Below are 68,005 nucleotides of genomic sequence, written 5' to 3'. Positions count from 1 at the left end.
ACCCAATATCATCGCACATTTTTTTCTTTTGCGTCCTTGATGGTGACAAAATACCAAGAATAACTAATGTAACAGACTGCAAACATATCAACCATTATAATGAAACAAGCATGCAGACGGATGGAAAATATAGCAATCCCACAGAAAATAGGGATTATTAGCATCTCTACACTGTCTTACTTGAAAGGATTGTAGAACATCCTGGAATTCTTGTGAATATAATCTATTGGAACACAATATGGCGCAGAATGAACATATTCTTGACAGGGTGTATTTTCCTTTTCACGTTGAACCATCCAGTTTGCTGCACGAAGTTGATATGGTCTGAGGTGAGGAAGTAAATCAGGAAGCTCCCCTTCCAACTTTCCCGCGTTACTATCAATAAGGAGTAAAACAGAAGTATCATACAACAGCCAGAAAAAGTATGGTACATCATAATACTCGTAAATTTGCTTTGTATAACCCAAAATTGTAGATTCTGATCAAGCGGGCATATATATTATACCATAACAGCAGCAGAGGGAACCTATATTGGTTTAAATGCTTTCACATACTTCGTGAAGCGCATGATTATGAGCTTAGAATAATCATGAGATGTTAGATACTTACGTAGAAGGCTTAATGGCCTCATAGAAAGCAGCAAGATCAAACTGTGAATCACTCTTGGGTGCGCAATCAGCAGCACCACCAGCATCCACCGGCAGAATAAGACCATCCATTCCATATATCGCAGCCGACATCGTGACCTCAGGACGCAGCCAAGCCATCATATTCATCAAGCTCTTCCTCCAAGGATGCCTTGCCACCTCCAGCAGCGACTTGCACGCGCCGAACGCCCGCTCCATCACCTCCACTCTAACCCTAAATGACTCACCCATATACCGCAGTGCCCCAAACGATTGAACCCGGAGAGTCACGAATCTCAGGCTCACCAAATGGGCGAGGCCGGACACACCTTCATCAGGGCCATCGAAACACCCTGAGAGGACCACAACACCACCTCCATGCTCCCCTTCACGATCCCTATGGACGACACACTCCAGGACCACGCAATCCGAGGGCATCACAGGCCAGTGGCCCATTCTGAATCCCTCCCCTGGCGCGTCGCGCACCCACAGGCGCAACGAGAACCCTGACGCCCCGAATGCCTCCTCCAACGACTCCTGTCCCTCGCCGGAGACACTCACGTCGCGTAGGACCACCTCGGCGATGTCGCGGTGGTCGCTGTCGGCGAGACCCCACGTGGCCTTGTCCACCTCCACGCGCACGTCCCTCCTCGCCTCGCCCTTCGATACAGTGGTGCTCGGCGCGTCGGGGTCGGCTTCGGCCGCAGCACCGGCGCCCAGCGCTCGAACCGGCCGCGATTTCTTCCTCCCCATGCGCGCTTCAAGCGATTTGCTCAACCATTCGATGGGGTTTTGCAAGCTGGTGAAATTCTAAGAAACCTCGCGGAGTTGCGGTGCTTCGGAGTCAAATTTGAGGATATGGGAGATGAGGTGGTGGAGACTGGGGATTTGGGGGCCTTCCTTTTACCTCAGTAATTTTCTTTCTCGTTGAGGTTTAGGACGAACTGAGGACAGTGAGGGAGGGATTTCAATTTTGTTTTACAAATATTTTTGAAATATGTAAAAAAAATTAAATTTGGTTATTTTTTATTCTCTGTTTTGTGGTCTTACGTGTAGAGTAAAGAGAATCGTAGAACTTAGACATTTTATTCTGGTGAAATTTTGGTGAAATTTTAATAAAGGGAAGAGAGAGTGGGGAATGAGCGTTAATGATAAAACTTTTACAACTTTTATAATAGCCCACGAAAAAAAAAATTATCATGTCATCTATCTTCAGCAACCGATGGACACATATCACCACCACACACCTCTTATCTCTGAGGTAAATTTGTAAAGTAGGTAAAAAAATGATGTTCCACAAAAAATTATTATCAGTATCCTCATAAAATTAGAGAAAAATTACCTACTATTGTCACTGGGGTAATACCCCTCGCTTGCTCACCTCTCCACCACTCAGAGTCATCTCCCTCCCGCCTCCCTCTCTCGAGTCCTTGCTCTGGCGACCTCGCGCGCCACCGTCTCTAGGAGGCTGAAAACGGAGCCCGCTACCACTTATCATCGCCCTTCGCCCACCTTTAGCCGCCACCCGCAAGATACGTTGCAAGCCACCGCCTGCAAGATCGTCGGATGATAAAGGCAACCGGCGACGACGGCTACCGACGTAGGAGGCGAAGGACGGTGGCGGTGTAACACTAGGATTACGGTTTGGGCTTCGACTCGACTCAGTGCAGAGCGTTTTAAGGTGGGGATTGAGCAGTGGCTGTAATCGAATGGGGATTGAGCGGCGGCTGTAACCGAATCGAGTACGACCCTAAGGTCGGTTTCTTTGTTTTTCCTTTCAAAAATTCAGGTGTTACCGTAACAAGGCCTACATGCCTGCCCTTCCTGAGATTCAGGATGCTGGATATTTACATTTCTCTATACAACATCACATTAAAGAAAACAATCAATCCAATATCACACCTAAATGAATGGTAAATCGCTATACCTATAAGAATTTTAAAACCATCTCCAGCAACTACCTCAAATTTTCATCCTCAAAAATACTATTACAGCATCCCCTATCACTATTATAGCATCCCTTTTTTTTTATCTCCAGCAGCTACCCTATTTTCTACATTCTACTCCTCTTTTTTCTCTCCGGGCCCGCTGTCAGCCTCTGTGAATAGTGTTGCTACAGTCAGCCTCTACAAACAGTATTGCTACAGTCAGATCATCTCCAACAGTTACCTTAAATTTTCATCCTCTGTCACACCCGATTTTAAAGGAAACAACCAGATGTATTCCACATGTATGCCAGGATCAAGTTTTACATACATGCAGCGACGTCATTAGTGATAACATAAACTGTGTCTTAAATAACGTAAACATTCCTTACAAAAGGACCCGAAGGTCTGAAAGAAAATACTAATAAATCTTCAAATGGCAGCGGAACACCCATCCATCCACAGGCGTTGTCCGGGGGAAACACCAGCCTAGGACATGGTCTTCAATCAACGCCTTCTTCCTTCTAGAAATCAGCGTCCCCGCCCGGGACTTCCTCGAAGACTTCACCTTCTGAGCAGCATCCGAGGGTAGGGAAAAGGCAAGTGTGAGTACATAAAGTACTCAGCAAGTGGAGAAAAAATATGACATGCAGGCTATTGACAAGGAAAAGTCAACTTGGGGATTACTGCGACTATGCTCAGCTAAACCAGACTCAAACAACCTAGCAATCCTATTTACTAGATTTTTATTCCAACAATTTAAGAACATAACTTATCGGATTCCATCCGACTACCAGACTCACCAGATACCCCATATCCGGCTACCGACTCATCGGGAGTACCACCACCCGACTACCCAAAACCAGCCCTTAAAGTTCCCATCTAATCCTGAAGAAGTCCAAGCCGCTCTTGACCGTGAGCACAGCTGATCGATCAGTTTATTTACTCTGCAGAGTTTGCACACTTTACCCACGAGTCGTAATTCCCTTTTTGCCTTACACTTCCGGGGTGTATGGCCGGGGTCTCACTACAAGGCTGTTACAAAGTATCTCCACATCTATAAGCACCCACTGAGGTTTCACCGCTAACAGGGATCCCATCCAATGCAGAGGCCCCCTCTTGTGCCACTGAACCAACCATTGGCGCGTACAGAATGTGAAAAACACTAATTACTTAGCCAGGCCGTACCCATATAGGCCTCATGGTTGTGCTGTTTTGCCAGGTTTCAGGCTCCAAGAACCGGTCCTTAGGATCCCACACAGTAACGTACACAAACCCTACTGTGTAGCTCCACCACATACTAGCTATCCAGTTGGGATCCATAAATTCAAGTTACTACAAGATTATCAATTCTCCCAAGTACTTGTTTCATAGTTATTAATCAAAGTTTATAATAATTCTAATCCATGACTGCACTAGCATGACTACCCTTTTACAGGACCCAAAAACCCCAAAAGAGGCTACAAGGAATGGCCACACAAATTCTAGTAAACCCTATTTATGGGATTTCAAAATTAGACAAGCATGCAACTAAGGAAGAGTAAACTATAATGATCTATGGTTAAATCAAGGTGATCAAGGACACTTGTCTTCGTAAGTTGGCTGCTCAGAATCTTCGAAAACTTGATCCTGAATGCTGGCACCCTGCTCTCCTCCTAAAGCCGAAGCACACACCGGAAAGAAATAACAAAACAGCTAAATACAACACACTAAACAGGAGAAACTAACTCTAAAAAGGCTATGAACGGAAAGTACACGCTGCTACGATCTCGGGAGCGCGAAAATCACCTAAATCGGAGATCGTATGGAAAAGTTGCACTAATTCTACTCTACATGGGCTTTTCTGAAAGATTGCAAGGACTAAATTGTAAAAAAAACAGAAAGTTCTAGGGGCTTAAGTGCAAAGTTCAGGGACTTAAACATAATTACTAAAATCCAGGGGCCTAATTGCAATTATCCTATAGTCCAGTGGCCTAATTGCAATTATCCAGAGCTATCTAAGGGCCTATATGCAAAAATAGTGAAGCCTAGGGGTTTCCTTGCAAATCTCCCTAATTTCAGAGAATAGGTGGAATTCTTTTTATACTGAAAATCCTAATTAATGCGAAATGCTGATGTCACAGGTTGACTGGTCTGCTGACTGGGCATCCAATGCTGACTTGGCTCTGCCACGTAGGACATGGACATCCACGTGGCGCGCTGACGTGTCTCGGCTGCTGACTGGGTTAAAGAGGGACACGTGGCGGCTTTCTACTGGGTTGCGAAAGGGTATTTTGCGATCTAATCAGGAGCGTTCAAAGGGGATCCGACGACTAACCTTGAATCTTCCTCCTCGGGTCGGCGGCGCGAGCTCAAGGCGGCGGTGCTTGACCGGAGAGTCGCCGGAGTGGAGCTCCGGTGGCCGGACTTCGACGGCGAGCGACGGAATACGGAGAGGAGACGACGGCGAACCCGATTGAGCAACACGTCCACGTCGGGGTGGCTTCCAACGGCGAGAGGCGGCGGCGGGATCGGAGCTTGGTGAAGGTGCCGCTACGATGATGGAGCGGCTCGATTGGCAGTCGGGAAAGCTTCTAGGGAGGCATGTGAAGACGGAGGAGGCATCAATCAACCGTAATATGGCTCGGGGAGCGCTGACGACGGAGAGAGGCGGCGGCGCTTACCGGTGCGCGATGACGGCTTGGTCTGGCGACGGAGAAGCGTCGCCGAGCAGCGAAACGGGCTCCTCCCGCTACTGCGAAGCTTTCGGCACGCTTGGTCACGGCGGGGAGGTTCGGGCGCTGAGGATTGGCTCGGTGAGCACAGCGGCGGCGGCTATGGCGCTCGGCGAGCTCGGGTTTTCTCGGCAATTGGGGCAGATGAGGCGGCGGCGCGCTGGGGGGGTTAAATAGGCGGAGGGGAGGGCGCGAGGCGTTGCGCAGGCGCAGCGCGTAGGGCGGACGTGCCGGCGAAATCGGACTTGGCGCGGCAGCTGCGGGATCGGTTTGGATACGGGGCGGGGTGGATTCGGGGACGATGGAGCTGATGGGCGGGTCCCACTGGACAGCGGCGCGCGGGCGGCTGGGCCGAAAGCAGGCGAAGGCTGGGCTGGGCCGCGGCAATAAAACGGACATCACATCCTCAAAATACTATTACAGCATCCCCTATCTCTAACACTGTAGCAGTACTGTATCACTGGATACAGGATTTATTGAAGATGAATTTCCAGTGCTACAGTAGACTGCAAAGTACTTAGCACTAGAATTTGCAGATTTGAAGATTCCGTTGGAGATAGCCTCAGTCTCTGCAAAAATACTACCTCTGCTCTGCTGGAGATGACCTAACAACTGAAAATACTGTTAGAAATCCAACACCTGCATCTATCTCTGCACAATATATACGAGTCTTCCCTGCTACGACTTGATCCTGACGGCTCCCAGTCCAGGAACCCCCTTGCCGGGCATCCTAGGGAGTGGCCAACCAGACCCTCTCGCCGCTGATCTCTTCAGTGCATCGCTGTCTTCCTCATCCGAGTCATCGTCACCGGCGACGTCGTCAGTGTCAAGGCAAACACCTTTCCCTTTCCTGTCATCCTGTCCCGCCTCAGGCGTCGTCCGCTCGTCGAAGCTCTCGTACAGGTCAGGGGAGTGTCGCAGCAGCTCGGTCGCCGATCCGTGCCCTATCAGCCGGTGCATCTTGTTGCACCGCGCTCCGGTCACGCCGTCGACGGTGTCGAACGACGTATTTCTTGAGACGTGCAGGGGCTGCTCGTCCTCCGTTGAGTAGCTAACCCCGTGCCCGAAGTCATCGAGGAACGCGAAAGGGTCCCGCGGTGCGTAGCCTTTGCCGCCGTGCACCTCGGAACCGTCTGTGCTGAAGTGATCGATGGATTCTTGAGGCTTCTTCCTGCCTGGGTCCCTGTAGGAGTAGGAGAGAACGGCCGAGCAGGAGCCGCATCGCAGCTTGCGCACGCTCTTGCTCGACACGGCAAAGTCGGCGGGCACCTGAACCAGCTTGAAGCAGCTGGAGCAGAGAAGGAACGGCGCACCCTTCAGGACCGGCCGGCAGTGATTTCGCGGTGGCGAGCGTCTCTTGGTCACCTCGGCCGCCGCCGGCTTCCGCAGGGCTGGCGGCTCTTGTGCTCTGGGCCTGCAGCAATGTCCTCGGCAGCTGCCACACTCCGGCTTGTCGTGGTGGCGGCAGCAACCGTGATGGCACGATCGTGGCTGCACATTGTCGCAGCATGGATCGGATCTGCACCGGCGGTAGCGTCGCGACGGCAAGCCACGGGGAGGAGCAACAGCGACTTGACCGGGCTTGACTGCACGAGCTGCGCTGCCACGGTGGTCGACGGCAGCAGCAGCATGACGAGCTCTTGCGGGGAGGCTTGATGCCATGGCCGCGCGGGACGCGTAGCCTTCTTGCTTGGAAAGACGAGGGCGCGCGTGTGACGTTGGATTGGCTTCTGGAGACTTACTGAGAAGTTCAGTGAGGTCACCTTTCAGCTCATCCACTATCTTCAGAATCTTCTTCCGCAGGGGCGCCAAGTTTTCTGCTTGGAGCTCATGGAGGGAAGGGCTTGGCGCCTTTCCCCCGGCAGCAGCAGCGCCATCTTCCCGTCCCAACACATCTCGTGCAGATTGCGCAGATGCGGCTTGAGCTGATTTGGGTGCAAGTTCTTCGCGATCGCTGGACCGTGGTTGCGCTGCTGATTCACCTGAATCTTTCTTTCTTGCAGGATCTGGTAATTCAGCCTGGCCTTTTCCCCTCTTCTCTGTATCATCCTGCAATTCAGACGTAGCATCTTTGCTTCCTCTGGGGAAGTGGACACTGACGCCGGGAGAACTAGTTCTACACTCTGCATCACCAGAATCTCTTCGTCTTCTAGCTTCGGAGTGGTTACAGACTCCCCGATTGGCACTCTGATCATGTTCCTTCTTCTCGATCGCTGGCACATGCTCAGACACACGCTTCGCGGCCGACACGTGATCACCGGACTCGCGTCGGCTTGTCGTGCCAGTGCCTTGGAGTCTGCTACTTGAGGCATCAGGAGTGCTGCTGGTACTTGCAACATCACCGGAACCATGCTTCCTCGCCGACACGAGATCACCGGTCTCACTCCGGCTTGTCGTGTCAGCGCCTTGACGCCTGCTGCTTGTGGCATCAGCACTGCTGCCGGTGCTTGCAACATCACCGGAACCATGACTCATCGCCGACACGAGACCACCGGTCTCACGTCGGCTTGCCGTGTCGATGGCTTGGTGCCTGCTGCTTCTGGCATCGGGAGTGGGGGTGCTGGACCTGCTGGTGCTTGCGACATCACTGGAACCCAGGTGTCTGCTCCGAGGAGTCAGGCCGCCACTTGAAGAGGGATCATTGACCCCGTCATGTGTGTCGTCGGCGCAGATTTTCGCTGTACAAGCACGAAAGAATTCATCAGAAAACTATTAACGGTGAGCAACGCAAACTTGGAAACTAGACTGAATTCCTGTTCAAAGAGTAGAAAATCGTAGTGAAACCTGAATTTACCTCGAAGACTAGCGCCGCATCCACCGCATTGGTAGACCGGGGCACTGGGCTCCTGAAGAACACTGTAGCACCTTGGACATCTCACATGGCGAACCCCTCTGGCGTCTGAATTTGCCATGAGCCGACAGGCCCCAGGACATCACTCGGAGCACAGGTATTTTGGGCGTTATCAGCTATCAGAAACGCTGCCTGTGTTGGCAAAAGTTACAGATAAACTCATTAGCATTCTGTTAATCCAATTTGCAACATCTGGTTAGAGCTATGAACTGGAACGAAAATTTGTACTGATATGGAGTGTATAGCAGACTAAGTCTGACTTCAGTGCGAACGATGGCATAAAATGCACGGTAAGCATGTAAAAGCGACCCCTGTATTTGAACTGTTTTTTTTTTTTAGGAAACGTCTGAACTGGTCCTTGAGGTAAACAAATAAGTGCACTCAAAACTCTCATTAATCCTACTTGAATAAACAGAACTGCCACTAGGCCACTACTCATTTCAGCTTAACTTAACTTGTACAAGTACAGAATTCAAGGAGAAAAATAAAACTCACTCCAAAAATAAATAAGTGTCGTTTTGGTCAACATTTTTAAACTTTTGCTACAAATTACTCTTTATGTATTGAGGTTAGATATTTGAAAATGATACATGTAGATTTGTCTTGAAAATAGTTTTATAATAATATAACTTTGCTATATTCTATAACCATGTTACACAAAAAAAATAGTAATAAAAGATATGATTTGGAGACAATACCGACATCTAAAAGAACATTTATTTGTGACTGGATGGAGCACGTAATCTATTACATATATTAAAGGGCCAAGAGGTGGAGCAGTTCTAGACGCCAAGTTAATGTAATGTAAGTATTGTTCATGTGGGTCCCACATATGTGCACATATATATATAAATACATATGCGTATATATATACATACATGTATGTGCATGCATACATATGTGTATATACACATAATTTTTTTGCAAAATTCCAGAAAAATAGCGAAAGTAATAATAGTTATATTGATAAATCGGCTGAAATAATCTAAAATGCATAAGAAAATATCTAAAACTCAAAAAATATGAAACAAATTTAGTTAGTTTCGTATTACTGTCATCTAAATGTTAAAATTATGTGCATGCATGAAAGTGTCACTGTTTTCCTTATAATTAAATGAATATATTAAATCTTGATAAATTCATAAATAAATATTGAGATACTCAAAATTGATGAATCTATTTTTTAGCCTTCTTCTGTTATCCTCTGTGCAACAAGGAAACAGGCGCGGGATAGACACGCCTATCCAAACTTTTGTTTGGACAAAACATTCAAGCCAAAGAATAAACCAACAAGCTCAATACTCTCTTGCATTTCCACCAAATTTCCTAAACTTAATACGCTACCTTATGCACTGCATCTACTGGTAAATTCCAAAACATTCTAGAAGGAAATTGCATCCTGAATTCGGAAACGAGCAGAAAAGATGGAGAGGAGGAAGAAACAAGGCAAGTATGGGAACAGAAGCACCCACTAACCTCTCCTTTCCCCTTCCCGTCCACTCCAGACGCTTCTTCTCCTTGCTCTCGCCTTCTCCCTTGTCCCCAATCGCCGGACTCCAAATCCAACTCCCGGACGCTAGATACGCCTCCCCGGGCTCCGATTCTCGGCAGCTGGGCGAATAATTTATGAACGGGATAGGCAGGCGGGGCAAGGCACTGGGTAGTTAGCTGAGCGGCAGCTCTGCGGGTACGTGCGAAGAGAGCGAGAGGGCCCCTGCCTGCCGGTAAGCGAGCAATTGAAAAAGAAGAGGGAAGGGAGACGCTGAGCTCATGTAAGACGATGGGAAGTATTTATAGGCGAAGGAAAAAGAGAAGGGGAGCAGTCAGCAGGGAAGGGTGCGGGCGACTACTTCAACGAAAACGAGTGGTGCAGTGCTTTGGTGAGGGCCGGGTCGTCCATGCCGAGTGGTCTTGAGTTGAATTTCTATTTGTTGGATATAATCTAAAACCGTGTAAATAAATGCAAGTATTATGTGTAAATAAATATAAGAGTTAAGAGTATAATTAGTTAATTGTATAAAAGTGATTTTTAATACTGACATGTAAATCCAACTATATTTTTCGAGCTAGTCTGTGTATATATATTTGTATGCGTCAATCTAAACTGAAACAATACGTACGAACATCGAAACATATTTTTTTAAAAAATTATACACATTCATCGAACTGGATTACTCTAATACAGACAACCTAACTGATTGTCCGGTGTGGCGTGGTATGGTGCGGTGCGGTGCCGTCTTTGTTTAAGCAGGTAGGGTCGGCGCAGTTGAGTTGGACAATTCGAATATGGTCCTCCCAATCTGGTTGTGTGCCAGCCCAGAAAGCATGCATGATTAGTCTGCTCCCGAGAGCACAGCAGCGTGGCGTAAACAGAAGAGAGGATGGCGGCCCATTTTGCGTTCACAACGTTGCTCACCCAAGGAAAACCAAAGTAGCAGCACCTGATAATTGCCAGGTAAATAAAATGTTAGTTTTGACACGCGGCACCTGAAACCGTTCTAGAATGTGCATCCGTGTTGATCTTTGGCCGCGCACCTGCTTGTTGCGCGGATGACCGACGAGAAAGTCATATGGCTGTTGAGAAAGTCATCTGCCTTTCTTTGGTCCCTTGGATTTCTTTTGGACGCCGTGGATCACGCGACTGCCAAAGTTGATGTCGACTGCACTGGATCCTGATCCAAAAGTTTTTGTTAGGGTTAAAATCGTCACGTTCGACGTGTCCGAATCTACCGATCGAATCGATCGCCGTCATGTTACACCTTGTGCTGTCCTTTTTCAGACCTATGCAAACCTTATGTGGTGTGGAACATATTCTTGTGTTTTTTCTTATCTTTTTTCATAGTTCTGGTACCACTTGTTAGGATTTTAATGTAAGTATTATCAAGCTAAGCACAAGATCAACACACAAGACACGATATTTTTTAACAAGATTCGAACAAGTTGTCTTCGTTCTCAGGGTATGATTACGCGCGCTCCTTTCCAACTGTTTCAGCCTTTAGTTACAACAGTGATGCATTCTATTTAAAATCCCAGAATTAAGACTAGAATTAAGAGTTTGACTACAACTCTAATACTAATATCACCTCATTACAATTCAAATCTATCTGTAATCTACGGTTTTTATGAGACACAAAACCTTTTTTATGGAAGACACCCGGTCCTGTCTAGGGATGAAAACGGACGGAAACGGTCGGGAAAACTCTCTAACCATTTTCACTTTCATATTTTCTCTGCCGGACGGAAAAGAAAACAGGATAGACGGGAACGGGAAAAAACAAAAACGATCGGACATAATCGGAGGGTTGAAAACGAACCAATCCGATCGGGAAAATGTGAGTATCGATCAGGATTAAAAAACACAAAATGGAAACACCGACCTACAGAACCATCAAGACATATCAACATGTATAAGTTTAATATTATCTTCAGATAATACTGAATTAATAAGTTTAATAAACTAATCCAATCAGCAAGTCGCATTAAAAGTAAAAAAAATGTGATATGATTTTTCGATTCACATGATATATACTTTTTTATCAATATTTGACTCAAACAATACAAGATACGGAGATACAACAACATAAGCCTTAGGATCGAGCAGTAGCTCGGTTGGTTCACTCCCAGTGGCAGACTGACAGGGACGGCCAGTCGTGGATTCGATCTCTAGAATCGACGCACGAGCCTCATCGGGGGTTTTTCCTTAGTAGTTAGGGGTATGCACACACGTGCCCGTTTAGCGAGAATATATCTGTAACATGTATGCTTAGGATATACACGCGTGTGCGTGTGTTAGGCGTGAGTGTGATATAAGTGAGTTATATACGTCATATTTTGTACTCTTTAAAAAAGAATCACATAAACCTTAACTCGATACTTGAGTATATAATAAACATAAATGATAAATCTCAACTAAAAATATAAGTGAGTGTAAGAGTGAAAACGGATGAAAACGGTTAGAAAAATCTTTTACTGTTTTCACTTTCATATTTTCTCAGTCGGACGAAAATAAAAATAGGATAGACGGAAACAGGGAAAAAAAAAACGAAAACGAACTGGAAAAAAAACGCAACCGGGACGGAACGGGATTTTCCGTTTTCATCCCTAGTCCCGTCCCCTTTCCGCTTTCCCCTTCCTCCTCGCCACCCGCCCCCGCCAACGGAGGAGGGCGGAGCGGAACTGATCTCGCCGGTACCCCTTTCCTCTGCCGTCGGCCAAAGGTCTCCCGGAATTTCCCACGCTGTTCCTGGTTTACTTCGTATCTGAGATTGCAATTCACCGGCGCAGCAAGTTGCGGGAAACGAACAGGTCGATCCTGCGATTTGATCTGGGTTCGTTCGCTCGATTGGTTCCCTCTATCGTTCCCCGGTGAAGCTCTTGTTGTTTCCTGGGTGGTTGATTGCTTGCGCTGTGACGATTTCGATGTGGTGGAGCTGGGGAGAAGAACGTGTGCTTGTTACCCGTGCGGGTTAGCTGGATGCAACTGGACCCTGCTCAGGATGCAGTTGCTAATCCAATTGATTTGTCAATCGTTTGCTCAAGCCGTTACGTGATTTTGGGCTTAATTAGGAGTTGTTGGCAGCCGGGATCTCAAACTCTGAATTGGTGTGGACGAGTACTAGCTGTTACACGGCTGATTCGAGGTGCTGACCAGCAGAATATGGCCAGGATAAAGGATTGGAGGATTTGGAGTAAAAGTTTAGACTACAACCATATGTCCTGCTCTTTTAGAAAGCAATAACTCTTATGATTTGTTGCTTTCTATAAAAGCAGGGTCTGTGCCTCTATTCTAAATTTTTAGAGCTCAATTTTGGGAATTGGTGGTTCACTGCTGTGTTCCAAAGCTTCAGGTTTGTGTTGTAGCATTCTTGATTTTGTGCCTTAATTAAGCCGCAAAACTGTATAGTTACCCCGTTTGCTTGTTGATTGAGCACTGGAGTTTTTAATGTGTTGTGTGACCAGTGCCGACTCATGCGTTGTCAACTGTGACGAGTTGCAATGGCTAACCGACCAGCATTCATCCTTGAGATTTCAGAGAATTTTCCTTTAGCATTTTTTGCTGGACAGTATGCCTATTTCTGCTTTAACTTTTTAGCATCATTCAGATGTGTCCATAATGTATAGTTTGAGAGAATGTTAAAATGCTAGTAAGAAAAGTAAATCCAAGAACTAGCTAGGATTTTTTTTTGGTGAGACCGAACTGGCTAGGATTTTTAACTTGTGCTTGTAGCGTCTGCAAAAGAATTATTTTGGTCAGAGCTACAGCCAATTTCACTCAGGGTATCCGTGTCTAATTTTTTTTCTTACGGATTCGCTCTCCTTTTTGGTCCTCTTCACATAAGAGGTAAGGGCTAACAAAATATCCATTTTGTCTGCAGCTTAGGCAACTTCAGCTTCATGAGTTCCGAAAAAACACTGGCATCATCTTATTCAATAGGGAACAGCAGCATCTTCTTGCTCTGCCTCTTCGCTGCCTCTTCGCAGGATACTTGGGAATTCCTGGTGGAAACTTCCATTTGATCAGGGACTTTATTCGCAGGGAGCCTACTTTAGATTTTACTGTAGCATAAAGTCTTTAGCTTCAGTCAGTGCAGAACCTTGTCCTGGGAGCCACCACCATTGCCTGCCTAGGTCTTTGAAAGATGGTTTCTTCTCAAACATCCTCTCTGACTGCAACCCTTGAACAGGGTCCCAACCTCTGTCCGGCAAAAATACTTCTCCCAATGGGTCCCCTGGATGTCGTCTCCACTGAAAATGTCGAGTATGATTTCTCAGATGTTTTCGGTTCCACCCCAGTCCAGACGCCAACAGGCCTTTGTGTTCTTTGTCCAGAAAGCCCTGAAGCTTTTGTCGAGTCCAATGAAGAGGTTTACAATGATCCTGTTGTCATCATCAAGCGATCCCATTCTCTTGTTGGTCCAACATCGCTTGTTATCCGGCCCTTGCAGCTGAGCAAGCTTACTCTAGAAAAAACAGAGGGATCATCAGAACTTGTAACCTACCCCTTGGAAGAAAAGGAAAGGAATCTAGGGCAGCTCAGTGATGAAGAGTTTGATAATGCTACAACGGAGAATGAGGGTGTTGGGCTTGATGACTTCGAAATCTTGAAGCTTGTTGGCCAAGGGGCATTTGGCAAAGTATTTCAGGTGAGAAAGAAAAGGACTTCAGAGATATATGCAATGAAAGTTATGAGGAAGGATAAAATCCTGGAAAATAACCATGCCGAGTACATGAAAGCTGAGAGAGAGATATTGACAAAAGTGGACCACCCTTTCATAGTGCAGCTGAGGTACTCATTTCAGGTAAACTGTTTGTGTGCACACTCTCGTCTTCTTATTCACTGTTCTGAAGAATGGATTTAGGTATGTTATTAAGTTTGGTGAAATACTAGTACAAATTTTCAATTTCAATGTTCTTCCTGTGCAGACAAGATATCGACTTTACCTTGTCCTGGACTTCATAAATGGAGGGCATCTCTTCTTCCAGCTCTACAAGCAAGGATTATTTAGGTTGTTTCCATTCCTTACTAGCAGTTTTGTTTGTCTAAAGACAGTAGCCCTGGCACTGAAACTAAACAGTTTTTACTTAACAGGGAGGAACTTGCACGAATCTATACTGCAGAAATTGTATCTGCTGTCGCCCATCTTCATGCCAACGGAATTATGCATAGAGATCTCAAGCCCGAAAACATCCTTCTTGGTGCTGATGGCCATGTAAGAATCCTTTTCGGCAAACCAATGATCTCTGTTTGTCACTTCAAAATATTGGTTGATATATCTTTGTCTTGCTTCTCTAGGCCATGCTCACTGACTTTGGCCTTGCAAAAGAGTTCCGTGAGGATACCAGATCCAACTCGATGTGTGGTACTCTTGAGTATATGGCCCCGGAAATTATTCTCGGCCGGGGGCATGATAAGGCTGCGGACTGGTGGAGCGTGGGAATTCTCCTCTTTGAAATGCTTACGGGCAAGGTGAGTTGCTTGAGACGGCAATCTTCTCATCAGAGAGCTCTTGCATGGCAGATGTTGCCATCTCGTTTGCTTTCGTGGCTGATCATTCTGCTTTTTGCAACACACTGCAGGCCCCATATGTTGGGAACAGGGACAAAGTTCAGCAGAAGATTGTGAAAGAGAAACTGAAGCTTCCTCCGTTTTTGTCTAGCGAAGCTCATTCCCTGTTGAAAGGCGTAAGCTTTTTTACATTTGTTTGTCTTGGTCTCATTGTTGGTAGAAGCATTGCGCTGTTTCCAGCTGACGTGCTTAAGCCGCTTCATTTTTGCAGCTGCTGCACAAAGAAGCCAACAAGCGGCTGGGCAGCGGCCCCGGCGGCAGCGACGAGATAAAGAACCATAAGTGGTTCAAGCCGATCAACTGGAGGAAGCTGGAGGCCCGGCAGATGCAGCCGAGCTTCCGGCCGAACGTCGCAGGCCTGACCTGCATTGCCAACTTCGACGAGTGCTGGACGAGGACGCCCGTGCTGGACTCCCCGGTGACCACCCCCGCCTCCGGCGGGCACAGCAACTTCGCGGGGTTCACCTACGTCAGGCCTGCGCCGATCCTTGAGGTCGTAGATCCATCCAGCTCTAGGCTGGAGGGCTTGGATGGTTAGCGCATTGGAAATGTGCGTGCAATTTTGATCGACTACATGCACTTAATTACGTGCGTCGTATCTGCAGAGTCGTGTTCCATTTTTCTTTTGTTTTCGAGCTATGCAGAGTGTATTGTTTTAGCCGAGCTGTGCAGAGTGTTGTTCTACAAGAGTGTATCGTTTGTATAGCAAATGTGTACCATTTGCATGGTAACACAGTCCAGGAATAAATCATGTAGTGCTCGGAAATCCGCGTAAGGCGAAACACGGTAACGGCCGAATTTGGGTGATTTGGCATTGGGAGTCAGCACTCGCATAACCTAATGGCTAATGCGCCCGTGCAACCCCGGCGGCGCCTTCGCCTGCCGACGCCGGTTTCAGCATGGTGCACATCGCGATCCGTTGCCTGCTTCAGCGTCGGTATCCAGCGTCCCCCGTGACGAGGAGCGGTTGTGCTTAATGCTTTCGAGTCCTTACAGATAAATAGGTGGGACCTGGGAGCTCAGACGCTATCGATCCCTGTGGACCGCTGGTCTCTGGTTGGTAGATTGGTTATTCAGAATAGTTTGATCTACTTACTTGCTGTCGCAAGGGTTTAGTCCATTTGGTATGCAGCCAGTCGCAGCAGCTAATCTACCCAGCAGCTATAACCAACTGTGCCCATGACAGCCCCAACAACTACCGTTGTTCACAGTCAGCAATACGGTCACAAAACCGAAACCTCAGCTGTATTCACATGAACCAAAAAGTCAACACAAGGCCACAGGACACTGTGCAAAACTTGGTAACCAAATGGAGCGCAAATTCAATTCTTACACCAATGGCCTCACACAGGATAAACATCCAAAACTTTGGCGTGTGTTTAGGCCTTCCGACGACCAACCTGAGCAACAAATCCAGCCTTGATTGGAGCAACAGACCTTGAAGATCCACACTACACAGCAAAAGATAAGACTATATCAGAGATGCACACGAAATTTTGGATGATGAGAGGAGATAAAACTATCAAGAGAGCATTCAATCTTTCCAGTATGATCAAAAAGAAAGCTAGCCTCAGAATTTTGCAGATTCTATCACACTTCCACTCAAACAATGTAGGCAAATAATTCTGCAACTCCTCATAGACTAAAAGCATGGGCAGCAAGGCACATGTTTCATTTGTAAAGGAAAATTCAAGAAACAATACAAGATTCACATGCAAAAATATCTAGAAATGTAAAATAATTGATGCGAAACTGATGCAGATAATGCATGTCACAAGTTTGACATTGTCTAAGCCTCAGTAATTGCACTTCTTATCACAGAAGATTTTTCAAACAATGTAGGCAATAAAGTTGCAACTCATCATCGGCAGGAGCAGAGAAACTCTAGGGAGGTGATGGTGTGTGAATTATAGTGTCCATTAAAAATGTGAACAAGTGAGAGTGAAGCTGAACAGTCATGTGGAACTTGGAATGAAACTGGTTGTAACTGACCATGTGTGCAACTATAGCCAGAGAAAAATATGTCAGAAAACTATGCAGGGCCCAAGTCCTGACACAGTCTTGGATGACATTTTACCTGTTCGCAACGAAGGAAGAACAGACGATTTTCCTTGGATAGAATTGTATCAGGACTCTTGCATCCGTTGCAGATGACATATTCATCTGAAAGGTGTAAAAATGTAGAAGTTACAAATAGCATATAGAGTTCAGGAACTCAAGGAAACTCACATGAACAGAGTAAACAACCACTATTTTCCTTATAATCAGTTCAGCAGGTATGCTTATAAGAGGAAACAATGCAAGATCATCTGTTTAAACAAGAGTATACTTCAAACATCAACATAATTGAATTGGATAACTTACTGATGTATCTCCTCAGGATTGCTTCAAAGTTTTTTGGAGCAAATCTTCCTTTGATCACCAACCTTTGCTGCCCATCAAGTGATCCACTTGTTCCCATTTCAGCAAGCAAAAACATCATCACATGCTCAGGTTGCCTATGCATCCTATAATTTAAAGTTCATTGTAACTTTAGCCACTGGAAAGAACCCTTGAGAAAGTATCAGCCTATAAGGTAAGATGTGCAGTCTAAATGATGTTAAAACTCACGTTTTACACAAGTCCATAAAATTCACGAAAACTGTCTTCTTTGTGCCCTCCCTAAGAACCTGAGGTGGCCTCATAACTGTTCTACGCCTGTCCCCTGCAAGATCGGGGTTGTTTTCACGCAGAATGTTGAACACTCTGTCCAGCAGCTGCAACACAAATACCCTAGGTCATATTTTACAAACAAAAATGGTACCCTGGCGCTCTATGATTTGGTTCTCCCAAGCTAGTTCTGTATGGGAGACCCATAGGGGAAAGAAGTAAACAAAATAAATAAATATAGTGTAATGCAGATTTTGATGCTCCAAAAGCAACAAATGGCCACAACAAGCAAGCCATAAAGTGGAATAGCAAAATGTGGTTGTAATATCATGAAACCACAAATCTAACATGGATGTAAAGCTCTGGAAAAATTCCAGAAACATTTGACCCAAAAGAATACTGAATAATAAGGTGCCAACTGTAGCTGATGCACAAAGATCCATGCTTAAAAGGAAACAACTTAGGGAGAAAAAATATTTAACCACCTCATCATATTTATAATCCCTGTCAGTCCCCTCCCAAGGGTGTCTAGGGGCACCTCCAAGCACAATGCCTTCCCCTTCTTCATTCTCTACAGTCCGATCATCTAAATAGCAGCGTTTCAGATATTGCAACAGTAGTTCAAGAGTGTGGTTTAAGTTAATGATACATATAGAATGCACCTAGAGTGTCCTCCCCATCTCCAAGATCAGCAATAGATGAATCAAGATCCACCTGGAATTTTTGCAGGATGAATAAATGTGAAGCCTCAATTCAATTTCTGGTTCTCAAACATGCAGTCTAGTCTCAAGTGTCCGAAAACTAACCTCTTTCTTATTCTTCTTCTTCATCCCAGTGAAGTTGAGTTCACCAGGTTCTGTGACTGAGGAACAGCAAGAAGCACATTAACGAAGATATTACAGTGGGTTATAAAGTTTTTTGCAGGAACACATACCTGCCAAGCTCTCTGTCTTCTCTGCCAGATTGTCCACCTCCTCAGAAATATCTTGGATAATAACCTTCTTCTTTTTCTTCTTCTTCGTGGGATCAAAAGGAGCAAGCTGTAGAACATGAAAAAAAACATGAGGTAAAAAACAAGGCAAATCATCAAGCCATCAATCAATTAACTTACGGGGCACTGGAAAGAGGGTAGAGAAATCTAGTGCATAATTTTTTTAACTTGAATACAACCATGAGTAAGCCACATGAAATTCGATTCTCAACCAAGTAACTCCCATGGCCATTCCGTTTGTAATTAATATCTCAAGCCTTTTTGCCTACTTCATCTTCGAATGAAAGATTTCAGGTAAAACTGCTGTTGTTCAAAGTGGGCGCGTGCTAATCTCAAGGCAAGACATAGAATCAAAACCTAGGGACTTGAACGATCACAATGTCCCCTGATATGGCGTCACACTGTTCTAACTCTACACGATTTCAAACAAAATGCTGCATCTACGAATCCCTCATCGATGGCATACTAAGGAAACTCCAACGACACCCAGCCCAGATCCTGGCATCCAGCACAACGGCAAGTTCAACAAACCCTTAACCCCAATACACTTCAATCCGCACGCTGAACCCTAGTTCTAACCGCTCCGAACGAACCCTCAAGGAACATCGCATCAGGGCAAGCGGAACCACAACAAAAACTGACAGGGACGGCGCTAAATCGATCAGGGCAGAGAGGGGGAACTAGTGAGCCGCTCACCTCCGATGCCTCCTCCCTCTTCTCCATGTGCTCCTCGTCCGCCATGGCTGCGGTCGCCTTCACCTCCTCCCCTCCCGATCCAAAACAGCGCGGTCCGATCCCTGCAACGGCACAAACCGAGCGAAGAGAGGCCAGTCAGATCGAACGCGCGGGATGATTCGATCGACGCGAGATGCTTCTGGGAGTTCTCACGGGTGGATAGCGCTCGAGAGAGAGAGAGAGACGGCGGCGCGGGCTGGAGCTAGGGTTTTCTCCAGGGGATGCTTTCCACTTATAGTATCTTTTTACAGGTCTCGTCTTGCAAAATTACGCTAAGAGAGGGGCTCTTCGCCAAAATCCGTCCAACGCCTCAATCTCGGCCGCTTGATTTGGATCGGACGGATCCCCGGTCAACGTCATGTTTGGTCGATTACGCAATATAATTTATTGTAAGGGTGCTTACGAAAAAGTCTCTCGACGCCTCGATCTCAGCCCTGTGCTTCCGATCGGACGCATTACGTATACCTAGGGTTCCATACACATTTTCGGAAAGCCCCCTGTAGGTGTTCCAATTATCTCATACAACCCTACCCTTCCGTCCGCCGTTCTCCCTTCCAAGCACCCAACCCTCCGATTATCCCCGCCTACATATTTTCGTTGCTGCTCGGAAGAAAACTACTTTTGATCTTTTTCCTATGCAGATTTTGGTGATAGAAGTGCCAAATATAATACCGATATACTTCACAGAAGCTAAGGTATTTTACTATACCTGCGATTGTAATTTGGTAGTATATGCTTTAGCAAAGTATGATCCTTATCTACGACTAAATCATTTGTTGAATTTTGTAACTAGTTATGTAACCAACGATTTAGCTGAATCTGGGTCTGACGAAATCAGTTTTCCATACTGCGAAGCGGCCTCGATCTCCTCCCCTCCACTGCGGACTGAGATGCTCAAGGCTTCGAGCTTGTTCACGCGGCGGCTACGCAACTACAAGTGCGCCGGCGCCCAGTCTGTGTTTGTTCGTGTGTTCTCTTCGCGTTTCGGTATGTGTTTAACTGGTCCTCGTGCCAATTCAGGTGTGGTTCTGATCAGGTGCTTGTTCAATGATCTGAATGAAGCAATCGTAAGAGAATTTCTACTCCACAAGGCACATCACGATCACAACATGGAACAAGTAGCAGTTCAATCTTCCAGTGAAAAATTCTACAATCGCCAAGATACAAACTTTCGATGAGAAAGCTTCAGGTCTTTCTGGGGCTGGATTCACCTGATGTCAACCATGTCTTACATGAACTCGATCACAATGTAGCTAAGAAATCAAATGAGCTGCAACTGGCAGCTGATGGAGGCAAATGAAGGGAGCTGCACTGCGCAGAATTACACTGATAGAGGGTTGGAGTCCTTGAATTTCTCATCAGAGGACGTGCGGCTCTCCGAGGCGGACTGCCGGAGCCCCTCGATCATCCTGATCACTTCCTCCATTGCCGGACGCCGCTCGGGCGACCTTGTCGTGCACGCCATCGCTATCTGGAGCATCTGGACCAGCTCCTCCTCGATGTTCTGATGCTTCATCAGCTCAACATCGAACACCTCTGCCGTCCACTCCTCTCGGACCACAGAGTGCACCCATCTTGGGAGGTCCACGACATCGTCGTTCCCTTGCGACTGAAGCAGGGCTTTTCCTGTAAGCATCTCCATAAGGAGGACACCAAAGCTGTAGACATCAGACTTCTGGGTGATCTTGCGGTTCTCGATGGCCTCTGGAGCACGATAGCCAACCACGACGCGAGATGCATTGGCTGGCACGCTCATCAGAGCACTGAAACCATAGTCTGAAACATAAGAATTGTGATCTTGGTCTAGGAGGACGTTAGTCGACTTGACATTGCCATGGATGAGCTTGGCGCCACCTTCTGCATGGATGTGTGCAATACCATATGCTGTTCCAAGGATGATCTTTACCCTGGAATTCCAGTCTAATGGTGTTTTCTCGGTAACACCCCTGATACCTGTTGATCAAGCAATTCAGTAAGAATACTATCAACCGAACAATGAAATATCTTGAGTTGTCTGGCACAAGTTGCACTCTGTAGAATGAGAATTTCGAGCAATGTAAAATGAAGATAAATACAGCTTCAGGCAAGTGGGCAGATGTACATATGTAGGCAAGTCTTCTTTCCAAATTCCATCTATATTGATTAAATGACCTATAACTAATATCTGGTCTTTTTTTATGTGAGGAGGTTTTAAATCGAGTGAACCAACTATATTAGCATGGCATGGATATAGCAAGTTTTGTAAGCCAAGCTAAGCTGTCTGTTAGGTCAGGGTTGAAACTTTCAGGAATGCTGGCCTCTTGTTATGTTCCTATATTGGCCATCAATCAATCACACAGTAATACATCTGCAGGAGATATGTAGCAGTGAAAAGCATACCATGCAACATAGCTGAAACGCTGCCAGTGTCAATATAATCATAGACGATAAGCTTCTCATCCTTGGAATAGTAGTAAGCACGGAGTGGGATAAGGTTTGCATGTTTGCCCAACCTCCCGATGAGCTCCATCTGCTGCTCAAACTCTTTTTTCCCTGCCACAACATCTTTTAATCTCTTGACAACCACGACAGTGCCATCCTCGAGTATAGCTTTGTAAGCAGTTCCATAACTCCCCTTGCCAAGGACTTCTGCAGAAGCTCTCAGTAGATCCTCCAAGTCAAAGCTATAGGTGCAACCCTCCAAGAAAACCAGCTTGTTCTTCTCAGCAATTTGGACACCACTACTGAATTCCTGTTTCGGCTTCTCACTCCTGGCGGTAGTTCCCTTACCATTGTCACTATCTTCCTTTCCTTTCCTCTTTGAAAAGCACACAACCACAACTAGCATCAATATTGCGAATCCACCGACAGCAAGTGCAATTATGAACCCTGTGCCTAGTTTCTTCTCATGATGTGGCAAAGTTGGAGATCCTGGCAATGAAGATGATTGAGGTGAGGGTGTTGGTGAAGGAAATGAGCATTCGGTTAGAGGTAGCCCACACAGTCCAGGATTCCTCAAGAATGAACCATTTGGAAATATTTGGAGCGAACGAGGAATTGGGCCTTCCAGTTTATTGTTGCTCAGATTTAATAGTTTCAGACTTGAGAGTTTGAGATCAGGGATGGATCCATTGAGAGAATTATCTTGTAAATTTAACACAGATAACTGAGTAAGGTTTTGTAGACTTGCAGGAATTTCTCCTGTGAAGGAATTGTAGGAGAGGTCCATTACATTGAGACTGGGGTTGAAGAAAGAAGGCAACTCTCCTGAAAGTTCATTGTGCTGTAGGTATATGGAACGCAAAGAAGGAAGTGAGGCCACATCAGATGGAAGACTGCCAGATAAACGATTAGACCGCAGGCTCAATACTTCGAGAGAATCAAGCTTGCCAAGAGTGTTTGGAGGAATTGTTCCAATAAGACCAGCAGCTGGTACCCTCAATTCAACAATGTGTGACTGATCCCCTGAGCATTTTACACCATGCCATGAACATAATGATGTATTTTGATCCCAATTGATCTTGTTGCTATGATAGACTGTAGAGGCAAAGGCAAGAAGGGCTTGCTTCTCAGAGGCTAGATCCGCTACAACCAAGGGGCTGAAAACAGATAGCAGCAATTGTATTGAGAGCAGAAGATGGAAAGGGCTTCTAAGATTGAGATAATCCATCTGATGAATCTCCAAATGGGGATATTAAATTAGCAGCATCTTCATGTGTATATATCAGACAAGCAACCAGACCTGTTCAAACAAAAACAGTGCATACTCAGTAACAAAAGCTAGCATACTGAGTTAATGACACTGAAATTAAAAATGTGGTTGAGTATTTCATCAGAAGACAACCAACACATACTGGCGATCATTGCATATATATCTGTGTAGTGAATGCCCCAGAGCGAACAAAAATGTATGCACTTATGCTAAATCGTGCATGCCTGTGAGTAAAGTAACTCATGACAGAAACCAGGACACTCTGAAAAAAAAGATTCCCATCAATGTCTAATGATTACAAAGTTCTCATTCCAAACTAATGCAACTTTCTTTTTTATTAGTTGAATGCACGCAAGTGGCCATCCGGTGAAATCACTATGCAGTATGGGGCATTTACACTGAACCTGATTTTACTACCAACCCGGGGGGGGGGGGGGGAGCAATACCCGGGCACTTAATAATGGACTTTGTGACAATGTGTAAAACAATAGCACCAATCAACAGTTAATTAACACAAGGGGCAGAAATTCCACCTTCAAAGAATGACACCCAGTAAAGTCAAAAGACAAGAAAACATGACCTAAAAAATTGTGGGCAGAAAGCAATTAAAGGGAGAGAAGTGGGGATAAGTGAAATGATCTGGTCAGCATATAAAAGCCAAAAGCGTCAACAAAGTAGGGAGAAAAGAGGGGAGCAAGAACAAAGCTGAGCTCATCATAGCTTCCACAAAGATGAGCATATCCCAGCATGCATTTACTGTTTATTACTTGCTTATATGAAAGACTGAAGTAAGCTCAGCACAGACAATCATAGCCTCAGGCAGAGCATGCTTACACTGATTGTGCAATAGTACCGACAAAATTGAACTAATTATCATGTGGTGACTTTCTGCACTCTTAGAACTAAAACGAAGCAGCCTTACCATTTCACAAAAGGTTTTGCAGTGCTGCACCTAAGGTGGTGATTAACCAAAAAAGCTAACTAGGTCAGAGAAGCCAGTAAACAAAGGTGAAACCAAAAGAGAGAGAAGTGAAAGCAAATGTACTAACCTAATGGAAATGGGAACCTGAGAAGATGCCATCCATGGAAGACGTGTATGTGGGAAACTAGTGCACATGACAATGTGCGCCGAGAATTACCTCATTGTTTACTGACTACAAGATCTATATATTAGAATAGTACGCAGTTACTTAACCTCTACTTAAAGAGACCCTGAGATGAACCAAATTCTTAATCAAGCGGGCAAATTACTAGCGAGCGCTCCAAAGTCCAAGCTCAACACCTAATTTCTTTGCAAGGATCCACACATTTTTCAAGTGGTAGCTTCTAACCCCGAGAGCGAAAACCAAGATTGACCGCATATGATTCGAGGGTACGAGATTAAATTTATAGCTCATGTGGGACTTATTTATCCGAGTCAATTCTAAGCTAGCGAGGAGGAACATGCTACAAGAAATTAATAGCATCGTAGCAACTACTGTTTACAGCTAGATACTATTTACTACTGGATCCACCACAAAAGAGCAAATATGAACTGGAACTAAAAAAAAATCGAACCTTTGTCCATTTCAAGGTAACTAAAACAGCAAGATTGAAAGAAAAAGAGTAAAATTAGTGGAGTATTATGGATATATGCTACTAGCAGCATTTGTCAGTTGGCGCCAAACACAAAAAAACACTGTAGAAGTAGAACCCAATTTGCCTAAAATACCGGAAACAGGATGCAAAACAGTGCTACAAAATTCACCTAAAATGTTGTCCTATCAACCAGTGTAACTGAGCACAAAATACGCAGTGAACGCAAACATGACGAGGGTGGGGAACCCGCCCCAGCACATCAAAGCTCAGCTAAAATCATGAGAATACCTAGCGGGGAAATGAGTAGATTTGGGCTCGATTGAGTAAACGAAATGTCAAATTTGGGAAGGAAAGCAGAGAGCTATCCTTTTCCTCGTCGGAATCCTCGTTGAACCGAAACTACACAAGAGGAACGTGGTACGGTTCTATCAATTAATTGGGAATATGGGGTGTCAAGTACTACTGAACTCGAAATGTATGGGCATAATCCAAAACGCTCACTTCTCTTTTTTTATTTTTTTTTAACACAAAACCAAGATGGGGTTGGATATGAACAGTCAAAACCCACCACAGGTAAAAATCATTCTTTTCCCCTAAAATCTAACAGAAAATGCTTAAATGTCCCGTCTATTTCAAGAAAATTGCCTAAAAGACGAAAAAAAATTAGGGGAAAACGCACAGCCCACAAAGTGACCGAAAAGGACGAGCGCGCTAAGAGCAACCAAAATTGCAAGGAAATCGGAGCTCAGAACAGGCTGTAAATGCAGAGCCGGAGTAGCAGCGAGGACGAGACGGGTTACCTCCAGCTGAGCGGCTTGCCGGTACAGCAATGCCTCCCTCGGCAGCAGCTGGGCGGCTGTTACAGTACAGCTAGCCCGCGGCGCGGGGTGGTACTGGTAGGGAAGAAGATTTGCGTGCTGCTGCCTGCGGATGCTGCGTGCTGAGGCCTGAGGCTTTGAGAGAGAGGGGAGGGAGGAGGGAGGAGGCTCGGTTCCTGTCCCAGGGTAGTGACGGAAAGGAGGAGAGAGAGCGAGGTGCATTTAATGGGAGGAATCAGGAATGAAACGAAGGTAGCGAAGCGAATAGCAATTAGCAACTGTTGCTGAGTGACTTTGGTAACGTTTGCGATAGGTGGGATGGGACGGATCTATTTTGTTTTTTAGCTATTTAGTTGAAATTTAGTTAGATTAGATGGTTCTGAATTAGAGAATATTTTTAAATATTTAGAATGAAATCATTTCAAAATAAAGCCGAACGCAAACATCTCATTTCGATTATAATGCTGATAGTAGACCAAGTACTAAGAATAGACTCGTTGTATCCTACCTACCAAACAAATATTTAATTTCAGATCATTTTATTCTATCTCTAAATATATAAATATAATCATCTCATTTCACCTCCCGAACAGTAGTCTGCGAGGTAATAGCTTCACTTCACACCGTAAAATCAGAGGATCACAATCGGACTGACCGGTAGCGAAGCGAGTAGCAAACACCAAACCAGTGAACCACCACTGTACACTGTACTAGTGCTGCACTACTGCTCCCACCTTGCTTTACTGATCGATCACTGTCCCAGTCTCCCTTCGCCTACTGTTGTGCCTGATTTTTTCCTCTCTTTAATGAACCGATCCAACGTGCCTATGTGAGAAAGTTTTTTTTAATATGAATATGAATATGAAAGAGAATGGATTACTTCTTTTTCATATCTTTGCTCTTCTGACTGAAAATCTGTAAGGAGGGCAAAATATTAATATATATATATATATATATGGGAGTTTTCACTTCCACAATTTTACACTATTTATACCCTTGCTTGCTCAAATCTTTAGCATGTTTCTCACGTTATGGTAAGTTTTTTCTTTGCCTGATCAGATATATGTAAGTTTTTTAGCAAAAAAATTGCACTTTAGTCTCACTTTGAAAATTCAATTAGGCTGCTAGCTAATCGTATCTGCTTCGAGTAGTGATTCTTCTTTCTACGTCGTTGACATCTCTGCATGACTCTATGGAACCCAAAACCTCTCTGCTTGCCTGCTACACTACACAGCCAACAATTTTCAGAGAACAACCAAACCAAGCATAGCTGCATAGGATCATTCAATACTCTCTTGTTGAGGTTCCATTTCATCAGTTTTCTAGCAGCGGCAACAACAACCCCAGTTACTTCAATGCATGTTCGTGCAACGTACAACCACCCAGCCTAGCAATGGCTAACGAATTGTGAGGCGTTCTTCATTTACACCAAGCTTTTCAAGCCGTTTCAAGAGACCGGGATGCTGAATCAATGGAGGGGTGCCTTAGACCTGAAGAATGGAAGGGACGGACTGAGATTAACTGTCCGTCACCATCGATCGACCGGCCGACAATAATAGAGGTACTACAGTGGTAGGTTAGTAGTACGGTCTATGCACTTTGGTCCATGAAAGCATGATGGTCCGGGGAGAGATTGCGTAGTGTTGCATGCACAGTTGACAGTACAAGAATGGAAGTGGTTGGCCTCGTTTAGTGTTCTTCTTTTCTTTTCAATGGTAAAAGCTTCAGAGGGACTGATTGCATTTGTATGCAGGACGCAGCAATTCATAGCACGAAGGTTGTAATTGTATGCAGCAAACGATGCAGAGGCTGAAAACGATTGCTTTTCCTAAAAAAAGTAATAATTTACAACATTAAACATGAAAGGCAGAGTGCATAAATCTCAGCATGAGTAGTGTCGGTACATTCTGTTTCGGATTGCTTGGAGCTCGCCTTTAGTTATTTATAGAGAAGTCAACTGGTTACGTTATCGTTAGTGCTCTCGCTCATGTAATCCGTAACTAGAACCTTTTCAAAAACACATGTTGGTCTATTATTCAGAGTGGTATGATAAAAAGCACGCACCTAACTCTTTGACAACTTTCAACGTTCGTCTTTAGTTTTTCTTTTCTTATTTTTTCTGAGGACTTTTATTTCTGTTGTAGTGTTTATCAGTGCATGCCTTTCACTTGCATGCCCGGCAGTCAAATTTGACAGCAGCAGCACACGTGTATTCGATTTTGTCAGCATTCGTCTGCAATGCTTTTTATTTCTCAGTAAGGTCGATGCGTTTAACTGGCAAGTAAAAAAATTCCACTCTGAAAGAGAAAGTGCTTGGACTAGCTTTGTAGCAGGTGATAGGTGCTTACAAGCTCGTTTCATGTATTGTTTGTCGGTCACTTCGGCCCACTGGTGAGGCTAACCTGATCAAATCAAGCTAAGCTAATTTCCTTCAATACTTGACGGGACATGTCGATGTAGTCATCATCATTCTGACTGAACAGAATACATATCGACTTTTCAAAGTTTCACGCTCCATCGGAGAAAGACTTAGTAGAAAACAAAGGGTTAATATATGGACGTGCATTGCCCTGAAGTCCTGAACTGTGCATCTTGGCAAGAGGAATTCTATGCTTCTAGGCTTCTATATATTAGCTCAGAGCTCACTGAAAGAAAGCTGCACAGTAGCTCAGAAATTTAACAGTTTAACATTGTTTTTAATAGTACGCTAGATCGAGAGTGGCGACCAGAGGGACGGTGAATAGTCATTTTAATATTTTTTTACAAAATTGATAGTCTTCTTCTATTCGATCACCCAACACACCTCTACAAGAGAATCATAACAGAACGCAAATACAAATACATAGTGAAAAGACTACACATACCCAGAAAGTCCGAAGACTCTGGAGAAATATCGAAAACCAAACTTAAAGATACAACAAAAAATGGATCTCGTGGTTGGAATCAAACACTAGTTCCACAACAAATCAATCCATAACTCATCCTCACACAAAGATTGAATCTTGAGAAAAGATCACTCAAGGATCAAAAGATGAACACCGGATGAAGAAGATCTCTAAGATGATGATCTAAAGATAAGATAATTTAAAACTCTATCACATATGTATGTGTATGTAATTTTATGTATTTAGCATTAAGAAGAACAACCTCACAAGTTATTAAAATTTCAACTCAAAAAGAAAAACGAAAATAAACACCAAAGAGAAAAAAATTACACACAAAACAAAAGAACCAAGAGATGAAACTAGAAGGATGAGAATTCAAGCATATGTAACAAAATAAACTTTATTACTTAAAGAGATCAACCCTATTTTAAACGGATTAAAAAAATTCATCTCAAAACTCTCACCTATTACATAGGTTAAACACTCATTTTTATCTCCTCTAAAACCCTAGCACAATACTCTCATATAGGTGACACAAGGGGCTCAAATGACTGATTCATCCTCTCTCATAGTCATACCTCTCTATTTATAGGTCTAGAAAATTTGACCCATAAGTTTCCTAATTTTTTTTTCCCAAAATACTCTTCTCTTGTAGTACACTTCTACCTACCACCGAGAGTATTTTGGTCTATTTTCTTTTATATTCATCGAACGGCCTTAGCGCCTTCACGATTTGGCTTCACCTCGACGTAAGCTTTACAATGCTGCCACGTACTGCTCTAGTCCTCTCACAGTTTTGAGACCAAACCGCGCAACTCTAGCATGTTTCTCAAAACGTGACTAATCGTCACTTACTTTCATGTGAAGCAGGTGCTTTAATGATGACACGTGTTCTTCGTCTTGTGATCTTGACCGCCGACAAGTCTCCTCCGCTTCCAAACCCTCAGGCCGTCTTATCACTTGCATCGACATCCTATTTGTTTGACTTTTTCAACACGTCATCTTTATCATCCATTTCATGATTTGCTTGAACTTCATATATATAGCTAGGATCACCCTTGACTACGTTCAGCCCTCGTTGATCGTCCAGCACTAAGCACCTATTTAGCCTCAATCACCCACAGTCGACCGCCAAGTTGTATCATTCACCTGCATACCTTAGAACAAGTAAACACATTTCTTCACACTTTAAAATATCTCCAGGTTAGCATAAAATCAAAAACTTCAACTCAGAGCACATCCTGCAGAAAACGTGAACACCAAATGTTCCGGTGTGTTATACTCCTAGGCACCAGACTATCCGGTGAGTGTAACACTATCTGTTACAGGAAATATTTTCTCTCTGCAAGAAAAAGTCTGGTGAAAACTTACGGTGATCTCATATACATCATCGGATAATCCGGCATGTGTCAATCCACCGAACCACCCTTCTGTAACATCTCTGCAACAAAAGGTCTGACGTATTCTTCGGTGTTCATAAACTCAACACCAGACTATCTAATGTATATAATCAAACTTAGCGCCAAAAATCTTCTCTCTACAGAAAATACTTTGACGCTCTCTAAGTCTATCACCGGACCATCTGATATTTGCTTATATTTCTGTTTTAGCATTGAAAATACTTCGGTGCTTATTTCACCGTAACACCGGACTATCCGATGTGGTTAAAAACCCATGCACTGAATATTCTGGTGAGATATAATTTTCTGAACTCTGAAACAGTTTGCTCCAATTTAAACTTTGATTAGCTATAAATAAGGTCACGCACAAACAAACTCATACCAATCAAAATCATTTTAAATTTAATATTATTAATAGCTCATCATATATAAATTAAGCTATATTTTAATTTGGTTTCTCGTATTATTTGGTTGGTTAGAACCAACACAATGCAACAAATGATGCATGCATTCGATGCTGCAATGGGCAAGGCATCTCATGCCAATGTGGAATCTTCTGTAACCAGGGGTCTAATCCAGAGGGCAGTAAACAATAGGAATAGAACTGTTGGCTTAGCTAGTGTTTGCACTTGTTTATCATTCCCTCCCTGGGTCAGTCTGGGCCTCTGGGGCACCAGGTTCTGATCACAGGATCATTCTCTCTCTCCATTCTCCGGAAGAAAACAAAGCATGCAAGCCAATATATTTTATTTTTGGGGAAAATACATACGAGCTAGTAGTGGAAGACTGTAAGCCAAGAAGAACCTGCAGGCAGGTATCGGAATTTGGAAGATATGGTCAACAAAAGGCAGGGGCACACATATCCCTATCGGTTAACTGATTTAATCATGGTAATACATACAGCCAAAAGAATGCTTGCAAGAAACAGCATCGGGTCTTTATCATGAAAGACACTTGCACTCCCAAGAATATATCTGCAAGTGTACACATGTACGCACCCATGCTGTTTGTCAACTTGCAGCAGTGTCGTCGCGTGAGTGACTACTGACGACATTCATGTAGGCCCTGTTACTGTTGTACATGCAAGAGAGATCTCTGCCATGCGGGAAGCATACGATGTACTATGTTATTTCGTCTGTACGTGCCATGCGTGGACCATCATCAGCTGCTGCCGGCCTTGCGGTACAGCATTTAACTGTTCTTAGTGCCAGCTCTTATCAGTAACTTGCAGTAATATCTGTCGACTTTGGTAAAACCTGACAGTTTATGTGTGTTTGAGAGAGCTCCAACTTTAAACTCCATCGTTAGATCTGGACAGAATCTTTCTAAACACTACAACTCTATCAATTGATAGAGCAGTCAATTTCATAGAGTAGATCATCTTCTAGTTTATTTTGATGGAGCAGCTAAGCAGGTACTCCACGAATCCTATTTTTATATATCTCCGTTGAGTTAGAAGTAATTACCCATCACGGTCACTGGGGTACACCCACGCCTCACACGCGCCCGCACGCCCGTCCCTCTGCCCCGCATGAGCTCCATGGCGATTATGACCTAGCCGCCTCCTCCCTCATCCGCCTGTTGCCGCGCTTCCTCCCCCCTTAGCTGGCCGCCTCCGCTCATCTCAACCAGCTAGCGCTCACCTTCAGCCACCTCCACCAGTCTCCTCCCACCGTTGGCCGCCTCTGCCCGTCTCCACCGGCCGTCATCTTTGCACCCAACAGAGACCACCTCTACCATCGTCCGCCGAGGTACGCTTCGACCACACGCTCATGTGCAATATGATGTGATGTGATTGAAATTGAGTTTCACCACCATAGGGGCATAAGTTGCTTCCAGCAATATCCTTCCAATTTTAATAGAAAATCATAAATGTTGAGTACAATGTGATTTGAAATTGAGGGCATCTAGACTTGCCCATTCAATTGGTATTTTCTCTAGATCTCTAGATGTCATGTACAATGTGATTTGAAATAGATTCTTTCCTGTACAATTAGTATTTGTTTGTTGCTATGTCGATTAGCCATGCTCTTCAATGTTGTGCTGATGAGTGCACTAAAGTACTGATGAAGTGTTGGTCTAGCCTTGTGTGATTGATATCTGTGTGTGATGGAGTGTTCTTGTTAATCAACTCAACAATTAATCTATGTTCATTGTTCTTGTGTTTTTTGCTCAGTGTTCTTGTTAATCAAATCAATTCAACAGCTAAGTGATATGTCTTATCAGTTCTTAGTAAATCTGATAATTGTCAATGTGCTCTGTTCATTGTCTGATATGCCGGCAAATAGATGTGTTTTAGAAAAATCTGAAAACTCTAATATGTTCATTGTCTGACATGAATCTCTAAAGTGTTCAATAGATGGTTTCATCAATCGACTGGAACCTTGACAACACTAGGATCATTTGTGAGTTGTTTGCCGAACAAGTTGGGAAAGGAAGCCGACCAAACACGCATTTGAACTCTGTAGGCTATGCTGAGGTTCAACAAAGGTTCAAAGAGAGGACCGACTATGAGTTGTGCAAATGTCAAATTAAGAATAAGTGGGGCAAGTTGAAGATCGAATTGGTGGCATGGCAAAAGTTAATGTTGAGGCAAACAGGTTGTGAATGGGATAGTGTTAAGAGTACGATCAAAATGGATGATGAATGGTGGAAGAAGGCAAGGAGTGTAAGTGGTGGAAATATCCTTTTTTTCCTATTCATAGTTCATATTGCAGTAATATTTTGTGATATAATTTATTTTTCATTGACTTGGTGCCTTTTGCAAGTGTTAGGCTAGTGAAGTATACATTACTCCTATGCGGATATTATAATAGTATTTCATCTAGTAATAAGAAGTGTGATAGTCTGGTTCATTTTCACACATTTCCTGCTCATGTTTGATCCATATTGTCCATAGCTCATGTTATTAGTGGTATCAATGTGGTTTTTGTTTGTGTAATTTACCAGGAAATTTCACATTATGGTAATTTTAAGAAGCTAGTCTACGGAATAAACATTTTCTCCTAAAGATGTTTGGTGACATCACCAATGATGGTGGAGATCATTGGTCTCCTACGGGGAACATCCCCTTAATATCCCCATCTCAAGCAACTGCTGATAATAATGTTGACGGAGATGAGGAGGAGTTCGAGGAGGTTCATAATGCCATCGATGATTAAGATGAAGTCTAAGAGGTCTCTCTTGCCATGGAAAAAGCAAAGAGAATAGCTCAGATTATTCAAGATAAAGGCAAGAAGACCAAGACAAGGATAATAGTTGTCATTCAAGAACAAGTCACAAGGATAGTTGAATCTGTCACTTCTTTTACTTCTAGAAAGGAAGCAGAAGCTACTGTCAAAGAAGTCATGGAACGTATATTTGCTTGCGATATAGGGTATGATAGCAGTGAGCATTACATTGCCACCGAGTTGTTTGTGAAAAAGGACCAAAGAGAGATGTTTATGACCCTACCAACCCAAGAGATTAGGCTCAACTAGTTTAAGAGGAAGTACAACAAGAAGTATAATAAATGATGAAAAGAATGTTGTGTGTTGCCGGGTTGAACTATATTCTGAAACTTTATGTCACTTGAACTATTGTGTTGTCGGGCTGTAGGATTTTTATTTATTGATGTCACTTAAACTATTATGTTGTCACTTATTATCTTCTTTTCTTAGTACCTTGTTGTCACTTATTTCTAACTTTGTTGTTCGTTATTTCTTTGTGTCACTTATCTATGGGCTACTTGCAGATGTCTAAAAGTGATAGTGAGATTTCTAGTGATGAGAATGAGAAGTTTTGAAATCTTGTTACTGGAGGTGCTAAAATTGTGAAAATATATTGTGATTTGTATCTAGATAAGACACCACCAAGGACATCAAAACTGGGTGGCATGGGGTGACTGCAAGAGACGTTGAGGACTCCAGGTGAATGCCATACTCAGCTTCGTATGAACAAGGATATCTTTATGGACCTTCATGCTTTGTTGGTCGGTACGTACGGCTTGAAACCATCCACGCATATGAGCACTTATGAAATGCTTGCAATTTTCTTATACACATGTGGTGGATGTGAGTCGAATAGAAGAGGGCAAAATTGATTCAAACACTCTGGTGAAACCATTAGTAGAAAATTTAAAGAAGTTCTAAATTCTATGATTGCTATGGAAAAAGAATACCTTAGACCTAAAACCCCCATCTTTCCCGATGATAGGTGGGCTTATCCACACTTCAAAGACTATATTGGTGTTCTTGATGGTACTCACATTCGTGCGTCTCTTTCACCTAAGGAGCAAGTGAGGTATGTTGGAAAATTTGGAACTGCAACTCAAAATGTGCTGGTGGTTCGCGACTTCAACATGTGTTTTACTTATGTGTTTACGGGCCAGCCGGGAGCTATGCATGATATGATTGTGTTATATCATACAATAAGAGTGGACAAAGATTTCTTCTCACATCCTTCATAAGGTAACATGTTATGAGCATGTATAAAAATATATTTACTTATGTCAATGTTACCATATAGTAATTTGTTTTTTATTTTGCATGCTTAGGCAAGTACTATATTGTGGATGCGGAATATCCTAACCATCCTGGGTACCTAGCTCCTTACAAAGGTGAAAGATATCATCTACCCGAGTGTCACAGAGGTATGGAACTAAATACACATAAAGAAAAATTCAACCGAATACACTTATCTGTTTCTAATGTTATTGAGGGGATATTTGGAGTATTGAAGATAAAGTGGCAAATTCTATACAAGATGTCAAGCTATTCGATGGATAAACAAAAAATGATTGTTACTGCTATAACTTTGCTAATTGCGACAATGATCCTAATTATATCTCTACTATCCCATAAAGGTATAACAAATATGCAGTTTATCAACTTGCATTTGATAGGTCAACTTCTGTACCAAACATTGCGACTGTAGACAGTATTTTATGATGAGATAGCCACTGCTCTTGCTTAGAACTAGCATGGCACAATTGACTTTTTTAGTATCTATGATAGTTGTAATTGACTTATTTGAGTATTTATGAATGATGTAACAATATTTGCAACCGATTTATTTCGTGATCACTTATATGTGTTATTTTCGTTGTGCCGCGACCGACGTTGCCGCGGCAAGGTAGGACCGGCCGACTGCCGACTGCCGACTGCCGACTGGAAAGTGGTGTGGATGGGTGATGTTTGAGACGATCGCTCGGACCGACAAAATCTTGGGTTCTTCTGCGTACCGGCCAGAGGAGGCTAAGGCTTAGGCTATTCTCTAGGGTTAAAATAAACTACAGAAGATTTTGCATAACCTCATCGAATAAATAGGGCATTGAGTGCAGAAAGTAAGCGGGTGGGCATCAAGGACTGAGGGATCTAGATACTCAAACATGCCAGGAACGGGATGACATGGCGCAAATAATAACATACATTTAGTTTGTTTACCGCCACCTAAATTTAGTGTAACAGCTCAACATGCTAACACAGATGACTGCTACCTCTTTAGCAGGTACGACCCATCCCTCATTTCTAGCTTCTCATCTGAAACCAGACCAGAAAGAAAACTCTGCAGCTGTTGCAGTGATTTATCATATGACGGCTCCGCTATACAGAACATCTGAAATGAACAGTTTTAGAAGGGGCTAAGAAGTGGAGTAGATTAAAAAAAGGGATTATATAATGGAACTGGTGACCATGTTTTGTTTATCTTACCTTTAAAGTGTTATGTATCCTGTCCAGTGTCATGCTTCCAAAGTTGGTCAGCATTCCAATGATGAATTTCTGCAGTGCAGACAGATTAAGTAAAATAATTGGTCAGTCAATGTGGTGAACTGAGAAATGAAGAACCAACACGGGTATATTTTCTCACGTTACCGTGACTATCAGATGAGCAGAACTAACAAAGATCAACATTCAGAATATGAACATTATAGAGAACTGTCCTAAAATATAAATAGTTCTCCCAAAGGTGCCCATTCATGGTCCCACGGGCATTGAAAAGAAATACAAAGAAATTGTTAGCGTGGCTTTCTTCATTATGTTTTTGTTTGGAGTCGTACCTCGTAGACTGTCATTTCTTTCTTGAGTTGTTCCTCAACAGAGACCACAGAACTTTCACCTTCCTCAGTTATTTGATACTCGTCCAAGCGTTCATTGGCAGTGTTGTTTTTGTTGACATCAGGCATGCTATCAACAACCGTAAAGGTGCGATCATCGGCATTGGGACCCACGGATTCTGTCAGGACCCCCTATATCATATTATGAAATATTTAAGTGTGCTTGTTGAGCAGACAACATTTAAGAAGTATGCTTCGAATTTGTCAGGAAAAAAAGGAAGTATGCTTGGAAAATGCTTGCACAGACATCATGCAACTTAGTTCATGTCTAAGAATATCCTATATTTATTTCCATTCCAAATAAAGAAAAACACAACCCATATAACCTGTGCAGAACTCTAATCTATAAGGTATCAACTATCTGGGCCATCAGACTGGAGTCCAAACAGTCAATATACAATTTTAATGCTTTAGAGTTCAATTACATCTTTGTTAGTAATATCAATGATGATGTTACCATGAACTGGATAATGATTCAATAACCAGAGCACTTCATATAAACAATTCAAGCATCCCATATTCACAAATATGTACGTGCCAGACCTTGCTTGTCCAGAAACTTATTTTTCTGTTAAGAGATTCCACAGGTATGCCAATTTCTGTAGCAAGAGCCTTCAAAGTCCAACTGAAAAGTTTGAAATTTTAGTCAGATGAATAAATATGAGACACAAAGCAAGACAGCTCTTTGGTTACCTCGATTTTTCTTGAAATTGCATTATGATCGCAGCATGAACAGGAGCTACAGTAAACTGCATACTTCTATCCTCAAATTGCAGTTCTAACTGGAAAGGAAAAAAGAATGTTATTCCAAGCACTTCTACTCATAAGAAGACATAATCTTCATAGGTACCCATCAGATATAAGAGAATTAAATGTCTTCTAACCTTGACTGTTCCAAGATTTTTCTTCCACAGTAGCTTCCGTGGAGTTTTTATCTGATGGAATCTTTTTGCATAATCAGACATCAACTGATCAACTGAAGCAGGAACAGCAAGGTCTTCGGTCTACGTTAGCAAAAGATATCGAGAAGGCTTGATGAATATAAAGAAAATAGAAAACACTCGCTGTTCAATCACTCAGTAAATAGACCATAATTTCCACCAAGTGTATTCCTAAATTCAACTAAACAGGAAATAACAACAACTGCAAACTAACTGCTTATAATGGTAATGAGTTCACCTTTAAAAGATTTGATGTTGCCTCGCTAAAAAATGATGTTGGACACTATTTATGTACAAACAACTGATACATAAAGAATGGCAGTAACAGAGGTGAGTCTTATGATTTTAACCATGATTTGTATAATTGCAGAGACAGAAAAAAAGGTGGTGTATAATTCGACAGTGTAGTCGACTATCCAAACAAAATTGACGTTATTTCAGTTATTTTATGATGATGCAATCAGTAATTAGTGAAGCGTGTGTCTCTTGGTTCAACAGGATAGCATGCGAATCAATGCAGAACTGCATCTTACCAGTTTACAATTTCTCCTGGCTCGACATCTCCATATCATAATTAGTATAAGACTTAAACAAGTTATATTTAGTTGAAAGGTTCTGACTCGTAAGTCACAGCTTACCCTAAGCAGAAAATAGAAATGGGGAAAATGGTAAAATGCCACTCGTGTAGCTCCAGATGTACCACCATGATTCAAATAAATCTTCACCAGCGTACCTGAATTGGTGGCCAAAAATTGGACGATATTATTGTGGCATCAAGAACATCGTGAGACATTTCTGTCTCCTCTTGCCCGGGAACTGCCAGCCAAAAAAAAGGAAGATTCAAAAGTTGTTACAGTGTAGTTGGGCTTTGTTTTGTAAAGGCACCCGCAATATTGAGCAGTACCAATTTGAGATGTCTTCAGCAAAGATGTTTTAATGTTCGAGTTTGTTCTCTTCGAGTCAATCAAGTCATTTAGCATAATCTCACACTTCTGCATGCTGCTCTCACCAAAATGAATCTGCCAAAGTAGCAGCATCATTAGAAGAGATATCAATTCTATAACAAAGGAATAATGCATCATGCAACACAGCCAAATCTCTTGAAAACATAATTAAGATTAGGACTATCACAAAATTAATAGTCTAACCTTAAGAAGTTCCAGCGTGCGGATATCTGAATCTATATCGAAATCGGATTTGTTGAGCAGCTTTTCTGCCAGCATTACACGGTATTCATTGACCAGTTGGTCCTTCGAGCCAATTATACTGACCATTAGTCCAAGTATATCGACTTTCCTTCTATTCCTGCTGCCTTTCAATGGGTCTGCTTCTATAGGATCCGGTTCCCAGCTGTAAAAGTAGGAATCACAAGGATTGCAGTCATAATGTGCTCCATTTAAAGAAGCAAACCTTTCTGTGGACTCAAGGAATACGAAGCATTAAGATCAATAGAATAAACAAAATATACCTTTCAGAATTTAACCATGCTTGCTTCTCATCAATGTTTGTATGATCATCGTAATCAGCATTATCCTGGTTTTCAGCATCTCTGTTCAACTCTTCCAGAAGATTATCTCCAGCATTTCCTGTTCCACTTCCATTCCCTCCAGACCCATCAGTTAGCATTGTCACTATACATTTGATAGTGTCTTTTCTACCTCTCAGATAATCCCTAATTGGTTCACCAACTGCTTCCAAGAACACACCAGTGGGGTCAATTGTCCGCAACGCTTTGATAGTGGACATGTATTGATGCAATATATCATTGGTGGATGCACCAGCAGTAAGCAGACGATATCTTAGCGACGAGATAAATGAGTCAACAAGCTTAGAGTGTTGACCCGTGTACTCCAAACACAGCTTTAGGTCTTCAATAGCAGGAGAGCTTCATCAATGCCAAAAAAACGGATATTAAATTTGGCACAAGTTTAGAACACGAGATAGTAACAAGAGAATAAAATCAAGGTTACATCAAATAAACTTCATAAGGTAGCTTAAAATTTTGATGGACGTGGTAAACAAATTTGGTCAACACATGACGAGAAGCAAAAAAATTATATACAGTATGACAGATGAAAGGAAATAAGATACTTGTTTCAAGGTGGAGTAAAGCAAATAAATAAATACTCATTAGCCACGGAAAGAAAAACACGATAGAAACGATGGGATGCTTAGATGAGCTGCAACATGATATCAAGCACTTCCTCCAGTCAGATGACGATAGGTTGCAAGAACAGACATGTTGGCCAAATGGCCATGATTTGTATGAACATGTTGCAAAAGTTACTATAGATGTATGCTAAGCTTTGCAGAACAGAAGTTTAGAAAGTTATTCAAGCATATAGAATATTTAGATTGTCAATGCCCATTTAAATGCTCAACAGCACCGTATAGGGAAAAATGACTAACCTCTCAGGGTAATCTACTATTATTTCAAAAAGTTTGCCAATTCGTAGGTCCTGTAAGGTTTCGTAAGCAAAATACTCCAGGCGCATGTGCCATCTCACAAGGGCTTCAGAAGGAACACCAATGCCTGGGAAGGAGGAGGGCCGTGAGGCTAATGGTGATTTGAGACCGGAAGATTCGCTGTCATAGTCAACATAGTCGCCAAGATATGTTAAAAGAGCATGCAGAAATCGAAGAGGAACAGCCTGAGAATATACAGATTTTTTGTCAGACGACTTTGGTAACGGGCATCATCAAGAGAATCTACAATCAAAAACCAATATTCATACCCAAGTAGCCCATAACTATTAAAACAATATAATAATGATCTAGTTCAGTATGCTTGCAGAACTGGTCAGCCAGAGGTATCAATCAACTGCACAAACATTGAGGCAAAGAACTGAAAGGCGCACTGGCTTGTGACAGGTGAACTTCAGTGACAGCTATATCACATGAATAGGGCATTCTTGTTCCAATTTGAGGCTAAGCCTATGAATAACAATATAACATTAAAAACCTCAACTACTTAAGTGGGCATGAAGCTTCAAAAAAAATTGACATGGTATGATGCTAATAAATGGACAGACTTTGCAAAATGGTGATGAGAGCATACTCGAATCCACTTCTTCACACACCCGAGGACAGGAATTCTATAATCATCGCCTGCTAGTTCATAAACTTTAGACTGCAGAATGTGAATGAGAAATAATGCAAGGTTAGTGACAGAAATGTTGGAGTATCTATGCCAAAATAGATGATGCAGTACGTGTAAGGAACAGAAGGGTATGCGGACCTTTAAAAGCCAGATTATTGCAGAGGAATAAGCATTTTCAGTCATTGATGTAAAACCAAGAGATCTAAGATCACGAACAACTTTTCCAATGTTCTTAACCAAGTAGTTATTTTCTGAAACAACTGTTTCTTGACCATCAATGTCCATTCCAGAATGCCAAGCAGAGGTATTGCTCCTTTCAAAAAGGTCATTACTGCCAAGTTGGTCACTCTCATAAGATCCAGCCATAATAGTATTCAGTTCTTCCAGTTTCTTCTTGAAATAGACATTCAATATCTCTGTAAAGTGTTAAATAGGACTCAACAGTGTTTCCTTTTACAAAGTTGAGCAACATATTAGTGTGGGAGCAGAACAGAGTACTGGTTGAATTAATTCTGATTTGAAATTTTAATTCATTATCACATCACAGAATGCATCCAGTAAAACAGAATTGAACTAAGTTTCTTAGCGAGTATGTCTTCCAAGTATACCGATATGGACACAAGCATGTACTCCTAAAATACTCAAGGACAATAACAGAATCTAGTTAACAGTTCTCTACTATACCAACGGGGAGGGAGGCAACAAAGGATATAAAATCCACTGATCAAACCAAAGGGATTATGTGAGTTAACGTTATAATTGTGAGTGCGTGTGAGAGCGGGGATCCAATTTAGTGTACATATTAGTTAACCTAACTTAACCTCATCAACAGCTTAGTGGCAGACCAGGTGTTGGCATCAAAGGGGCTAACGATGTGAATAACTGGTACCTGGACAAAAGAGGAAATATAGTACTGTTCGTGCTATGTTGTGTATCCTGTTTTCATGACTGTAGAGCGTGATTCAAAGAAACAATATATCACACTGTAAAGTTTGTGAATGGAAATGAGTGTAACCAACAGAGCATATATGCACTGTATGAAAAAAAACTTAATGCCTATAAAATAGAGAAGGAAAGGATGCTAACCAGGAAAGTTCATGGGTAGTGTCGTCAGAAGTACTGATGATACCATTAGTTGGTACCTAGGAATTAAGCTGGAACTACAATATGCTGCTTCGGATCTTCTTTTCGGTGTTCTGTCCTCATATGATTGAAGAGCATGTACTAGAACAAGAACACATTTTTCCTGGTAACTCTTTTCCATGCATATGTCCTCGAGTGCTGTACTTAAGATTTCCTCAGGCCAATGTTCTTTAACCTGGAATACATGAATTGAGAAATTAAGCTATTGAAAAATACCACCAAGTGAAACTAGGTGTTGAGGGATCAAGCAATTGAAATATAATAATATAATGAAACCGGGTCACTTTCAATTTGTTGGTATCACATATGAAAGATATCACATACTTGTACGAGAAAAGATAATTGAAACAGGAAACAGGTGAGACTCCATTTCCGTAAGAAAATTGAAATTTTCATAGCGTAAATTCTAAAAGAAAGGTTTGATCAGACAAAAAAAAAGTAGGTTGTCCATAACTTACACAGAAGTTAGTTCTATCCACTGCAGAGGAATTGCAGTAAGGATGAAAGTGTTGCCAGAAATTCTTGACTGCATTGTTTCTAAATGTTTCCTGCACCAACAAGGATAGCTTGACAACGGAATTTGAATAAAACAAAAGTATTTCCAAATCATCAGAATTCAGAAACAACGTAGTATTGCAAGTTAAGATCTTTTCTTTATTGGAGCGCCCCAGTACTAAATCCTACATTCCAGCGTCAAATTTCACTTGGGCATTTCCACAAACACCTGAGCAAACCCTAACTCCATCCTCGCTTCCAGCTTTCTGCGCCCAAATATCCACTGGCACACGGCAAAAGCAACGCGGCAGCAGTTGTGCGTGCGCGCGCGTAACTGCGTGAGAGGGATGGAAGGGGAGGAGGGTATGGACCTCGAGGGAGTGGAGGAAGTAGTCCCGAAGGAGCGTGGCGAGGCCGCGGGCGCAGAGGTCGGCAATGACGGGCGCGAGGCACGGACCCACGGAGAGCTCGCCGTCGCCGCCGACGAGCTCTCCTGAGAGAGAGCAGAACTGGGCCCACGAATCGAGGGCGCCATCGGCGGCGGCGTCCAGCTGCATCGCCACACCGGCGAGTGAGAAAGCCACGTAGTATTTCGATAGCTGCACAGTGAAAATCCTATACACCACCAAAACACAAAGCGGGATCGATGGAGCTCCTCCACGCGGGATTGGACTGAGGAATTGGTTGGGCTCTTGTGCGCCCGGAGCCAGAGCAGGCCGAGGCGAAACACGTTGCTCCGCCGAGGCCGAGGCGCGACGTGGGCTGCCCCGCGAAGGAGCCCGGGTGGGATGAGCCGCGTGGGGATAGGCTTTTGCGTCAGTGGGCCGACGTTAGGAATTTTTTGTTTTTCTTAAATTGAAAAAATATAAAAATAGGCGTTTGTTTTTTAAAAAAAGAGACCTTTAGCCCTTCTAACGGGTGACAGGTTTAAAAATAAAAAAGTTGTTGTGTTCCAGTCCTCTCAAAATTCAAAACATTATCGAAATAGTCATGCAAAGTTCTAAAACAATTTGGTGGTGTATAGGGTTTTCATTGTATAATTAATTATTTTAGTTGAAATTTTTTGGAGACATAGATTATAGCATCATCTACACCATATATTTTTTTAGAATTTTTTATAACTATTTCGATAATGTTTTGAATTTTAAGATATTGGATTATTTTTTCAACCTCCCGTCTATGGGAAGAACGAGAGGCAGACGTACGATTTTTCAAAACTGACACATATTTTTGCAAAATTTTATTTAAAAAATAAAAAAAAAGTTTCTGATGGTAGCATGCAAGCAATTTGCTTTGTTGTGTCGTACTAGTCTGTTTATTCCCATGAAACAATCATTACTCTCTTACTTGGTGTCCATTTTCGATTTCGTTTTCACCGTTGAGTTCATCATGACGAGTCCAACAGAATGAGATTCATATTGCATATATTTCAAAGATATTTTATATGTATTAGCAAGTTATGTGTAATGGTAATAGCAACTTACGTGTAAAATTGACAATGAATTATCAACATAAGTTGCCATTAAATATATCATTCAAGTTGCTACCAGACACTCGCTCAAATTTATATATTATATCCACAAAAGATGCTACCGTTAGTTCAAATTTTAAGTTACTATATAAGTTGCAGCTAGTTGCTACCAGATATTCATTGAAGTTGTTACCTAATTTGACTAAAGTTGCTACTCTACTTTTTCATAAGTTGCTAGCCACTTTTTATAAACTTGATATGTAACATTCACTGAAGTTGATACCAACTTTTTACGAAGTTGATATGTAATATTCACCGAAGTTGATACCAACTTTATACATATATGCAATCGGGATCTGGTTTTGTAAAGTTCATCTATTATCTGAGTATAAGAAAGTTAAAAGGAGTCACCTCCCTCACTCTAAAGACCTAGAAATTACCACATTAATCGATGAAAAAGGAGAAAGATCTACACCATTGAATAACATGGGTTATAATTATAATGGTTGAGATTGATTAATATATGTAATAGCAGTATTAAAATATAACTATAACTTATGGCAAATCGTATCCAATATAGCTAGAAAGAGACCGACAATTATTAAATATTCTTCCTAATTTGTTTTCTTCCCATGTGGAAGACGGGAGAGACATGGGGATCTTAAGCAAGAGAAGAAGAGCACGACGTGACGACAGAAAGTGTGTGGCCAAAAGCACGATGCAACTACGGCAAGCGTGAGGCTAGGAGCGTGGAACAATGCAAGAACCAACTAGCAAGTGGTTGGAGATGGGCTTCGAATGTGCTCGGTTTTGACAAGGAGGTGATGGCGCAATCGGTCGCAGTGAGGAGGCACTCCCCCTCCCCCATGTAGAAAAAATAGATTTCCCATCCACCGCTAACCTGCAGTCGTAGGCCAAGGCGAGTTCAATGGCACGTTGACGCAGACGAGGTGGCACGCTCTGCCTTGGTCTTGCTAGCGGAGAGATTGCACTGAGCTATCAGATTGCGTGAGTTCGTAGGGGGGCATAGGGGAACCCACAACCTATCATCTTGTAGGATGGATGATGGATCCACCCACCGTCGATGAGGAAGATGAAGCTAAGGTCGCCTGGCGCCAGTGGCCGAGCCAAAGGAGGAATGTATCTTGGTTGTGCCACCGCCGACGAGTGCACAGACAATTGCTTTTTTTAAAATGAAAGCAGTAGGAGGATTGTCCGTTGTATTAAATAGAAGAAAGCCCAACTGGCTATAAACAAAGAGTTGCAAAAGCAAAAAAGCAAAATGCAAGGTCAGGGAGCCCAGCAAATCCCCAATCCAATGATGAAATCCTATTCTCGCGCTATTAGGCACCCAAGGTGGCATGCCCCTGCAAAAGTCCAAAGAGTGGCTTCATCCTTGATAATTTGGACGATTTGTCCCGTGGGCTGCCCTCGATGGTCGAAAATACGTCGATTCTGCTCCTTCCATATCTCCTAGGAAACGAGCATGATGAGCAATTGAACTCCTTCCCGCGGAGTCTAATGGACATTAGCAATGGCAGTCCACCATTCATGGACCGAATCTGAATGTGGCCATTGGATCGGGTCGATGGCAGCTTGAGCAAGCCATGCCGCGATTTGGCCCCATACTTGTTGGGTGTATCTGCAATCCACAAGAAGATAATGGCAAGTCATTGCTGCTCAAGTTCCTGCGTGCATGTGAGTTCACAGTGAAGGAGGCCATGGCAATGCTAATGTAAATGGTACTGTGGCGAAAGCGGTTCGACATTGACGAGCTCCTTGGTGCCGACCACAACCTACCGGAGTTGAAGAACGTTGTGTTCTACCACAGTGTCAACCATGAACTGTTAGTCCTAATTTCATCTATATATCATAATTGCTAGACTTTAAGGTTGAACACCCATCTAATGCGGAAATGCGAGTACATACCCAAGCTAAACGATGCCATTGATGGCTTGCAGTTTTGTCAGTTTAGAGCCACGATAGGGTACTTTTCGGTTAAGGATGAGCAATGAAGCTGGTCGATGAAGGTGTGGTCACCGACGCGGTGATGTGATCAATGTAGTCATAGGCCTTAGTGTTGATCCAACGCTCTTAGGATCGGTGCTAGGGTTTAGGTGTGTCTAGATGACGTTAGCCTCACTAGGTAGACTTAACCCGTGAGGCCCTGCCGTCCCCCTTTATATATGGTGTTGTTTGACCTAGTACCACAATCAATTGTTGTTTGACCCCCATCATGGCACGTGGTTGAGCCAATGCTCCCCATAAAGCCTCGGTTCAGTTAGGATTAGCGTTAGCCTTGGGCAAAGGTAGTAGGGGCGATGGCCTAGGCCCTCCAAAAGTTAGAGGGCCCAAGTATGTATACCCTGACCCTATACATGTATATGTATTTCTCTTCTCTCTTAGTCTCTTCTGTGCAGGCTTGCTTTCGTGCGACCTAGGTAGCCTGAAGCCTATGCGACAGTGCCTCTTCGGTTCTTCTCTTCTCTCTTAATCCCTCTGTAGCATGTGTGGCTGCGGCCATTCCTCTTTTCTTCTCTCTTAATCCCCTCTGAATCCCGTGCAGCCATGCTGTGCGCTCACCGCCCGAATCTCCAATCCGCTATCTGAATCAAAATCCCCAATCCTCTTTTATCTTTCCCGCAGCAACCGTCTTGCAATTAATGGAGAAGATTTAAATTTCAAGGCTTAAATTACTTCAATTTGCAACAGTCCTACTCCGTAATCAGTCAATTAGTCATTGCATACAAGATGCTAATTCTTGCCCTTCCTTACTTGAGGCTTGATTCCCTGTTAAATAAATCACCAATTCACCTCTTCCTTCACCAGTCATTGTGGGCTGAGCTGCCGAGGGCATGGTTTAGTCGTTGGCGAGTGAGGTGCAGACGCGTAGTCAGACCGTTGTTGGTGGAGTTAGGGCTGGCGATGGCGCAGGTAGCGGCAAACGTGGATGCAGCACAACGGCGGTTGAAATCTGAATAATTTTATTTTCTTTTTTTTTCAGGTCATTTTCCAACTATGAAATGTCCCGCGATTGAAGCCTCCATCTTCTGGTCGTTTGAGGTGCTTTTGTTCCTTATTTAAATGTAATTCTTGTATGGTTACATTTACTGTCTTATGGTAACATGTCATCTTGAAAAGTCTTTGTCTGGATGTAACAAAAGGAAAAGGAGAAAATAAGTAGATGACTTGATACAATCCTAAAAGGGCGCCATTGATAAATTTTTTAGAGTAATACAGGTTCATCTAAAGATGCTGAGGACTTAGCCATAGTTACCGTTGAGCAACGGCCTAATGAAAATTTAGATAAGCATAATGACATCAATGAAGGTGAAAATAATCTTAGTGATCATAAAACTTAGCTAATTCATCTGATACAGAACTGTTGATGAACAACTAACCTTTGCCATAGATATTTATGATCCAAGATATTGGGATAATCTCGATGACAAAGCAAGCAACATTTTAGTTGAAAAGGGGTCTATAAGAGAGAAAATCTTGAATTCCTTGTTGATACCATCATTAATGACTTTGCGTCTAAAAATGATAGAAGGAATTGTTTTAAATAATCATCGTGCACTTGTACTCGTAAAATGGTTTGTTTGTTTTGTAGGTAATGAATAAAGGGAGGATGAGCTCCTTTCATGCTTTGGTATTACAATATTCTATAAAAAAGTGTTGTTTAAGTATCAAGTGCTATAATTTTACTTCTTAATGTGTTACCGTGGTCACCAAATAACGTTGTCTTTGTGATGAACTTCTAAATATATAAGATATTTAAATTAAATTAAAATATAAATACTATTTTCTTTATGGTAGCCTTATATTTTTATTTCACTCTAGGGCCACCGAGATGTTAGAGCCAGTTAGGATTTTTTTTTTTTTTTTTAGCCGAGATAACACCAACAATAACCAGCCCGTCTGCTACAGCATGTGGGGCGAGTTCCAGGACAAGGAGCCCTACGAGAAGGCCTTCAGAGACGGGGAGAAGCGGGAGCATGAAGGACCAGCTGAACTTCGCGCCCAGCGGCATCTGCTCCATGTTGCAGGTCACTGACCTGTGCTGCACGCGTTCTTGGTCCCGACGTTGACGAGCATCAGGCTATCAACATCGTACCAGCGACGGGAAGTCAGAAAGATGAAGGTGTCGATTTTGCATGGCGCGCAACAGGGTGCTGCTCAAGCTCTCGCATGGAGAAAGCATGCGCTACCGCTATCGTCCGCCCCTTGCCATGCTCTGCTACTTCGACAACACTGCCGCCGGCAAGACTTAAGAGCAAGCAGAAGCTGAAATGCAGTGCGAGGGTATTTAAACGTATGACATCTACATCACCATCTTAGCCAAGTATCATTACACACAAAACTACATAAGCGTCATTAACAGTGAGATGAAGAGCACTCGAGCAAAAAGGCAGCGCTTGCTGTCATGTCTGCACTCCAGTAATCTTGGAGCCCTCTGGCAAATGCTCTAAAAAAGGTAAACGTGTAGTCTCTAAACTCTTTTCTTCAATGCTACATCGAGTATTTAACATGCAAATAGATGGTGTACTTCCAACAATCTTGACACAGAGAATGGCCCCACGCTCTAACATGCAAGCTATGCCGAATAGAGAATAAGATCACACTCTATCTATATAAAAATTACTTCTTTATAAAGAAAGTGTGAAAGTAACTCATCACATGGCTAAACCTCTAAAATTTGTCGGATCTAGGAGAGTACACATCAATTAGGCGATGGTGACATTAGATACGGAAAAAGATCTAATGACAACAGCGAAAAGCTTTTAACGGCGTATCTATATATTTTTTGGAATATTTAGAAAGAAAGGAATCAGAGAATCTTCAAAAATATTCGACTATCAGCTGCACAGTTGGCACACCAGATTAAGGAGGAGATTTATCAGCGCTGTTTAGCTTACGATTTTACATTATTAGGCCAAGAGTAGTCGTTGTGATCTTCAGTCCTGCTCCTAATCGATGATCAGTGAGGGCTAGGCCGTGTTGCTTTCTTTTTAAGTGGTGGTATCGGCCACAGACATTAACTTTTATTTTCTATATTTTTTTCTAATATAAAATCGATAATCCTCATACCTTCCGTTTGGAAAAAAATAGATGATGTATTTCGTGAAGCATAAATAATCTTCGTGCTACCCAAAATTTACTGGTCAGCTTCTCTTCATGTTTGCTTGCCATAGCACTTGGTAAATAATCAAGATTTATGTGTGAAAAGACAAATCATTAGATAGTGGGCTCCTAGACGGGTCTCTCTTCATGGTAGATTAGCATTTTTATTTAAAACAATTCATACATCATCTTCATCACCATGACAGATCAGTCTCACCAAGACCTTAATGTATACATTACCAAGTAGGCTAAGTTGGTCTCTGAAATTAATGGAGATCACCAAGAACACTAAGGGATTTTATTTTTCTGGCTGTTTCTGGTTTCTGCTTCTGTCAGAAGCTCAGAAGCCAGAAGCACAAATAAACGAGTTTGCTAAAAAGTGGTTTTTGGAGAAGCCAGAAATCTATTTTAGAGGATATGAACTAGAAGTTGATAAGCTAGTTGAGAATAGCTTTTCTGAAAAATAGTGTGCTGAGAAGTTAAAAAATTCAGCTAAAATTCAAAATCAGCTTTTCAGAAAAGACAGAAACATAGCTTTTCAGAGAAGCCAGAAGCAGAAGCTCAAACAAACAGACTCTAAATTTATGATTAAATTGAATTGAAAAATTAATATTTAAGTGTAAAAAATTATATTACTTGGATAGTAAGTAGCTAGCGGTGGGATTATGATAAAAATAAAATATTAAAACAAATCTATTTGCACGAACCCTTGCTAGTTAAATAGAAAACAATAGTGCCAATAAAACTCGAAACGGGCAACGGCTGGTATGCTGACATCATCACCAAAGAGACATGTCTGTTTCCATCTGATTGTTTTCCCCATTCTATGCAAATCAAACGGTTGACATGAGTTGCATGCATGCAGTTGATGGCTTAGAAAGAAAGAGAGGAGGGGTCGCGCGTTATCCTTGTCCGGGTTAAAAAGTCGCCTCTTGCGTAGATACAGCCCAGGACTAAATATAATAGGCCTGGCGAAATGTACAGCACCTTCGTCGGCTCCTTCCTTGCGCTCGCTTTTCCTGGTCGTGCCTAACCTGTACTGTGCTTCCTCCAAAAAAGGGCAGGCACCTTGATCGTTCTGAAGTTCTCCTTCAAAATGTTTCGGATGGCTCGTTCAGACGTCCGAACCTGATCTCTTTCTGTGCACGTCCGTCCGGATCAAGGCGACAACAGTGCTCTTTTCCCTACTCGATCGAGGTCGTCTGCAGCAACTTGCATTGGTATCTGGCTCCTCGTAAGCGCGCGCGTGTTCTGTCCTCTGTGTTCTTGCTGCACAGGACTCCTCCGCTAGGCTTTTGCGATTTGGATGATCCATAACGTGCCCTGTTCCAACCACCATGTGCATGCAATCTGCAAAGCATACCGTATCTAATAGCTTTGGCGCATCAGAGTCAAATGCGATAGCTGTAATTGACTAACACTGTCTTGCAGCCACTAATGCTGAGTGGACTCCTCTGTTCGTGTTTCAATTTACCCATGCCCCCTTTTGCTCAGTGGTAACACGTCCAATAAGCACCAAATCTTTTCGTTCCATTTGACTCTGGTTCAATTTGACCTTGCCGCCGGTAGTACAAAACAAAAGATTTTCATTGTCTTCCCCTTTGTGCCCGCCGATGCAAGCAGGATAAGACACAATTTTTTTTAAAACTAAATCGACATGGGAGTTGCTTGTTATATTAATAAAAATAAAGCCCGATAGACTGAAGTGCTCGATTAATTAAGGATAAACCAAGCAAAAATCACGCAACAAAACGAGTTAAGATCCATCGCAAGAGCAAACATAACAAATAACAGCCAAAAGCGACTGCATGATCTAATTGAGAGGAGAAACCACAGTAACACCGCTCTATTGCGGCTTGCAAGATCCGACGACTTAAAGCAACTACAAATAATCTTGAAGGCCACCAACCAAAATGATCTGAGAGCAGCACCCGTAGAGGAGAGTAATCCATCAAAATATGTCAGGTACTTCAAAACAAGATGAGCACTTTGACAGATCATCAACCTGTTATAAACCCTCCTCTTGCGTCTTGCCGGCAAGAATAAGACACAATCATGTGCATTGTCCCCGCTTATGTGGATTACAAACTTGAAAAACATTAGTAGTTGCGGTAGTGTAGTACCGGTACCCAGCAAGGAGCGACAATTGAGGAGTTTAGGTCACTGCTTTTTTGCTTGGTTCCCAGTACTGCAGTAGCACGAAGCTTCTTGGCTTTGCACCGAATGTCAACTTGCAAATATTTCATGGCGACTACTAGGTTCGTTCCTGCTTTCTCTTCTCCCTTGATTCCTTTCAGATAGCCAGGAGCAAGCCTAGCCTAGGATGGTCCTACGCCAACAACGCCCACTGACGAACCACTTTAGGAAAAACGGTGGCATCGCATGCATCAGCAACCTCTAATTCTCTATCTCGTCTCTCACTGAAACGTCGTATCGATCTTTCGGTGGTACGATTACTATTTCTAGTACTGCATGTGCATTCCTGTCGTTCGGCGTCATGCCACAATTGTTTGCAGAAAGCAGTCGATCGAGAACAGAGATTACCGGAGCCGTGGCTGAGTCCACATGTCGCGTCGCCGGAGCGTCGACGGTGCGTGCAAGTGGCGCGTATTGCACGAGCTGAGGCAGAAACCCATTTGGACGATATCTTTCTCTCCTAATTCATCGCTGAGATCATGCGTGCTTTAATCCGCACGCAGCAGCTTGCTTTTCCACAGGACAATGTCGACCAGAAGGTCGTCGAGCGATGGCGTACGTGCCTATAAAACCCATGCACCAGCTGCCGCTTTGCTCATCAGAGTGCACTCTCTCTCTTAGGCTGAGCAGTGATCGCCGTTGACGACGAACGCCGCAAGCTGGTTCCGATGGTGCTCTCGATGGCGGCTCACCGGTGGAAGCTCTTGACGACGCTTGTCGTCGTACCGTGCTTCAGCATCCTGCTGGAGACAGCCGAGGGGATGCCGTGGCTGTGGCCGCCGAGCGGCGGGTGGAACGACCCCTATTGCCTGAGCTGGCGCGTGATGGTGGAGGCCAACAACGCCAAGGGGTGGCGCGTTGTGCCTCCGCCGTGCGTGGGCTACGTCCAGGGCTACATGGCCTGGGGCCAGTACCGCTGGGACGTGGGCAGCGTCGCGGACCAGGCCGCCGCCTACGCAGCCGAGATCGCGCCCGCCGGCGCCGACGGCCTCGACGCGTGGGTCCTCGACGTCGACGACACCTGCCTGTCCAACCTGCTGTATTACCAGGCAAAGCAGTTCGGGTACGTGCATGGATCATCCAAGCAATGACCCAATAATTGTTATGGATATGGATCGAGTCGTGGTGGCAGATGTGTTGTAACTTGGCTTCGATCCCGCAGGGCGTATGATCCGGTGGCGTTCAGGATGTGGGCGAGCAGAGGGATCTGCCCGGGGATACCTGCGATGCAGCAGCTGTTCCAGAAGCTGAAAGGCGAAGGGTTCAGGGTCTTCCTTGTGACGGGGAGGGATGAAGAGACTCTGGGCTCGAGCACAGCCGCCAATTTGGTCGCTGCCGGCTTCTCGGGATACGACCGGCTCATCATGAGGTATAGATACTTCTTCTAGCTTGATTTGATTGCTTGTTCAACCGTTACTACCGGTAATATGCACGGACCTTATTCTGATTCTGCCAAAGTAAACCTGAGTATTGTTTCTTCCTGAGGTCACGACTTACGAGAGTTATGCAGATGAATAAAGTTATAAACTCACGATCACCTCGAAGCATGAGCACGCTCTTCCTACGATGCACGTTGTATGTTAACTAAGCATAGTTTAGTTGGTTATGGTTCCTGTGGTGGAACCTATTTATTCAGATTTAAATTCTAGATTTGACACATGTGCTCATATTTATAAAATATATATATATATATATTTAATGTCCGGTTGGTATAGAGCCTATGTCCTTCATTAAAAAAGATGCATGTTGTATGTGCATAAAAGTGTTGAGGAAAATATAAAAGTTACGACGATGGAACAGTACAAGATTGAGCCAAAAAAAAAGCCCAAACTCTTTTAGGCTAATTATGATGGACTTTATTGAAGCCTACACTATCCCTTGTAAACGAGCCTGATTTAGCCTAATACACTTTAAAGGCCTAAAATTGAAGTAAGGCTCCTATCATGAATCGACCAGCTTAAAATGGCAAGACACGTTGTGTCATATGTCACGTACTGAAAATCTGTAATAGACCGGTGTCTATCTTGGCATCGCCCTCGACAATTGACGACGATTCCTGCAACACGGTGCAGTGGAAGAAAAAATCAGGATCACATTATTAATTGTATGGGCAGCTAGGTTACTTAACTGCAATAATCGACGATTTGTGCCTTCAATCAGCACCAAGGTTTGTAACAAACATGCATTATGCTGATGTTGATATGTTCATGTGCGATGCAGAGGTGCGGGTTACCGTGGGCAGAGCTCGGTGGCGTTCAAGTCGGCGATGAGGAGGCAGCTGGTGGAGGAGGGGTACCGGATCCGCGGCAACGTCGGCGACCAGTGGAGCGACCTGCAGGGCGACTGCACCGGCGAACGCGTGTTCAAAGTGCCCAACCCCATGTATTTCGTGCCATGATCGCGTACTCGTCAACCTTGAGATCGAGCGCGTTGGTAGTTGCATGTACGTATACTTGGCAGTCTGGCGCTATAGTGGCCTTGCATAAGGGAACAGTGGCCTGACGAAGAAACGAGCTGTTCCAAGTAGCTTGAGGATACTGACAAAGTTTCAAAATTTGGGCGGTTTCTGCAGACATGATGTGAGAACCGAAGCGTGCTGTGCAGCACGGCTTTGCAGCATGGGTCGTCATCACGTAGGTTGCTTTGTTTGCTAGCTACGTGTGAATCCATCCAAAATTAGGTACGGACGATATGATGCTAAAAATAAAACTTTATCAAAATATGCTTCAGATTCCACATGAAAAAGTTACGGATGATCAGTTTTTTTTTAACAAGGATTTCTTCGGCTTATATTGAAAGAAAAAAATGATTTAATATAGACGCAAAGAAAGAACAAAACAAGTAGAAAAACATGAGACAACCAGCTAAAACACCAGCTAACGATAAAAGCACGAAGATTACAACTATTGCAACACAGATTACAACAGCCGTCGCTCACCCTTAAGCACCCAAAGGTTAGCTCCATGATGGTCTATTCATCAGGATTGAGTAGAACCCTCCACCTCTGCAAGAACCGATGATCAGTTTACACTGGTTAGTTTTTGTTTTTAAAAAAATTGGTTAAGAGTTCTAGAATTCACGGTAAGGCTGAGGTAGACATCTGGGTTGAAGCCCATGTGTGAACTGTGGGACTTGACCATGCCGATTCTGAAAAGGTACGGTTGCTGATGCAGATGGAATTTTTTTCCAGAGCAACGTCTTATAAATCCTAAAGAAGTTATTATATAGATTCTCCCACTTTATACGTCCATCTCGTTTAGTGTATACGCATCGATTTGTATCATCTGATTCATTTTATCCAATAGTTTATATTGGTTTGCATCATCTAATTCATTCTATCTACTAATAGTTTATATCGATTTGATGGTCTACTGCGCCATCTAATGACTTAGGGCTTTAGGATGGTCCTGCCACTCTCCACCTAGCCCCCTTTGCCTGATTTATGGAGAGAAATAATTCTCCCACAATTTATAGAGATTAAGTAATTATCTTCCTATCTCTTCGATAAAGGAAATAATTAATTTTAAACTAGTCATGCAATTTGGGCGGACAATTTTGCTAGTACCATAAGAAATGATGGCGCAAATGCTTATACATCCACTGTAGGAGGCAGGTGAATCCGGCAAGATGTGAATCATTCTGCACATGTAGCTATCCGTCGGATGCTAGTCGCGCAAGTAATCGCGTCCTAAAAGCAACAAAGATTTGTTCCCCTCCCTGTCCATGAGAGGAACAAGGATGAAAAATATGTGGCAAAATCGCTTTCATGCTCTCGATATTTCCCTCCTGGCGAAACGAGCGGCCCCCGGCCAGCAACAGCAGCATATGAAGGAGACCGCGACATCCGTTCCATCAAGCCCGGCACCCGTTACCTACCTCTGCACATGGTCCTGTGCACCCGACTTATCAGAATTATTCATGAAAAATTAGTTAAAGAAAAGTTGTAGAGTTCAAATAATATATATGTATCAATTGAGAAGGATAGACGGCTGAAATAAATCGTACGTGACTAAGCGCATTTTTTTGGGTCTTACATTTCTATGCGCCGTGCAGGTGCAGCAGCCCCGAGCTGCACGAGAAAGTATCGCCAAAGTTGGCGTCCCCACTGAGCCTGTTGCAGTCTCGCAGAGCAGCAGTCTGCCTAAATATATGGATCGGTCTCCCGAGCAATCCCCATTCCCTTGAGTTGCACTCTGCACATCGGCGACTGCAACGGCGGTGTACCGGAGGAAGAGAGGGAGATGGAGGTGGAGATGGTGGCGGCGGCGACCTTGTGCTGCGTGGGGGCTTGCACGCTGGCGCTGTACCTCTACCACGTCCTCTGGCTGGCGCCCGGGAGGGTGCGCGCCGCGCTGAGGAGCCAAGGCATCGGCGGGCCGCGCCCTTCATTCCCCTACGGCAACAGCACCGAGATGAGCCAGGCGGCGGCCGGCGTGAAGGCACCGTCGGCGGCGGCAGCGTCTGGGCACCGAGGCATCGTGCACGACTACCGCCCGGCCGTGTTTCCGGCGTACGAGAAGTGGAGGAAAGAGTACGGTACGCAATTACGCCTCAGATTAAGGTTTAGCGGTTCATGCATGGACTACGATTGGTTGGATGCTTACCTCGATCGAGCAGTACTACTGACCATGCCTTTAGATGTAGTCAAATCTTGATGGTTTCCCCCCAGCAAGAGCCAAAATTTGATGGTTAACAAGTAAAAAACATTGCATATATATTGATCGATCTCGCATGGTGCTTTATACATTTGAGTAGAAGAAATGTCGGAATAAAACCACTACATTATTGATCGAAAGGGGTATATGGTTGCTGCCTGTACAGAAATAGCAGTCTGATCTGAAAGAAGAAACAATGGTTGAATAGCAGTGTGAACTAATCTGGCTATACTAACTAGTAGCTAGCTAGACATGTTTCATGGCGAATAGCAATCTGGTCCAAAAGGAGAAAAACAAAGATTCACGGCCTGTTTTGCAGAGCTTATAAAGCAACTTCTTAGCTAAAATCAGGAGAGTTCTGATAAACAGTAGCTTTCAACTTTTAGCTCTATGAGTGAAATCTGTGACATCGATATTTGAAATAAACTAGAAATTAGAGAGCTAAAAAAACAGCTTCTCCTGATTCACTAACTGCATAGAATCACTTCATCCGTATAGTTTATTCTAGAGAATCACTGTAGAATCACTTTTAGTCACGTAATCACTTCCTCAAAAATTTATTTAAATCAGAAAAAGCTCTACCAAACAAACTCTCAATACCATTTTAACTGATTCGCCAATGCACGAACATTGCTACACCGAACGATTAAACTAGTCCCACGCGCCCCTTTTGATCCATTCAACCTAGCTTGAGTGGTATATATTCATAGTGCTTTTTTCTGAAAACAATTGTGCGGTAGCTAGTGTCTGGCTTTCTTTGCCATCAGAATCCAAATCTTTGAGGTATATTTTTGAAAGAGAGCAGCAACCTTTAGGTTGTGATATTTGTGTCAAATCATGTATGTGCCTACCACACAAGAGATACGATTTGTTGAGCTTTTCATTCTTGTCACTCCGTGAGTACTTCAACAAACCATGGATTTGCCCGATACTCCCTCCCCTCTCAAATACTTTAGTTTTTAACAAGATACGGCCAACTTTTGAAACTATCAGTAACTTTTAATATATTTAGTTTAAAAATATAAAAAATCATATGTAGATTTTTCTTGAAAAATATTTTCATAATCGTATTAATTTATTGTATTTTATAAATATCTTCACATAAAAAATAGTGGTCAAAGTTTCATTGAAGACTGTGCCATGATAAAAACTTCAAGTATTCTTTGACTCCAGCGAGTACATAGCAATTAATGACCACTGAGCTAGTGCTGTCCTTTTTCAGGATTCTATTAAAAAGATTAGTCCATGCCTGCGTATTACATAAACAATATAAGCATTAGGCAAGATAGAGATAAGGACGCACGATATTGTCATTGTTGACGGTGGCTTGAAAGTTCATCAGGTGAAGGTAGCCAGCCTTTCACCTCCGGTCTATATATATATATATATAAATCTCATGCCGCAGCTTTTGTAAGTTCTTACTGTTTTCTGCTAAGACAGGGTGGCCGATAACCCGATAAGGTAGCTAGCTGCTAGCCAGCTAGATGAATGAACTGGCCGTCTGGATCACCTAGCCACCCCACACGGGGGCACCCATGGGCGCACGACACATGGACGCGCCACTGCCTGACCCTACCGAAACGATGTCTCGCTGCCATGTCGCCGTCGCCGCCCGCCGCCGGCCCCGCGCGGCTCACCTGAGATCAATCTAACCATCTGGTTTTGATCTGATCCTCCCGCCGCCCACAAGCGACAAGGTGCTGTCTGTCCTTGGCTCCTTTGCTGCTCATGTCGATCTGGTCCAGCAGCGAAAAGTGAATCAGAGATTGCAGTGCACTGCACTTTGATTTGCTCTCCTTTGTCCTATTGCCAAAAGTTGCAGTACTTGCCGATTCTCAGACGCATCGATCACGCGTTCATGCGTGAGTGGAGGATCGTTTGGTAGCTAGCCTGCTAGCACTTTCCAATCTGCCACGCAACGAAATTCTGGCATCTTTCTGTCTCTCAAGGGTCAAATCAAACGTGCGTGCAACGCACTGTGAATCCACGATCGTCATCTTGGATTTCCGGCTGATTAGCTATCGGTGATCCAGTGGAAGTTTTAATTTCATAAATTACTGGTGGATCGATTTTAACTGCGCTCTTGATTGTGTGCAGGCCCGATATTCACGTACTCGATCGGAAACATGGTGTTCCTTCACGTCAGCCGGGAGGATGTGGTCCGGGACCTGAGCCTCTGCCTGTCGCTGGACCTCGGCAAGAGCTCGTACATGAAGGTGACGCACCGGCCGCTCTTCGGCGACGGCATCCTCAAGTCAAGCGGCGAGGCCTGGGCGTACCAGCGGAGGCTCATAGCCCCCGAGTTCTACCCCGACAAGGTCAAGGGCATGGTGGATCTCATGGTGGACTCGGCGCGCGCGCTGGTGAAGTCATGGGAAGACAGGATCGGCAGTGGAGGCGTCTTGGAGCTCAAGATCGATGACGACTTCAGGGCCTACTCCGCCGACGTGATCTCCAGGACGTGCTTCGGGAGCAGCTACGTGAAAGGCAAGGAGATCTTTGCGATGATCAGGGAGCTGCAGAAGACGGTGTCGAAGACGAACTTGCTGGCTGAGCTGACCGGCCTGAGTTTCTTCCCGACGAGGAGTAACCGAGAGGCATGGAGGCTTAACAGGATGGTGCGCCAGTTGATGCTGGACGTCGCAAGGGAGAGCGGGGACGACCATAGGAACCTACCGAACGCGATGCTCCGCAGGGCGGCGAGCTCCGGCGACCGTGCGGCGGCGGAGAACTTCATCGTGGACAACTGCAAGAACATCTACTTCGCGGGGTACGAGAGCACGGCGGTCACCGCCGCCTGGTGCATGATGCTCCTGGCGCTGCACCCGGAGTGGCAGGACCGGGTGCGTGACGAGGTGCAGCAGGCGTGCGCCGCCGCGGCACCGGACTTCACGTCTCTCCGGAAGATGAAGAAGGTACTGTTGAAAATAGTAGTACTTTTATATTTAATTTAATTTTTAATATAGCATAAAGAAGAACATTGAAAAAAAAAATATCGACTAGTCCTGACTAGCTCCTGACTGAATTCAACTAGCCACGAGTAGGATTCCACAAGTAACAACAAGCCTCGATTAGAGTATGTCTTCAATAAGATATTCGAATAGTTATTCAACCAACAGATGTACTTGACTAGGTACTCGAGTAGGATTTACGTACGTACCTGATGACAACGTGAGATGCAGATGCCTCCGCGATATTGATGCACGATGCAGTAGACGATGACGAATATGAAGTAGTCGATGCATAGGCCACCGTGATATCAATCCAATAGGCGATGACAAAGACGAATTAGTTAAAGTAGATCGCGATGATGTAGAGGAAGCAGATCGTGAGCAGTCATGACGAGCGCTTCCTAAAAACATTATTCGCCCTCTCTCAGTGCAGGATCCCTAGGGTGAGAGGTTCCGAAGACATGCTCTTCCGTTCGTCGGTGCACGCTGACGCAGCGGGATGGAGTAGACTACGTGCGACAACGTAGCAGATAGAAATTGGCAAAACCCTAATTGTGTGTATGCAACTCTCGTCTATATTTTGTGTGACGGCTAGGAGATATATATAGAAGGAGAGTCACGCGGTTGAGACGCACCATGATCGGAGTCAGTTATGCCACCACGATCGTAGTCTTGATCGACACGATTTTTATATATTTATCCGTTTGCCCACGCAACAAAAATAAATAAAATGGCAAAATAAGACTGCACCTGCGCAAGCAACCAGGTCCGATTTTAGTGGACCATTCACGCATGTGCCACATGCCCGCGCCCTCCGCCCTCGCCACGGCCTAGCCCGATGAGGCGAGCGAGCACGCGTATATTCTTCTAGTCCTCTCATATACACATGCTTAATGAGTGGATGAGAGAAAATCTTTTAAGTTGGTCTTCATCTACCTCAACTAGTAAGGTGAGACTAAAGAAACACACATCTCTCACATGGTTAGGTATTTGAGATTTATTTAGAATTATACAAATATAATGGACTAATTCCATATATTCTAACAATCCCCCGTAAGATTTCAAAGTCCTACGAAGATTTTCCTTTTTCTTAATATCGTTTGATATATCAGTATTTCAGTGAAGACTATTAAGTTGAACATCCACCTAGAACATCAATTTATACTCATTCACAACTTAGACAATTGATGAAGTCTTGAATTGCAAGTTATCGAGGGTTAATCCCTGACAATGATTCCAGAATGTATCGGTGGAGGGGCGCGTATGCTATGAACTCAAGAACACGAGGGTTATCCAGGTTCAGACCTCCAGAAGGATAATAGCCCTACATCTTGTGTATTTGGTTATCAGTATTTCGAAACTGGTCCCCCCCTTACAAGCCGAGTCCTCCTCTCTTTATATACCAGAGAGAGGTAGAACTTACAAGTGGGCCTCTTTTGCTCTAAATATACTATCGAGCCCGTCCCATCTGTCGGACACCTCCATGCTCACCTCACCTCTTTCAGTTGGCCTGCCCTGTCCCATCACTGGTCTCGCACACACGCCTGTGAAGCAGCCTGCCACGCCTACGAGCCCGTCCCGTAGCATTTAACAGTACGAGATGGGGCATGGCACCTCTGTACTGGCCACGAACTGTTCGCCATGGAGGAGTGCCTTGGGAAGGAAAGACACTTGAGTGGAAAGCACTTAATGAGAATAGACTGGTTTGGTGAGTCCCTACCCCGCGATCAGTGAAGGCTGGTCTCTGGATTTCCTTCTGTGGTAAGGATCCTGGTCGCAAAGGCGTAGGCTGGTCGCGTGAGCACAGACTGGTCGCGCGATGGGACCCTGATCTGAGAAAAAATCTTCTGCCAACTAGAATTGCCAGATGTGTGACTATAGAACAAGAGACCCCATATTCTATACACTGACAGTAGCCCCCAAACTTCCTCACATATGTGGTGGTCTGAGCGGTTTGTCATGTGGTCATGGGTAGAACTGGTCTTGCCACCTGGGACCTAGGTCAACACGAGCGACCCTGAGAGTGGTCGTCAACACAGTCCACTTTCGTGCCGGGAGGTTTTAAACTTCCAGAGAGAGAGAGAGAGAGAGAGAGAGAGAGACAACGTGGGGGGGGGGGGGGCGAGAAAACGTCATGGGAGAGATACATTAACTTCCGTCAAACCTAAGTGAATTTTTTAGCCCCCTACACGTGGCCTTTCGAATTTTGAGATGGTTGGGCTCCGCGCGTTGGTTGCGGATATCTCGTCGATCTTATAAATTGGAAATCTTAAACTTGCCCACAAAATCCTTTCGCCATCTCTCACAGCTCCCAGGCCGTAGCGCTTAGAGCCCTTCGTCCCCATCTCTACCCATGTTCTAGCAGCCACCCCCATCGCCGTAGATGGCGTCGCACACCGATAAAGAGCTAGATTTTCATAAGTCCAGGTGCACTGCGACGAAGCTAAAGCAGATGTACGATAACCGTCTACTCCCTCTCCGTCTCTCTTCGGGATCTGCCTGGGGGAGGAAGTGTCTGCTCCTCGCATGGGGAGATCGTGATGTTCGCTCTTTCTTTTTGGCTGGCCTCATGCCGTCCTTTTCCTAATTCTTCTCCACCGTCATCATCTTCTACTAAATTTGCCACCACCACCTCAATCCCAATTTCATCATCATGTTGAGCGTTTTTGCTCACATGTCTGAGAACTTTATCGGGGTTGAGTTATGCCTTGATCTCTTTAGGTATTTTTACACGGCCCGGTTGCAGACCAGGACGGCCATCGAGAGCAATGGTTTTGCCTCCACAACGGTACCGTGCCTACCTTGAGAATAATTCCATGTTTGATTGGGGCGAATAGGGAGGCATTCTCTAATGAATAATTCATGTTCCTTACAGAATAAGTCGAAATCACTCGTGACATATTCTCCACCACGATCCAACGTAAGTCTTTTGATTTTTCTTTCCAATTGATTTTCAACTTCTGCCTTATAGATCTTAAAGTAGTCTAGAGCCTCATATTTATATTTCAACAAATGCACATAACAAAATCTAGATATATTATCAATTAAATTCATGAAATATATTTTTCCACCATTCGTCAACACACAATTCATCTTGCAAAGATCTGAATGTATGATTTCTAATGTTACCAAATTTCTCTCCTCGACTGCATTGTGAGGCTTTTAAGTTTGCTTAGATTGTATACAATTTTGTTATTTTGAACCTTTAACAACGGAAAAAAAATCAGAATTAGATTCAAGCTGGAAAACTGAGTCATACAACCAAAGTTTATGTGACATAACCGTGAGTGCCAAACACTAGCCTCATCTCTGTTAATACTGCCACAAATATGGTTCACAGATTTATTACAGAAACCATAAAGAGAAAAGTGGAACAATCCTCCGCACTCATAGTCTTTTATCAATAAAAAGTTCATGTTTTGACAGAACAACTTTATTGGACTCAAGTACCACCTTAAACCTATTTTTATACAGAAGGGAACCGCCAACTAGATTCTTGTTTATCGAAGGACATGCTATATGTTCCTCAGCTGCACTATCTTTCTCGAAGTAAACTTCAGATCTACCGTACAATTACCATGAACATAAGAATGAGATCTATTCCCCAATAAGATGGAAGAATCTCGAGCGGCCTGGTAAGAAGAGAATATTCAGCACAAACGTGTACATTAGCCCAAATATCAATCCACCAACTAGTAGACTGATTCACTGAAAGAACATTAGGTAGATTATCGTACCCACTAGTTTCATCTCCAGTGTTTTCAATGGTCACGTTGACAGATTTGGTGTTCTTCTCTTGACTAACCTTTCTTTCTTTGTGGTCTCAACAATATTTGGCCCAATGGCCAACCTCACCGCACATGAAGCAAGCTTTATCATCTTTATTCATATTCTTCTTCTTGAAGTTGGTGGTTTGTTTAACCTTGTTATTTTTTCTTTTTGTACTTGCCGTTAGAGGATTATTGCACTACATTTGCGTTGGGCTGTCCATCGCCTCATTTGTTATGTATATCCTTAGCTCGATCTTTCTCTTCAATATCAAGAGACGCGATCAAACTTTCAACAAAAATATCTTATCTCTTGTGTTTTAGAGCAGTGTCAAAATTCCTCCACGAGGGAGGTAATTTGACAATGATACCCCCAACCACATACTTATCAGTAAGGTACACTTTAAGAGCTCGAATTCTTTTACAATGCATTGAATCTCATGAACCTGCTCGACTACCGATCGATTATCAACCATCTTATAGTCATGATATTGCTTCATGATATACAGTTCGCTGCTTGAGAATAGAAACCCTTTTAAGTTGATCTCCCTCCACCTCAAATAGCAAGATGGACTAAAGAAACACACGTTCCTCATATGATGGAGCCTTTAAAATTTATTTAGAATTATACAGATATAATAAGCTAAACTCATATATTCTAACAATTACAAGTCAATTACAGTGCCATGCATACATGAACGTACCGTACGTGCTTTGATCTGACCGTGTGCCCGAATATTGCAGCTGACGATGGTGATCCAGGAGACGTTACGGCTGTACCCGGCCGGCTCGGTCGTGTCGCGCCAGGCGCTGCGCGACATCACCCTCGGCGGTGTGCGCGTGCCGGCGGGCGTGAACATCTACGTGCCGGTCTTGTCGGTGCACTTGGACCAGGAGCTGTGGGGCGCCGACGCGCGGGAGTTCAGCCCCGAGCGGTTCGCGGCCGCGCGGCCGCAGCCGCATGCGTACCTACCGTTCGGCGCCGGCGCGCGCACCTGCCTCGGGCAGGGCTTCGCCATGGCCGAGCTCAAGGTCCTGCTCGCGCTCGTGCTCTCCAGGTTCGAGCTGAGGCTGTCGCCGGATTACAAGCACTCACCGGCGCTCAGGCTCATCGTGGAGCCGGAGCACGGCGTGCGACTCGTGCTGAAAAGCGTGTAGCCAAGTGCTAACTTGGCCTGGTGGGAGACCGGAAATCTATGGGCTGATTGTTTCGTACGTTTAGGGCCCGATTTACACGGAAATATCGTCCCACCTAATAATCTGGTACTGATGATGATGTTGATGGAATGAGTTTGGGCTCGGCGCAATTGCACTGTGCGGATTGGAGAATTGGTTTGGAACGAAGGAGACTCTCTCAGGTCGGTGTTTTCACTCCAAAAATTCTTCCAAAAAAAAGAGTTCTGCAGACATTGCCCATGTCACGGCGCAAATGACTGCGACATGAGCTACATGTGAGGCAAGACCCGGATGGCCCCATGGTCCTTCATGTTAAATTGATCTCGACTCTAAGTATCACATATCTTAACTAATTGCCGAGTTAAAGAGAGTTACATCATCTTTATCCTGTGTTTTAATCGAAAGCGCAACCAACCATTGGTTACAGTCCCGTCTCGCTCTACGCCACATAAAAAGGAGGAGCCGGTATCTCATAGGCTAAGGTTCTCATGAGATTTAAGACGCATTTGGTTAGACGCCGCAACTTGCCACACCAAGTTAGATATGCGCTTGTTACGCTACCGCACTTTGGCATGCCAAATAAAGTTAGGCGAGTTAAAGGTGCTTCGTCGCAGGCCACAACATTCTTTGCCAAATGTGTGGCGATGGCTTAGGCGCAGCACACATGTGCACGCTGTGGTCGCCTCCTATTTTGGCGCGAAGCAAAAAATCACCCGTAGGGAGAAAAATCGTGCAAAGCATCTGGAAGCTCGTGCACTCTCTTCCTTTTCTCTCGGCCATCTTCTTTCCCCTTCCTCTTCCTCGTCTCCATATCTCACTCTCGATCTGCAGCCCCTCCCCAATCCAGACCAAAATCTCTCTCCATCACACACAAATATCATCTGCTTCTCCATCCTAACCAAATTCCTCTCTCAACCCCCTCAAAATCCATCTCCAAATCTGCCTCCTTCAAGAAAAAGATGTGTTTTACCGGTGTACGGAACACGTAAGGCAGCAAGGGTGCAGCCAGCCCACCGAGATTCCAACCCTGGTGTCGTACCTCTCCGATTAAAACCTCCAATGTGTGGATACGGTTGAGCCCATCATGGGACCTGTGGTGATTGCTTCACTTCACTCTGGGCAATCTAGTCTTCACCAACTCAAAGGTATGGTGCTGCTCCTTCTCATCTTCCATGGTTCCTCTACTCACCCTTTCTAATCCCTGTAGTTATCACCACATGAAGTCTTCTCTACGTCTGTGTCTGCTGCTATTGCTGGCTCCATCTCTCTTTCAACATGGGGAACGATAGAAAGAGGAAGTGATTTTTTGGGATTGAGAAAGCTAGAGGGAGGAGACTTGGAAGGGTGTGATGGGCCGGTTTAGGAAGTCTGGGTTTTGCCAATTGTTAGGGATTTGCTGCTCGTAATTGCTTTTTTTTATTTCTGTGATTACCGTGTTCTTTTTGTCTCTTTGCATGACCTATACAGCGTCATCAGTTAGAGGGAGAAGAATGTTGGGCCGGCCTTTGAAAGCTCTTTGGTGGGCTGATCCATTTTGCTTACTCGAATAAATATTAAGTTCGTTATTTTCTAAGGAAATTATCATTTTCCTAAAAAAAAGGGAAAATATCACTATTTGTATATATTGTATATAAGCGGTTGAAGATAGTATATATGAGCTTGGCCTGTAATATCACCACTTCATGAATTGGGGTGATTGTATTTAAGTTTAGCTACAACCACACAATTGCCACATGCTTTTACGGAACTAGTGGCAAGTATTATAGTAGGAATCCAAACAGTTGCCATAATCAATTTGCCACAACTCACCTAAGATTAGCAACCAACCAAACAACTCTATTTTGCCACAAATTTATTCATGCCACATCTTTAGCAGACGTCTAACCTTAGGTGCGGCAATATACGGCGTCCAACCAAACATGCCCTTAGCCTACCCACACAGCTTAAACCCTAACACGATCATAAGTGCGCAGCAGCAAGGCAAAGGCTGTTGCCGTCGCCAACATGCGTCGCATCTGCGCTAGCTTGCTTCACCAGGCTCAGCTACCTCTACATCACACCAACACTGCACCGACGCTCTACATCAGAACGACTCCATCTCGATCACACTCTTAACCTTTCAACTCATCAAGATGGTATCTCTGAATGACGGTATGTCTACACACTTCCACAATTAGATGTGTCTGACATTAGGACTAATGATGATCTAAGATGAACTTAAGTAACTATCAATGGTATCAGAGCCTAATTAGCCCCAACTCAAACCTAATTTGGCTTAATCGAGTTTTATCATGTTCAGATGATGTCAATTATAAACAGCTAGGCTTAATTATCTGGATTAATGGTCAAATAGTCCTAATTTATGATCCATTATGTGTTATTAAGTCTAAATTATACTCAGATTAATGCTTATGATCATGTTTTTTAGCGTTTATGTCTCGTATCAACCAAACTTAGGCCTAATTAGCATCAAATCAGTGCACATGTTCATGAATAAGAGTTCTTTGCCTCGAATTGTGCCAAACCTAGCCAAATGGGCCACCCGGCACGGCATGGTATGGATCCGTTTAGGCACAACAAGGGGCGACGCGGTGGGGGTAGGACAACCGGGTGGTGGGGCGGAGTGGCCAGGTGGCGACACGGCAGGGCGGCCAGGGTGGGCCCTACTAGTTCCTGGTGAAAGTGCATCTAGACCCTCTATGTGGGTTTTGGCTAATTGATGACAAATGATTAAGAGACTAATGAGTTTGCTGAAGTTATGAACATGTTTTAAGTCCATTTGAAAAAGTTAAACAACGTTGGCATACCTAAAAAAAATAGAGAAGCAGCATGTAGTTGCTCAATAGGGTTTAATTCTTTTATTTTTTGAAATTGAGTTTAGAAATACCGCTCTATCAAGAGGAATGTGTAATGATAGTCTTGATGATGTCTTAGTGCTCAAAGTATCCTTTTTAGAATAAAAAGTGAGAGACACAATTTGTCGGTGGTATGGGAACCGGGGGTTCCCGAGTTCCGAGGCCAGGACAACGCAGTGCCACATGGCGCCCTCCCTCGGGGACCATCTCCCCGAGGACCCAAGAAAAGCTAGATCCGGGAGGGGGTGCTCGAGGCCAAGAACAGTTGTTTCCTGAGTACCCGGAGTTCCTCGAGGACCCGAGAAGAGCCAGATCCGGGACGAGGTGCTCGGGGCCAAGAACAGTTGGTCCCCGAGTACCTGGAGTTCCCCAAGGACCCGAGAAACCCCTTGCTAGTGGACCCCGCAAGGGCCCCATAGTGAGGTGTCAATCGGTGGGAGGCCCAATGCTGTATTTGATGGGGAGCGTGGACGGTCACATCCAACCACTCTCCCCCACGTCTGTTGTACTGATTACGCCAGCCCCTACCGTCGCCTGGCAAGGAGGCGTGGGCGCAATTAATGCGACGGGTCCCATCGCATGTCCCTTCGTGGGGCAAAAGGAGATAGACGACTTGAAGATATCGTCGATGGGCTCAAGGCGTATCGTCTGTCGCCCTGTTGCGCCAGACCGTGTCAGACCAACTCTGGCCGGATGGGCATGAGAGGATACTCAGTGGCTGGCCGGTGGGTCCCCCAGCACCTGCTAAAGTTAGGGCGTAAAGACCGACGGGACCGTCCGAGGAGCGCATTTTCAACCCCCTGTAACATCAAACTGTAGACCCATGATGGTTGTTTTCCATTTATTGCTTACGGGAACTGGTGCCCTCGGACTGGACACTCCCTGGAGGGCTTCCCCCCCCCCCCCCCGTAAATAAAAGGGGGGAGCACTTCGGAGAAACGAGAAGGGGAACAAGAGACAAAAAACCTTGTAACACAGAGATCCAGAGAAAGGTATTTCAAGAGCATTAAAAATACACTAGACACACATGAGTAGGGTATTACGCCTCCGTGCGGTCCGAACCTGTCTAAATCTCTTGTGCATTTACTCCTATTAGCCGACGATCATTCGTCCCGCCTAAGTCCCATACACACGCATTAACCCCACGTACGAGGTAGATGCAGGACCAGCCCCCCGGCCGAATCTCAAAGGGGGTCACTCGGGATCCCCACTTGCGGTGTTCATCCACCGACACAATCACCCACGGATACTGGAAAAAAGAAAAAGGTTTTCTGAACCCGGATACTCTGGATTCTGATGTTTTTTCCCAGAGTCTCCGGGTAGAGCTCCGGGAGGGGGCTCTCGATTCGAATTTATTTTTAATCCTAGAGTCTCCTGGTTGGTCCGGATACTCCGGGTCCTGGAGCATTCGGACCTTTCGGGTAGGCTTCGGACTGTGCTTTCGGCTGGGGCTAAGTGTTACCCGGAGTCTCTAGGTAAACCCGGATACTCTAGGTTAGTTCAAAAAGCACAGTAACAGCTAGATTTTTAGAGGGTGGGTATAAATACCCCTCACCTCTCTCTTCATTTGCTGTTGAATATCTCGTGGACAAAAGAATTCATTACCATCCAATAGCCCTCACAACTCCTCTAGAGTTTTTATTCTTGCTAGATTTGGGGATTAGGGTTGGGAGAGTGAGATTAAGTGCTAGAAAGCTTAAATTCGATCCTTAAGCACTTGAGTTTGTCGTCAAGCTTTCTATTTGCATTCTTTACTCTTTGAGTTTTGAGCTCCTAGAAGGTTGGCGTCGCCCGGAGAGTACCCAAGCTTGTCGAGTGCCCCGAGAAGTTTATGTTACCCATCGATTTGAGTAAGAGACCCTAGCTCGATTTTTGTGATCGCTTGGGTGAGGAAAGGGTTGAAAGAAACCCGGCTCTTTGTGAGCTCCTCAATAGAGACGTAGGTACTTCTTTGTGGAGTGGCTGAACTTCGGATACAAATCTTTGTCTCCTTTACTTTCTTATTTTTCATTGTTCTAGTTGATTTTGAACGGTTTGCTCCTATCTACTTGCTAGTGAGTTTGTGACGGCAGGTTGTTGGAGAAAAGACCTTTAGGCTTCTATTAGAG

At 44.0% G+C, this 68,005-nt stretch overlaps 8 protein-coding genes, 1 long non-coding RNA gene and 2 other non-coding genes across 18 annotated transcripts in view; 4 read left to right on the top strand and 7 right to left on the bottom strand.

Annotated features, from left to right (window-relative positions):
• LOC133893625 (uncharacterized) overlaps nucleotides 1–1,585 on the bottom strand; it is an 11,118-nt gene extending 9,533 nt beyond the window's left edge. The window contains 2 exon segments of the mRNA XM_062334700.1: nucleotides 181–375; nucleotides 610–1,585. Coding sequence (XP_062190684.1) covers nucleotides 181–375; nucleotides 610–1,379 — 965 coding nt within the window. The 5' untranslated portion in view covers nucleotides 1,380–1,585.
• A 4,225-nt stretch (nucleotides 1,586–5,810) lies between these two features.
• Nucleotides 5,811–9,874, bottom strand: LOC133893133 (protein ENHANCED DISEASE RESISTANCE 4-like). Of its 3 annotated transcripts, none has more exons than XM_062334100.1 (3): nucleotides 9,593–9,874; nucleotides 8,060–8,286; nucleotides 5,811–7,943 (listed from the first exon to the last, which is right to left on the bottom strand). In XM_062334100.1, exons 2-3 carry the CDS (start codon nucleotides 8,175–8,177, stop codon nucleotides 5,944–5,946), a joined length of 2,118 nt encoding a protein of 705 aa, XP_062190084.1. In that variant the 5' UTR covers nucleotides 8,178–8,286; nucleotides 9,593–9,874; the 3' UTR covers nucleotides 5,811–5,943. The 3 variants fall into 3 exon arrangements, with proteins under 3 accessions (XP_062190084.1, XP_062190083.1, XP_062190085.1); XM_062334099.1 differs by having other exon boundaries at nucleotides 8,060–8,248; XM_062334101.1 differs by having other exon boundaries at nucleotides 8,060–8,258; nucleotides 9,594–9,874.
• Nucleotides 9,875–12,209: 2,335 nt separating this feature from the next.
• LOC133892715 (serine/threonine-protein kinase AtPK1/AtPK6-like) lies at nucleotides 12,210–15,989 on the top strand. 4 transcript variants are annotated; one of them, XM_062333651.1, is made up of 7 exons: nucleotides 12,210–12,333; nucleotides 13,492–14,415; nucleotides 14,540–14,622; nucleotides 14,706–14,826; nucleotides 14,910–15,083; nucleotides 15,194–15,298; nucleotides 15,394–15,989. In XM_062333651.1, the coding sequence occupies exons 2-7, from the start codon at nucleotides 13,756–13,758 to the stop codon at nucleotides 15,718–15,720; spliced, it is 1,470 nt and encodes a 489-aa protein (XP_062189635.1). In that variant the 5' UTR covers nucleotides 12,210–12,333; nucleotides 13,492–13,755; the 3' UTR covers nucleotides 15,721–15,989. The 4 variants fall into 4 exon arrangements, with proteins under 4 accessions (XP_062189635.1, XP_062189634.1, XP_062189631.1 ...); XM_062333650.1 differs by having other exon boundaries at nucleotides 12,210–12,421; XM_062333647.1 differs by having other exon boundaries at nucleotides 12,210–12,963.
• A 421-nt stretch (nucleotides 15,990–16,410) lies between these two features.
• LOC133892716 (eukaryotic translation initiation factor 2 subunit beta-like) lies at nucleotides 16,411–19,794 on the bottom strand. Its single transcript, XM_062333652.1, has 10 exons — nucleotides 19,711–19,794; nucleotides 19,519–19,619; nucleotides 18,766–18,871; nucleotides 18,638–18,693; nucleotides 18,494–18,545; nucleotides 18,317–18,417; nucleotides 17,793–17,938; nucleotides 17,547–17,689; nucleotides 17,260–17,345; nucleotides 16,411–16,633 (listed from the first exon to the last, which is right to left on the bottom strand). The coding sequence occupies exons 2-10, from the start codon at nucleotides 19,561–19,563 to the stop codon at nucleotides 16,562–16,564; spliced, it is 807 nt and encodes a 268-aa protein (XP_062189636.1). The 5' UTR covers nucleotides 19,564–19,619; nucleotides 19,711–19,794; the 3' UTR covers nucleotides 16,411–16,561.
• On the bottom strand, nucleotides 16,746–16,829 carry LOC133894202 (small nucleolar RNA SNORD34). The gene has a single exon (XR_009905012.1). It is a non-coding gene; the product is annotated as a small nucleolar RNA SNORD34 (small nucleolar RNA).
• Nucleotides 16,972–17,055, bottom strand: LOC133894201 (small nucleolar RNA SNORD34). Its single transcript, XR_009905011.1, has one exon. It is a non-coding gene; the product is annotated as a small nucleolar RNA SNORD34 (small nucleolar RNA).
• A 932-nt stretch (nucleotides 19,795–20,726) lies between the features above and the next one.
• Nucleotides 20,727–25,909, bottom strand: LOC133892714 (probable inactive receptor kinase At5g58300). 2 transcript variants are annotated; one of them, XM_062333645.1, is made up of 3 exons: nucleotides 25,627–25,909; nucleotides 21,937–23,278; nucleotides 20,727–21,510 (listed from the first exon to the last, which is right to left on the bottom strand). In XM_062333645.1, exons 2-3 carry the CDS (start codon nucleotides 23,204–23,206, stop codon nucleotides 20,879–20,881), a joined length of 1,902 nt encoding a protein of 633 aa, XP_062189629.1. In that variant the 5' UTR covers nucleotides 23,207–23,278; nucleotides 25,627–25,909; the 3' UTR covers nucleotides 20,727–20,878. The 2 variants fall into 2 exon arrangements, with proteins under 2 accessions (XP_062189629.1, XP_062189630.1); XM_062333646.1 differs by lacking the exon at nucleotides 25,627–25,909 and adding an exon at nucleotides 25,115–25,301.
• Nucleotides 25,910–35,263: 9,354 nt separating this feature from the next.
• LOC133892748 (anaphase-promoting complex subunit 2) lies at nucleotides 35,264–42,357 on the bottom strand. 2 transcript variants are annotated; one of them, XM_062333690.1, is made up of 17 exons: nucleotides 42,316–42,357; nucleotides 42,074–42,280; nucleotides 41,666–41,755; nucleotides 41,151–41,382; nucleotides 40,203–40,480; nucleotides 40,023–40,094; nucleotides 39,374–39,615; nucleotides 38,433–38,849; nucleotides 38,113–38,314; nucleotides 37,869–37,983; nucleotides 37,698–37,780; nucleotides 36,908–37,027; nucleotides 36,717–36,805; nucleotides 36,567–36,648; nucleotides 35,967–36,155; nucleotides 35,620–35,688; nucleotides 35,264–35,524 (listed from the first exon to the last, which is right to left on the bottom strand). In XM_062333690.1, the coding sequence occupies exons 2-17, from the start codon at nucleotides 42,257–42,259 to the stop codon at nucleotides 35,402–35,404; spliced, it is 2,589 nt and encodes an 862-aa protein (XP_062189674.1). In that variant the 5' UTR covers nucleotides 42,260–42,280; nucleotides 42,316–42,357; the 3' UTR covers nucleotides 35,264–35,401. The 2 variants fall into 2 exon arrangements, with proteins under 2 accessions (XP_062189674.1, XP_062189673.1); XM_062333689.1 differs by lacking the exon at nucleotides 42,316–42,357 and having other exon boundaries at nucleotides 42,074–42,308.
• An 8,669-nt stretch (nucleotides 42,358–51,026) lies between these two features.
• LOC133893102 (acid phosphatase 1-like) lies at nucleotides 51,027–53,302 on the top strand. The gene is made up of 3 exons (XM_062334066.1): nucleotides 51,027–51,556; nucleotides 51,656–51,862; nucleotides 52,714–53,302. Exons 1-3 carry the CDS (start codon nucleotides 51,162–51,164, stop codon nucleotides 52,889–52,891), a joined length of 780 nt encoding a protein of 259 aa, XP_062190050.1. The 5' UTR covers nucleotides 51,027–51,161; the 3' UTR covers nucleotides 52,892–53,302.
• A 1,225-nt stretch (nucleotides 53,303–54,527) lies between these two features.
• LOC133893101 (cytochrome P450 714B1-like) lies at nucleotides 54,528–63,206 on the top strand. Its single transcript, XM_062334065.1, has 3 exons — nucleotides 54,528–55,029; nucleotides 57,246–58,063; nucleotides 62,611–63,206. The coding sequence occupies exons 1-3, from the start codon at nucleotides 54,735–54,737 to the stop codon at nucleotides 63,022–63,024; spliced, it is 1,527 nt and encodes a 508-aa protein (XP_062190049.1). The 5' UTR covers nucleotides 54,528–54,734; the 3' UTR covers nucleotides 63,025–63,206.
• Nucleotides 63,207–64,101: 895 nt separating this feature from the next.
• On the top strand, nucleotides 64,102–64,620 carry LOC133893100 (uncharacterized). The gene is made up of 2 exons (XR_009904445.1): nucleotides 64,102–64,187; nucleotides 64,250–64,620. It is a non-coding gene; the product is annotated as an uncharacterized LOC133893100 (long non-coding RNA).
• Nucleotides 64,621–68,005: the final 3,385 nt, after the last annotated feature.

This window comes from Phragmites australis, chromosome 15 (genome assembly GCF_958298935.1).
Source record: "Phragmites australis chromosome 15, lpPhrAust1.1, whole genome shotgun sequence".
In the NCBI taxonomy this organism is placed as follows: domain Eukaryota; kingdom Viridiplantae; phylum Streptophyta; class Magnoliopsida; order Poales; family Poaceae; genus Phragmites; species Phragmites australis.
This window is presented reverse-complemented; position numbering and strand designations above follow the sequence as displayed.

Bases quoted from the DNA above. Each gene is read 5' to 3' on its own strand.
- LOC133893102 (XM_062334066.1), top strand. From the start codon at position 51,162: ATGGTGCTCTCGATGGCGGCTCACCGGTGGAAGCTCTTGACGACGCTT. The intron at 51,557-51,655 runs GTACGTGCATGG...TCGATCCCGCAG, and splicing joins TACCAGGCAAAGCAGTTCGG to GGCGTATGATCCGGTGGCGT. The intron at 51,863-52,713 runs GTATAGATACTT...TGTGCGATGCAG, and splicing joins TACGACCGGCTCATCATGAG to AGGTGCGGGTTACCGTGGGC.
- LOC133892748 (XM_062333690.1), bottom strand. From the start codon at position 42,259: ATGCAGCTGGACGCCGCCGCCGATGGCGCCCTCGATTCGTGGGCCCAG. The intron at 36,806-36,907 runs GTTAGAAGACAT...TTTCCTTTCCAG, and splicing joins AAAATCTTGGAACAGTCAAG to TTAGAACTGCAATTTGAGGA. The intron at 36,156-36,566 runs GTCTGGCACGTA...AATATGATATAG, and splicing joins TAAGTTTCTGGACAAGCAAG to GGGGTCCTGACAGAATCCGT.
- LOC133892716 (XM_062333652.1), bottom strand. From the start codon at position 19,563: ATGGCGGACGAGGAGCACATGGAGAAGAGGGAGGAGGCATCGGAG. The intron at 18,418-18,493 runs GTGCATTCTATA...GCTGCTATTTAG, and splicing joins AGATGGGGAGGACACTCTAG to ATGATCGGACTGTAGAGAAT. The intron at 17,690-17,792 runs GTGAGTTTTAAC...TTTAAATTATAG, and splicing joins TTTATGGACTTGTGTAAAAC to GATGCATAGGCAACCTGAGC.
- LOC133893101 (XM_062334065.1), top strand. From the start codon at position 54,735: ATGGAGGTGGAGATGGTGGCGGCGGCGACCTTGTGCTGCGTGGGGGCT. The intron at 55,030-57,245 runs GTACGCAATTAC...GATTGTGTGCAG, and splicing joins GAAGTGGAGGAAAGAGTACG to GCCCGATATTCACGTACTCG. The intron at 58,064-62,610 runs GTACTGTTGAAA...CGAATATTGCAG, and splicing joins CTCTCCGGAAGATGAAGAAG to CTGACGATGGTGATCCAGGA.
- LOC133892715 (XM_062333651.1), top strand. From the start codon at position 13,756: ATGGTTTCTTCTCAAACATCCTCTCTGACTGCAACCCTTGAACAGGGT. The intron at 14,416-14,539 runs GTAAACTGTTTG...CTTCCTGTGCAG, and splicing joins AGCTGAGGTACTCATTTCAG to ACAAGATATCGACTTTACCT. The intron at 15,084-15,193 runs GTGAGTTGCTTG...AACACACTGCAG, and splicing joins TTGAAATGCTTACGGGCAAG to GCCCCATATGTTGGGAACAG.
- LOC133893133 (XM_062334100.1), bottom strand. From the start codon at position 8,177: ATGGCAAATTCAGACGCCAGAGGGGTTCGCCATGTGAGATGTCCAAGG. The intron at 7,944-8,059 runs GTAAATTCAGGT...GTGCTTGTACAG, and splicing joins ATGCGGCGCTAGTCTTCGAG to CGAAAATCTGCGCCGACGAC.
- LOC133892714 (XM_062333645.1), bottom strand. From the start codon at position 23,206: ATGGATTATCTCAATCTTAGAAGCCCTTTCCATCTTCTGCTCTCAATA. The intron at 21,511-21,936 runs GTATGCTTTTCA...CTTGATCAACAG, and splicing joins CGTTTCAGCTATGTTGCATG to GTATCAGGGGTGTTACCGAG.